Genomic DNA, 69270 nt, shown 5'->3' with positions numbered 1-69270 from the left:
CAGTCCAAATCATCCCAAACCAATCTCAGTTGGGTTGAGGTTGGGGGATTGTGGAGGCCAGGTCATCTGATGCAGCACTCCCATCACTCTCCTTCTTGGTCAAATAGCCCTTACACAGCCTGGAGGTGTGTTGGGTCATTGTCCTGTTGAAAAACAAATGATAGTGCCACTATGCGCAAACCAGTTGGGATGGCGTATCGCTGCAGAATGCTGTGGTAGCCATGCTGGTTAAGTGTGCCTTGAATTCGAAATAAATCACAGACAGTGTCACCAGCAAAGCACCCCCACACCTCTTCCTCCATGTAGGAAAGACACATGCAGAGATAATCCGATCACCTACTAATTTTTGTCGGTCGGTCTCATCAGACCAAAGGACAGATTTCCCCCAGTCTTATGCTCATTGCTTGTGTTTCTTGGTCCAAGCAAGTCTCTTCTTATTGGTGTCCTTTAGTAGAAGTTTCTTTGCAGCAATTCAACCATGAAGGCCTGATTCACGTAGTCTCCTCTGAACAGTTGATGTTGAGATGTGTCTGTTACTTGAACTCTGAAGCATTTTTTGGGCTGTTATCTGAGGTGTAGTTAATTGTCGATTTCTGAGGGTGGTAACTCTAATGAACTTATTATCTGCAGCGGAGGTAACTCTGGGTCTTCCTTTCCTGTGGCGGTCCTCATGAGAGACCGTTTCATCATAGCTCTTGATGGTTTTTGCGACTGCACTTGAAGAAACTTTCAAAGTTCTTGACATTTTCCACATTGACTGACCTTCATGTCTTAAAGTAATGATGGACTGTCGTTTCTCTTTGCGTATTCAAGCTGTTCTTGCCATAACGTGGACTTGGTCTTTTACCAAATAGGGCTATCTTCTGTATACCACCTCTACCTTGTCACAACACAACTGATTGGCTCAAATCCATTAAGAAGGAAAGAAATTCTACAAATTAACTTAACAAGGCACACCTGTTAATTGAAATGCATTCCATGTGACTACCCCATGAAGCTGGTTGAGAGGATGCCAAGAGTGTGCAAAGCTGTCAGCAACGCAACGGGTGGCTACTTTGAAGAATATAAAATATATTTTGATTTGTTTAACACTTTTTTGGTTACTACATGATTCCATATGTGTTATTTCATAGTTTTGATGTCTTCATTATTATTCTACAATGTAGGGGACTTTTTTTGAGTGGTACTGTATATTTGTTACTGCTCGACTAAAAATATTTTGGTCGACTATTTGGGTTCAGCCCTAAATTCTTTTGCTATGGGGACATATAGAAAATGTTGCAGTTTTAAAGCAACTTTGCTGCAAATCTACACATTTTGCCATGGGGTGGTGAGAAAATGTTTGCAGTTTTTAATATGATATGAGTGCAAGTGACTAACAAATTCAATTGGGGCCCCGGGTCGATAATTCGACCATGATTACTACTTGCCTAAACATCAGCCTGTTACCATGGTTATTCCATGAATATCAGTCTGAAATAAGTCGCTGTAAAAAAGACGCAATAGTCTCTACAAGACAGAATGTTGAATAAAATGATATTTCCACTTTACCGGTTGTACATGCTGTTGATCCTTTTGGCAGTAGGAGGTGGAGATAGGCTGTCCACTGGAAAGCTTTGCGGTGCCGGTACGTTATTACTTGTATTTTCAGTCTGTTGACGCATTGCACGTGATGCACAATATGTAAACAAAAGCATGTTTCCTCGCAATAAGCTTGAAGTATTTGCTGTTCGGTTAGTCTCGGCCATATTGCGCAAGTGTTGGTCACATGTGAATTGCATCAGTATTGAAAATATGAACCAGAAATACAAATGATATACAGACCACCCAAGGTGGGGTTGATAATACTACTCTGTGGATATTTTGTCTAAATTCCTACCTGCAAAAGGACCAACCACACGGACAACCGGAAGTATCATTTTATTCAGCGTTCTGGCTTGTAGAGGTCGTGAGAGAGAACTTTTCTGATTCAAACGCTAATTTCTGACCGACATAGAATTCTATGCAATTCAACGTTGAGTCTTCAGACACGATTACTACAAATTTAGATCGCTTGCCACTAGACTCATTTACCAATCTAAAAAATGTTAGCTGACATGGGCTAATTGAGTGACTGACATAACAAGAAAAACTGCTGATGCACAACCACATTTTGAAATTGCCTTGTGTATTATACGATTTTAACTTTCAACAGTAGGTTGAGACCCCGACTGAGTTCCAGTCAGGTCACCAGTTACCCATCCCTGCACTAGCTAGTACTTGCCAGGCCGGGTCTTTTATTATGGTTTAGTAAGCTGATCTAACTACTGTAGATGCAGACATTAGTCGCATCATGCCCCCTGCTGCTCCTTTCCCGGCCATTGTTATGAGTGTAGTGATCTGTGTGTGGTACCTATAAATACTAATGAATGATTGGCTAAAAACACCATCAGTGATTGGAATTCCCCTTTTAATGGCAGTAATCTACATTTCATCTGTAAATTATATTTGATTAGGCCTATGCGACATTGAGCAGGCCAGCCATTTCTTTGTGTTATAGATAAAACAAATTCTTCCATGTGTAACTTTCTAAATTTCTCATTTAATAGCTCCGGAAGCCATGGAGGCTGTCCAACTTCCAACAGAGAAGGAAGAGGCTTCAGAGGAGAATGATGGTGGAGGAGGAGCCTCTGAGGCTCCAGAAGCAGCAGCTGCGACAGCATACAACATGCCTCTGGCAGAGAATGAGGAGGAAGAAGACGGAGAGTTTCCGGCGGACTTTGACCGACTCTGGAAGCTGGCCCATGACAACCCACAGGACTTCTCTAGCTGGACTGACCTACTGCAGTACTGTGAGCAAGAGGTGAAAAGAGCTGAGGGGACAGACAAGACTCCTATTGCCGTTTTGTCATACGCCTAAAGCGCTTCTGCATGAATAATGCATAGCTAACTATACCACTGTTGTTCAGATGTGCAGTGTTGAAGTGGAATTTGCAGCTAACCAGATTTCTAATTGTCCCCAGAGTCACATGACAGCGTCACGTCGGGCGCTGGTAGCCTTTCTGGCACGGTACCCACTGTGCTACGGATACTGGAAGAAGTTTGCTGATCTGGAGCGACGTGCCGGCTACACCAACAAAGCTCAGGAGGTATGATGATGAGGAGGAGGAGTGTGTTTGGCACATGGATGTGTGTCTTGTTATGTAGTCTGCTGACTGACATTTTTAATTGACAAAAAGGCACATTCTTCTCTCACAGAATGTAATGGCTTTAGTTCCATAACATTCATGTGTAATGTTGTTTTGTTGTTCCAGGTGTGTGTTCAGGGTCTGAAAGCCATCCCCCTGAGTGTAGATCTGTGGATCCACTACATTAACCTGCTACTGGGCACGCTCAACATGAACCTGCCAGAGTCCTCTCAGCGCATTCGCAGGTACACACTCCTATACTCTTAAACTCACAGTACCACACTTATACACATTCAACACTAGCCAGCCTTTACTTTCAATATTAGCCTGAACACTCCAAATGTTTTAATTCAGTATTTATTCTCATTCACAGAATTAATGTTCAAATAAAGATAAGGAGCCCTAACTCTTTTTTAATCGAACTCAGATAGTCTGATCCCTGTCTCTTGTCACTTCTCCCCAGTGCATTTGAGGAGGCGGTGGCAGCAGCAGGACTGGACTTCCACTCTGACCGTCTGTGGGAGCTGTTCATCGAGTGGGAGAAGGAGCAGGGAGACATGAAGGCTGCCACTGGGGTCTACGACAGAGTCCTCAGAGTCCCCACTCAGCTGTACAGCAGCCACTATGAGAAGTGAGACTATACACATTCAAAAACAGTACACTTTCTCTACTAAGAAAAACAGTAGAGCTTCAAATCAGTCAAAACTCTAAACTATAGGGCCTCCCGAGTGGCGCAGCGGTCAAAGGCGCTAGAGGTGTCACTACGGACCCTGGTTCGTTTCCGCGCTGTATCACAACCGGCCGTAGCCGGGATTATCATAGGGTGGTGCACAATTGGCCCAGCGTCGGGAGGGTTTGACCGAGTGGGCTTTACTTGGCTCATCTCGCTCTAGAAAGTCGTGGCGGGCCGGGCGCCTGCCGGCCGACCTCGGTCGTCAGGTGAACAGTGTTTCCTCCGACACATTGATGCGGCTGGCTTCCGGGTTAAGCGGACGGGTGTTAAGAAGCACGGTTTGGTGGGTCATGTTTCGTAAGGACGCATGACCCAGTCTTCGCCTCCCGAGCCCATTGGGGAGTTGCAGCGATGAGACATGATCGAAAAGGGGGGTAAAAAATATATCTAAAGTATAAAATCGTAACCTTTTATTATATGATAGATTTGGATAATTATCAAACTTATTATGGACCTCATATTTGCTGACCTGGTGAATCTGATCCACTTTTTCCATCCCTCCTATCTCTCTCTTACAGATTCAAGACTCATCTTAATGCCCATGCGCCCAAGGATGTCCTCTCAGCAGTGGAGTATGAGGGGTTGCTGGAGGAATCTAAACAGAGCCACAAGACTGAGAAGTCTGAGTTGGCTGAGGGGGAAGAGGAGTTACCACCTGGGGAAGAGAAGGAACCTACAGAGGTGAATTACAAATGACAAATCCCTAGTAGTGTTGGATTAAGATTTAACATGACATTTAACATGAGTGTCAGATGCTGCCAAAATAGCATAAAGTGGAGACATTTCAAGCTATGGAGTAAGGCTATGGTACACAATCTTAACTTTAATTTAACACTGATTTAAAAGTCTGCCATCATAACTGTCATGTTATGTTTCACCCAATCAGGAAGAGCTGATTCCGAAAATGCGAGAGCTCCTATTGGCTCGCAGAGAGAAGGTGTACCAAGACCTGGAGGGAGAGGTCAGGAAGAGGTGGAACTTTGAGGAAGCTGTGAGTTACCCCTGGAACACACACGCATCCCTTCTATGTGCAACTCAGAAGCAATGATTGAAGCATGATACGCTACATATACAAAAGTATGTGGACACCCATTCAAATGAGTGGATTCGGCTATTTCAGCCACACCTGTTGCTGACAGGTGTATAAAATCGAGCACACAGCCATGTAATCTTCATAGACTAACATTGGCAGTAGAATGGCCTTACTGAAGAGCTCAGTAACTTTCAACGTGGTACCGTCATAGGATGCCACCTTTCCAACAAGTCAGTTTGTAAAATGTCTGCCCTGCTAGAGCAGCCCCAGTTAACTATAAGTGCTGTTATTGTGAAGTGGAAACGTCTCGGATCAACAACGGCTCAGCCGCAAAGTGGTAGACCACACAAGCTCACAGAACGGGACCACCGAGTGCTGAAGCGCATAGTGCGTGACAATGGTCTGTCCTCGGTTGCAACGCTCACTACCAAGTTCCAAGCTGCTTCTGCACAAGAAATGTTTGTCGGGAGCTTCATCAAATGGGATTCCATGGCTGAGCAGCCGCACACAAGCCTAAGATCACCATGCGCAATGCCAAGCGTCAGCTGGAGTGGTGTAAAGCTTGCCGCTATTGGACTCAGGAGAAGTGGAAACGTGTTTTCTGGAGTGAAGAATCACGCTTCAACATCTGGCAGTCCGACGGAATAATTTGGGTTTGGCGGATGCCAGTAGAACGCTACCTGCCACAATGCATTGTGCCAACTGTAAAGTTTGGAGGAGGAGGAATAATGGTCTGGGGCTGTTTTTCATGGTTCGGGCTAGGCCCCTTAGTTCCATTGAAGGGAAATCTTAATGCTACAGCATACAATGACATTTTAGACGATGCTGTGCTTCCAACTTTGTGAAAACAGTTTGGGGAAGGCCTGTTTCAGCATGACAATGCCCCTTGCTCAAGCGAGGTCCATACAGAAAAGGTTTGTCGAGATTAGTGTGGAAGAATTTGACTGGCTTGCACAGAGCCCTGTTCTCAACCCCATTGAACACCTTTGGGATGAATTGGAATGCGAGTCCGGCCTAATCGCCCGACCTCACTAATAATCTTGTGGCTTAATGGAAGCAAGTCCCCGCAGCAATGTTCCAACATCTAGTGGAAAGCCTTCCCAGAAGAGTGGAGACTGTTATAGCAGCAAAGAGGGGACCAACTCCATATTAGTAAACATGATTTTGGAGTGAGATGTTCGACGAGCAGGTGTCCACACTCTTTTGGTCAAGTAGTGTATTTTCATTGGTTGGAAACATTTACTTATCTTTTCTTCTGTTCCCATTCCTCCCTTCATTCCAGATCAAGCGTCCATATTTCCACGTGAAGCCTCTGGACCGGACCCAGCTGAGGGCCTGGCACTCCTACCTGGACTGGGAGCTCACCGAGCTGGGGGGGGGCGGTGAAAATGAGGTGAAGACCGAGACAGAACCAAAGGCCATGGAGGGCCAGGAAGAAGAGGAAAAGGAGGGGTCAAAGAGCAGTGGGATCGTTGCCGGGGGAGACCTGAGAGTACGGATCCTGTTTGAGCGCTGTCTGATTGCATGCGCTCTCTACGAGGAGTTCTGGACCAAGGTAAGGAGGGGCTGCAGGGGTGTGTGTTTCAGTAACATGTTTGTATGTCAGTGTAACTAATGTATACTGTATGCATGTTTTTCAGTACGTCCAGTACCTGGAACCTCAGAGTCTGGACGAGGCGCGGGGCGTGTTTCGGCGAGCCTGTGAGATCCACCTGGCCCACAAACACACCATGCACCTGCAGTGGGCCACCTTCGAGGAGAGGCATGGTGAGAGAGGAAGAGACACGTCACAGTGTTCACCTTTTCACTTTGACCTCAAATGTGATACACAGGACACTATTACCCAGTGTTGTAGCCCACTCACTCCTCCCCTCCATCTCCTCCCAGGTGACCTAACAGAGGCACGGCGTGTGTTGGAGGCTCTGGAAACCTCAGTGCCGGGATTGGCCATGGTCCGGCTGCGCAGGGCGGGGCTAGAGAGACGGGCGGGCCGGCTAGATGAATCAGAAGCTCTGCTTAGGGACGCGGTGGCCCAGGCCAAAGAGACACCTCACCTCCATGCGTTCTACTCCATCAAACTGGCCCGGCTGCTGCTGAAGCTCTGCAAGAACCCCAGCAAGGCCCGGGGAGTCCTGCAGGAGGCGCTGGAGATTAGCCCGGTGAGAGGAGGGAAGATAGATCTTAGAGAGGCGAAAATGAAAAGATTTAGGGAAAGGGGGATACCAAGTCAGTTGTCCAACTGAATGTATTCAACTGAAATGTGTCTTCCGCATTTAATCCAACCCCTCTGAATCAGAGAGGTGCTGGGGGCTGCCATAATCAACATCCACGTCTTCGGCGCCCGGGGAACAGTGGGTTAACTGCCTTGCTCAGGGGCAGAACGACAGATTTTTAACATGTCAGCTCTGGGATTCGATCCAGCAACCTTCCGGTTACTGGCCCAACGCTCTAAGCATCGACTGAAAAAGGAAAGGATCACATTTAAGATGCAATTGGGATTGAATATCAGGGATGGAACATGGAAAATAGTCCAGATCTTAACCTCATAGAAAATGTAACCTGTCAGAGCATCATTTATCATTGTTTGTTGTTCCCTCTTTAATGTCCCCTCTGTTTTCCAGGATGATGGTAAGCTGCACCTGAACCTGCTGGAGCTGGAGGTGGCCGGTGACCCCAGAGGGTCGGCCGAGGGGGTGCAGCAGTGTGTGACGCGGGCGCTGGCCGCACCTCTCTCCCCACAGACCAAGATCCTCTTCTCCCAAAGGGGCCTGCAGTACGCTGAGGACTATGGGACCTCTGTGCAAAGGTCAGGGGTCATAGGATTGTTTTTAGATACAATCAGGAACCCGGAGAAAATGAAACAAGCATGTTATTCTGCCCATATTTAATTTAATGGTATGAAATCAACCAACTAGGAGAAATGACTACTGTTGCTGTTCTATGGCCTGCAGTGTGCCAACAGTCTGAGGAGCATCACTTTACCATGTTTTAAATGACTGTACTGTTGCTGTTTCTCTGGCCTGCAGTGTGCTAACAGTCTATGAGGAGCATCAGAAGCTACTGAAAGAGCTCGGCAACAAGAAGAGAGTGGCTGAGAACGGGTGAGATTATAACGTATCTGTCAATATCATGCAAGGATTTATACCTGTAAAATTGTGTGATGTGACAAAAAAAAATTGTTGTTGATGTGTAGCTGTTCGTGGAGAAGAAAATGGATAAACTGTTCATGGATTGGTTATTGACACAGTTGTTATATTGATTGATCTGCAGAGACAGTGAGGACCCAGAGAAGATGAGTAAAGGAGAAGATGGCTCTGCTGTGCCTGCTCCACCACAAGCCCCTCCCACAATGCCCCATGTCCCCATGACGACACCACCTCCACCCATGATGGGTGGGGACATGAGTGCGGTTCATGCAGGCTACGGAGGATATGGAAGCTGGCATCAGGTATGACGGGATTGTTAAGCTGTACAAACTGATACATGAGCCAAATATCGGCTACATACGGTCTTAAACGATCAGTGCTTCTTTTGAAATTGAGCCAGATAGAGGAGACACTGAAGCTCTCAAATTCAAATCTGAACATCGAAGCCAGTTCCACTGCTTTTTTTTATTTTATTCTTCCCCTCTAATCAGGGACTGATTTAGATCTGGGACACCAGGTGGGTGTAATTATCAGGTAGAACAGAAAACCAGAAGTAGTCCGAACCTCGTAGGGTAAGATCTGAATACCCCTGCACTAAAATGTTGATTAGAGAGCGGGTGTTCCTTCACTTGCCATTTTTTAAAGTGTTCCTCTCCTCTTTCAGCAACCACAGTATGGGGGATACGGAGGCTACCAGCAAGCCTGGAACTACAATCAGGGTTACTACCCTCCCAGCTAAGGGGGAAGAGAAATCCTGTGACACACCAACTGACAGCAGGGGTTACCAGAGATGATTCAGCATTGACGGCCCAGTGTTCACCTGTTTAAAGTCCATGGATGCACCCCAAATGGCACATTATGCCCTATATAGTGCACTATCTTTGACAAGGGCCCATAGAGCTCTGGTCAAAAGTAGTGAACTTTGTAGGGAATAGGGTGCAAACTCATATCTTTTATCAGGAACAGGGGTGTGACCTGTGACGTCTACTACTCATTTGGTCTTTGAAAATGTGCTCTTGTACATTGTTTTAATGATAAACTATTTTTGTATTCTCTTCTACATGCAGCCCCTTTCATTTTAAGCAAACCCGTCTCTCTCCATACCTCCTGTATTATTGTCATTCCAGAAATATAGGCTAGTAATTTTTTGATAATGTACATAAAGGTGTTTTATAGTTGTGATGTCAAAGCTCTTTTTATTAATGAGCAGGTTAAGATCAATCTATTGTGTCCCTCATTCAAGTTTCTGCCCATTCGAGTCCTCCAGTGTAGTCCTACTCCTCCAGACAGAAGATAGGGAAGCCATGTTGTTGTATGCAGGTGTACCAGTGCCTCTGGACTCAGAGGTTAAGTAAAGAATAATAACTGAATGTACGCTGTGCTGTACCTAGTGGACATGTCTAAAACCAACACTATCACTCATGTTTGGTCAAACCTTAGAGTAGAAAACTGTTAAGTGTTTGGCAAAATCCACCACACAACTTTAGCCTTTTTTATCACTCAGTTTTTTAAATACCATTCCATTTCTGTTGTGTTTTAGAGTGCATCCAATCCATTGTACTCAAAAAAGGCATGCACAAATACACTGCAAATGTATGACAATGTAACTTTTTAATCTTCACTTTTACATTGTTCAATAAAACATTTGAGTGAAGCACAATGTGCTTAATGTGTATTTTTGGGACTCTTGATATGACACACGTGATTTCTTAAGAGTGTATCTTTCTTAACTGTCATGCACATATAAGCAACTCTCACCAGTCAGTGAGATACAAAGCTGACTTAGGTCATCAAGTTTTGCAGCTTTCTCGTAAAATTAACCAATTATTCCTGTGGTAAAAGTACATTCTTTATGTGAAGTTTTAAAGTATGTTCAGTCCACCATGTAACTTCAAGTGATTATGCAATAACACCACTGTCAAATTGTTTAACTTATAAAAACTACAACTTAAATACAGTGGAAAGTCGCAGTGTCTCAACACCAGCCATGTCTTACACTTTAGGCCCCATGAGAATCAATAGTCATCCATCTTGTGTTGCTATTTAAGATTAAAGCTCAGTGTTTGTTGAAGGAGAATCAATCCATAGTTGACATCCTGGTCTCTGTCCTGTTGTGATAAATGATGTGTGGAATTGAGGTTGGCTCATATAGCATGTTTTTACTTCAGGGTCCTTATTTCTTGGCAACGACCAGCACAGCTGAAGGCACCAAACCTGAACAATGACACAAAACAGTTAAGACAGTACGACACAAACTACAACACACCTAAATCTCAGATTAGATTCCTCTAAAACTGATCTGACAACACAGGATAGATGAAAGTAGTACGTCTTTGGCTGGTTTTGACGTCTCCAGTCCTTTCAGATTAGTGCAGATGGAGAGGAAGCCCCTTTAGACTATTGCGATTCTCCCTGTTCAAGCCCAGTAAGAGGGGCATCCTGTCTGCTCACCCAGCTCCTGCAGGGGTTTCTCCATGTCCAGTTCTGTGTAGACGCGGCGGGGGTACGGGGAGAGCAGCGTAAAGTCCTGGCCCTCGGGGGCGTTGCCGTTCATCTGGATGTAGACGCGCACAGCAGCCAACGGCTCCTGTGCCTTGAACACGGAGGTCAGCGCCGAGCCGTCCAGCATACGCACCTGGGAACAGGAGGATAAATTAATAAACTACATTGACTGTTGAGACAAACTCAAAAATATCTGTTGTGTCAAAATGTGAACTAGGCCGTAGACATCCATGGCCCCTTACCTGGATTTTGCACTCGTTATAGTCCTTCTTGGCAGGAGGCGGGCCCTGACTTGGCGGAGAGGAGGGAGGGCCCTCTGCTGAAGGGGAGGTTAGAGCTGTACTGGAAGAACCGCCTCCAAACTGAAGAGGAGTAGAAGGGGTTAGTGAGTTCAACTCTCTATGAAAGATATGGAGACATTATTTAGCAACAGTTCAGCATACGAGTCAGATGCTGTAGGTGCAGTCAGTACCTTAAGTGCTCTCTCCTCTCTGTCACGTGCTATCTTGTCTCGCACCCGCTGCCTGAGAAAGAGAGAGTATTCATTGGACAAAGAAGAGTTGTGGAGTGGGAATAGACCTTATTTGCACTAAGACATTTGCAAAAAGTAACTTTTGGCTGTGTATGAAAACGTTACTAGCTATTCTTGTTTCCTCAATTCCTCTCAAAGCTCATTGAAGGAGGTTGTTCAAGGATCCTCTCCTCCAATGTGCTTTGAGACAACAGCCATTGGCCAATTTCGAGAGCATCAAATTAATCCGTGATGCATTGTGGGTAAATTGTGACTGACTAGCTGATCTACAAATAATAATACTTATATGTACGTTTTTTTTTTTTTTTTATCAGTTAATTGGCAGTCGCCTGCAATGTCAAACATGCCCATTGACTTCATGGCTTACTTGGCCATTTTGTCATCGTTCTTCTCTCTCTGGCGCAGGTCGACCATTTTTTTCATCTCATCTTCCTGCAGTTTCTGTTTGACCTGCAGCAGCTCCTGACCCTGCCTCCTCCTCTGCTTCTCTCTGTCTACTTCCTCTGCTCGTTCCCTCTCTCTCCGCTCCTCCTGCTTCACCCGCATCAGCTCCTCTAGCCTGGTACACACAGAAACACACACATAGAGGTAGACAAAGAAATATACACACACACAAAGAAACAGACACAAACGCAGGCACAGGCTTCATTGTATGCTGTCTCATTGCATTTTCTACTGAAAGCTTTTGCTGACACTTGAAAATCTCTTTGAGTAACATCTATTGACCAAACCTGACATTTTCCCACTGACAGAATAAGATAAGTGTGTAAACAGAACCTCAGTAGAGGTGAATTATCTGACCTCTTTATCTGCTCACGTTTCTCCTCCTCTGTCATTGGTCGTTTGGTATCCCCGTCATGGATCATCTGGTCACTACCGTCTGTAGCTAAAAAGTAGAGTTGACATAGAAGAGGTGGGGGACAAGAAGACAATGTAAACCAACAACCATGTTAACCAGTAATGGGAAGTACAAGCCATAGTTATGAGGTTATTACAATATGAGTAATAAAAATACAATATGCTGCCATGACCATTGACCACTTACCAGGGTCTGTTCCTTCTGCTGTGGGTTGGGCTGCTGGACTGGGCTGTTGTGGGTCACTTTCTCCAGTTCCAGTTCCACCAAGCACGTTCCCCACAGGAGGTACATAGGGCTCGTCAATGTCTGGGTCACCCTCATGTTCCATTAGCCTGTGGAAGGAAGCCATAACGGAAGAAAGAAATTACGAATCAGTTATTCCATGTGAATAACTAAACTGACCATCTGTAAAATTAATCTGTGGATGAAGAAGCCTCTGAGGCTAGCTCACCAAAGCCTCTGCCAGTTGACTTACCAGTCCATGGCCCGCTCTATGCCCTGGTTTCCTGTGTGTGCCACAGCCTTTTCCCTGAAAGCAGTAGACAGACAGGACCAGAGTTGATATTTAGTGTGTCGAAAAATAGCCACATTAATTCAGTTAGCTACTTACGCTCTGTTTCTGTCAAAGCCCATTTCCAGCAGGCTGTCCAACGTTGTTTGTTCTGCCATCTTGCTGAGAGAACATGGAAGTTAAGGAAACAAGTTTAACTTTGGAGTCAGATATTGTAGGCAAGGAGGTGAGCATGTAAAGTAGCCCCAAGCAGGTATTAACTATATTAGTCTAAATGATTTAGAATCAGGTTAAACCAATTACATGTTACCCGAATAACTCGTTAGCTAGTTACATGGGTCGTTGTTACATAGTTCCATAATGTGCTAGCTGTGTAGTTATTTGACTGGATTGAACTGGCTATGAAGATAACAAAGCAGAATCCCTTAGGTAACGTCCCGCAGGAAACATTTTAGTATCTACACAGACCACCACATGAATATCATTCATAAACCAAAGAAGAATTGCCCAGTAACTTTGCCGTATTATCTATGTTTACATATAGCTAGCTATTGTTAGCAAGCTAACGATGGACGAATGAGATGACTCATTTCAGTTAGCCTTTCCTGCTAGCTGTAACAAGAAAAACTGTTTGCAAAGTAAATTGATGATGCTCTGTACAATAGAGCTAGGGTGACTATTGCATTATACTTGCGAAAATGATAGCGATCACCCATTTCATAAACATTATTTTACTAAATAGCATTATTTGTTTGAGCAACATAAGCAACTCACATTCGGAATCAGTCAACAAACACCGCTTCCAATCTAGTCACATGCGAGCATGTATGGAGGCCCAATAGGATACAAAATGACCGCATTTTCCAAACATTCTCATTCACAGAAAATTGCTGCCATCTAGTGGACCTTACACCAGCAGTATCCGTATAACAGTTTGCATTATAGTTGTCCCCAGTCATGTGTATAAACCCTGGATGACTGACAGGGGGTGCTGTAATGAAGCCACCGCGCAGCCATATTTGAAGCTATATAAATGCATTTATTCATGTCTAGATTCGTTTTTGACATGTTTATTATATTACAGAAAACCTTAATACATACATTTAAATTACATTATGTGAGCTAAACATACAAATATAAAATATATTAAAACATTTTCCTTTAAGTATTTTTTTTTTAGTACTAATGTTACTTTCCCCACTACAACAAAAAATACTTAAATACATGTAATTTTGTCCTAGAAACATTTAATTGAAGTACTGTAGAATTCCATTCATTTCTATGGAGGACTGCTCCTACTGGAGTTCCAATATGACCAACCGGTGGCTTCAAAGACTCTCAATGGCCAACACATTGCAACAACAATCCAGGGTTTGTATACAGTATTGCTCGTCCCCGAATATAAAATCTGGGAGGGGACTGTGGGTCTGTCTCCGTCCGTTAGGATGTTCTTTCCTACGTTATTCACACTTGATATATCAGACAGCACTGGCCCGATTTTGACTAAACTTAGGTGAATGATGCATTTACAAAATTGTTACTGATTGGGCAGATGGTGGCGCAATAAAAATATACGCCCCTCAGCCCGTTTGACCTAAAGTCATGAAATTTGTATATACTGTAGGTCCCTCAGGTATATAAAGAACGGACCCTCCCCCTACAAGAAACAAATTTGCCTCTGGGACACATGTCTTTCATGATGGATTTTCCGACATTTTGAATTTTGTGAAAAAACGATTAAAACGCTACCACAGACAGAAGTGGAAACCTATAAATATCTTTGATGCTACTCTTCTGGCACCTAATGACCGATCTGCATCAAACTTGATATGTGATATCTATGGTCATAGGTCTCTCAAAGCAATATTTTCCATATCTCTTGATATGTTGACTCAAAGTGATGAAATTTGGCCCACATGCTCAGGGATATGAGTCTAGCTAACCCACGCAATATCTCAGACACCACTGGGACGATTTTGATTAAACTTGGGTGAATGATGGTTCTTGCCATAGAATACTAACTGTGGTAATGCAATTAAGGATCGGTCCTCCCTCCGGTCCCAAAGTTTATCTCTCTTTCTCTCCCACTATTATGAACAGGACTCACTTTCTTATTTGTGGACTTTACATTTTTTTTGTTTTTGATCCTTTTTTTGATCCAAATGACACTGATTGGCCCAAGAGGGGTGCTGCATCCTTTGTGGGGGACAACATGTTTACTGTTGCCTTGTTTTATTATGGGTAAGCTCCACTTCTGTTTGCAGTAAGTTTTGTATCTATAGGTCTATCTGATTCCCTAGCATGTGTTTACTTTTACAATTTGGGTTTAGTGTGTGTCTGAGTGTGTATATTTTTGTTTAACTATCCTTTTTGTTCCCCACGAGGAAAAATGCTATTTTAGGCTTAGGGGTTAGGTTTAGGGTTAGGGTTACAATAAGGATTAGGTTATAATTATGGTAAGGTTTAGGGTTAAGGGTTATGGTTAAGTTTAGGGTTAGGAGTTAGGGTTAGGCATACTTTCAGGGTTAGGGGTTTGGGGTTAAGGTTAGACTTAGGGTTAAGGTTAGGGTTATGGTTAGGTTAAGGGTTAAGGTTAGGGTTCGATTTATTGTTGAGGTGAGGAAAAATAGGAATTTGGATGGGAACAAATTCTTTGGTCCCCACAAGGATAGCAGTACAAAACTGTGTGTGTGTGTGTGTGTGTGTGTGTGTGTGTGTGTGTGTGTGTGTGTGTGTGTGTGTGTGTGTGTGTGTGTGTGTGTGTGTGTGTGTGTGTGTGTGTGTGTGTGTGTGTGTGTGTGTGTGTGTGTGTGTTTGTGTGTGTGTGCGGGTATGTGTGTATGTGTATACGTATGTATTGTGTGTACGTCAGCGGAGTCTGCTGAGGGGAAGACGGCTCATAATAATGGCTGGAACGGAGCAAATTAAATGGCATCAAATACACGGAAACCATGTATTTGATGTATTTGATACCATTCCACTTCAGCCATTACCACAAGCCCGTCCTCCCAAATTAAGGTGCCACCAACCTGCTGTGGTGTACGTGTGTGTCGGCTTTGTGTGCTTGCGAATGTCTTACTGCATGGCTATAGATGTCCAAACAGGATGCAAAGTTTATGGGCAGGGCCTGTTACATATTTACTGTATGTATAATGATTAATTTCTCTCTCCCTCTCACGGTCTTAAGCAGGCCTCGCTCACTTCCTTGACTAGTACTTTACTGAACTTCAGTTCCTGAGGGTGAGTAGGTTCAGTTTGTTTTTAAATTGTTATGTTTAAATCTCAACCTGTCTACATTATGAGATCTCATTGGATGAGATGAAGAACATTTATACATTTTAATAGATCATTCCATCCATAGTCAGTTTTATTTAGGACACTGGTAGCCTTTCATCTTGCGGTTTGCTCTTCTTGTAACTGGCAGGCACAAAGAAAGTCAGCTGATAAGTGATTCAATGATTATCTTTAGTGATTGAAACTCAAACTCAGAAACTCAAATTATTTTAAAAACATAGAAAGAGAGCAACATGTAAGACAGAAAGGTGAACAAAGTTGTAGGAGGAAATAAGGGGCCAAAGTCACTCTCTCGTGAATTGTTTTATTGTTTTGTTTTGCAAAGCTGGAAGGGTGGGAGGTAAAGATCAGTGAGTCAAAGTCTATAGAGATTCTGGGAAGGACAGCGAGAAAGAGAAGGCCTAAGATTCTGGAACTAGAGAAGGCCTAGGATTCTGGAAATAAAGGGTTAACAAATAATAACTGTTTTATAAGTTCAATACTGTTTGAAATCCTCTGAATTCAGCAAATGTAATTGAAATCATGAATCCATATAAAAGTATTTCATTGATTGAAGTTGAATTACTGACCCCCTTTACAGGACAACCAGACATCCTCCTGTATGTGCTGAACAGGACCAACCCTTTGAGAACATTGCGCTGGTGGGCACAATCACCATGATTTTATTGCTACAATTGAGTGATACACAATCTGTATTGTAAATTAGCAATAAGGTAGATCAAAGGTAATAATAAAATAAAGTATATATCATTCTTAATGGTGTCTTAGCTCCATTATCACATGCTTTTTATGCATTGTCATCACATGTTCAGATTTATGGCACAGTGTTGTAATTCTCTTTGATCAACAGGGGGCAGTCTAATCTCACGCTATATGACAAGACAATTTGAGACTTGTGATAAGAGTACGTAAATGGTTTTATTTATTTATTTATTTATTTTACCATTATTTTACCAGGTAAGTTGACTGAGAACACGTTCTCATTTGCAGCAACGACCCGACCTGGGGAATAGTTACAGGGGAGAGGAGGGGGATGAATGAGCCAATTGTAAACTGGGGATTATTAGGTGACCATGATGGTTTGAGGGCCAGATTGGGAATTTAGCCAGGACACCGGGGTTAACACCCCTACTCTTACGATAAGTGCCATGGGATCTTTAATGACCTCAGAGAGTCAGGACACCCGTTTAACGTCCCACCCGAAAGACGGCACCCTATACAGGACAGTGTCCCCAATCAGCCTCCTACTGGCCCTCCAACACCACTTCCAGCAGCATCTGGTCTCACATCCAGGGACTGACCAGGACCAACCCTGCTTAGCTTCAGAAGCAAGCCAGCAGTGGTATGCAGGGTGGTATGCTGCTGGCTGCTTTACTATCGAATCATGTGGCTTTACGGCTGTGTAATAAAGTGCGCTATAACTCCAGTGTCTGGTGTCCGCTGGCTGTAACAGCATCTCCATATGGAATAGCTCAGGGTTCCAGTGGAGCTGCTGTTATGGGCGGAGAGACACCTCTGGTCGTCACCGTGGATGCACTGTGTAGACCTAAATCTACTGTATGTGACGTTGTCTGTGCGCTTGTATGTACTGTACTTGAGTAGGCCTTTTAATACTAATGTATTTATATGGTGTTTCTTTTCAGTGTTTCTTTTCACAATAAAAATACTGGCATTTACTGTAATTGTCTCTCTTGTTTAGTGTGTCTGGTATTTATCACAGCCTACCACATATTTGGGCCAGCAATGAACACACACACACACATTTATATTTGGCTATCGGACAGGGCATTATAGAGCTGAGTCCAACTTTTAAGGAATTGCCGGATAGTGAGGCCAAACCAGCAATGTGCTGCAGCTGTCACAAGACTGGGTGAGATGACGAGGAGTCAATTGCCTGTTTCTTCATCCTCATTCCTCACCTTCATCATTTTGAGCGACGATAGGCCTACGTACTTCATTCATTCGGTGGGACTTTTATTTTGAAGTTCACACTCCACTTCCGCTTTCTGCGTGTCACACACAAGTGTCAGCCAGCAGGTGAACGCGGTCACATAACTCAAAAGGACAGGTAAAAGTGATGTTTTCCTCCTTTTGAAGAATAGTGTATGTTTATTATTACATGTTTAAGAGAAATTACGCTCTCGACTTCTATAAAAGATTGCTAATAGCTGGCTAGATACGTTCATTCTCAAGTTACTGGAGTTTGATTGTGCTTGGTGCGTGATTGACTAGTAGTACAAACTAGTTGGGGCGTGTTTGGCTTGTCAGGAGGGAGGGACAATCACCACTTCAAGACCACGCCTACTTTAGCTAACGTTACTCTACTACTGTGATCTGTGATAAGAGTTGCGCTAACAACTTAGCCACATCGCCATCTCTCTCTGCTGTTTTCAGATCCAAAGCGACACTGTTGTGTCAAACCAGCTCAACAGCCCACCATGTTCCGCACTAGGGATAAAAAAACGCCAGAACAGTTCCAGGATGTTTCGCAAGGTTTGAAAAAACTTTACCGGACTAAACTCTTTCCCCTGGAGGACAGCTACCAATTCCACGACTTCCACTCACCGGCGCTCGAGGATGCGGACTTCGACAACAAACCCATGGTTCTCTTGGTCGGTCAGTATTCGACCGGGAAAACGACCTTCATTCGGCACCTGATGGAGCAAGACTTCCCCGGTATGAGGATAGGGCCCGAGCCGACGACAGACTCTTTCATAGCTGTGATGCACGGTGACCAGGACGGGATGATACCTGGCAACGCCTTGGTTGTCGACCCCAAAAAACCCTTCCGCAAACTCAGCGCATTTGGTAACGCGTTCCTCAACAGGTAAATAATCATTCCAAGTTCCCACGCACTAGTAGGGGAGTGTATGCCTTTTGTAAAGTACAGTATGCAAAAAGGCTATACCTCATACGTAGGACTAATAGCCAGCAGCTCATTTCATAACTTGAAAGAATAACTAGTTACTGTACATGCCACTAAAGTTACTACAAGGACACATTGTTATTTCATTGTTTATCATCTGATCTGATGAAGTGTCAGGTGACAGTCATAATGTCATTGACAGTGACACCACTCCCAGCATTCCATATAATACCTCCTGCACAAGCCTCTCCCTGTAGGGACTTTTTGAACCAAAATCTCTACTGTTGCATCATATTCCTCCAGTCATTTAGGCCAAGGTGTTTACACCTTCATTTCATCACCACAACAGATTTTAGCCTCTGTTGCACCCACCACAAACACCTGTTTGTTAACCCACCTGGAAAAGTCACCATGCCAAGTAGACAACCTTTTCCCCTTGGCTATTTGAACAGTGTGTAACAGCACCTAGCCTAAACTAGATGAGTCACATCCTAGTCTGGCAACACTGCAGCAGATTGATTTGGGCTCATGTCACTGTTAGGTAAATGAAAAAATATGAATGACTTTGTTTACAGTAGCCAGACAACAGTGAGTTATGTCTTCGTCTTAGTTGAATGGACATCCCAGGGCAGGCTACAGATGCCACATCAGTAGTAACAGCGGGCCAACTCCCACTGTGGCTTCTGACTGCTATGAGACAAAGTCAAAGTGCAGTGCTAGTATGTTCTTTATGGTAGTGTGACAGCACGGTCAGTCAGCATCTAGGCTATAATGGTTGCAGGCAGCCTAATTCTGATATTTTGCCACTTAATTGGGCTCCCTGTCTAAACGCAGCCGACTAGTCAGTACTCATCTGGTCTTCTTGTGTGTTCAATGACTCATTATCATGACAAATCAAAGTGATTCAGTGATCCAGACTGTTCTATGGCACATTCTGACACCACAGTCAGTTGTTCTAGTCTGTTCTATATGGCATTATGACAACAATCAATGGGGGTTTGTCTGTTCTGGGGCTTTATGTGTGTTCTGCTTTCTTTCAGACTTCAAACTAGGGCTGGGAATTGCCAGGGACCTCACGATAGGCAAAGACTAATAGGGATCCCAATCATATCGAATCTCTAAATAAACCAAATTATCACAATACTGAGGATATGTAGGCTATTGCGATTCTCCCCATTTTCTACATGTGTTACGATTCGATGCTGTGATTTTATTGCGATTTAATGTTCCAAACATATTGCTCACCATGCGTCTGCTGCAGAGGGACGAGAGCCATGAGAAAACAAGTTTTGATCAATCATGGAAATAAAAGTGCTGAAAACAAATTAGCTCCCTATTTTAAAAAGATGGAGAACAAACTATGAAGGAAAAATAGTGGTGTTTTGGTGGAGGTACAGTACAGCCAACAAGTGCCAAAATTATATTGTCAAAAACAATACTATATGAAATATCGTCAAATATTATCCCGATATGTAACTTTTGGTATTTTCTTCCCCCATCACTACTTTAAACACAGAATCCCTCAAGGTTGGTTTATTGTAGTGTCCTTTACTGAAGTAGTCCTTCTTTCTAATGGATACCTCCTCTCTGTGAGAGCTTGGCTGTCACCACAAGCCACAACACCTAAACAGATGGTCAGATAAACCTGGCCTTGTCTCTCTCTGTGCTACAGCCTGACTGGACAGGTTTTAGAGGAACTCATGTGCTCAACCTGGCAATAGGTCATTTCCTCAACCTCAGATTAGCTGTGGTGCTTCGCACACCGCCATATGCTGGTTCAAGACACATGAGTCACCACTGATACTGGACTACATTGCTGCTTACTCCTGTTCTGGGGTACTACATTGCCCAGGATGCAGTGGTACAATTGATTTCTGTTGGCTCATAGCAGAGAAAGTCAATGAGGGTCAATTGATAATTAGCCTCGCTTAGATGCTAATTGACGAGATGAACAAGGCGTAACAAGACCCATTAGACAGGGCTGTTTCACAACAAGACTGATGACTATTGTAACCAAGGGAGCAGCACAGACACAGATGGTGAGATGATTATAGATCTATAACCATAGCATTGGCCTTTAATTACCACAACCAGGCATCGGACGCTCTCTCTCTGTGTGTCTGTGTCTGTGTGTGTGTGTGTGTGTGTGTGTGTCCACAATGGGTGTAGTAAGAGTCAAAGGCTGTTGGGGTTCCGTTTTACTGAACTCAGCCTGTTATTTCAGGACACTGACTGACTCTGCACATTACTGCATGGGGTCTTCCAGTAACATCTCAAAGGGAAATGTGTTGTTAAGTACTTAGGCCTACTTGTCTTGCACACAATGTCCAAAATGTCCTCAAGCCTCATAGTATTTCTTCACTTTGGGGAGTTGTGGGGCTGCCTGATGAAGGGTTCAGAGAGGGAGGGGGAAGAAGGGATGTGGGTTACTGTTTGAGTAGTGTCTGGTGGAGCAGGAGCGATTCTGAGGATAGCACAGTTGTGCTGAGCTTTGTGTGAAAAATGTTAGATAAACGGGAAGTTTGGGATATGTACATGTGGTCACTGTGGGGAGACGTTGTATATTTGGCAAATATTCCCATTGTGATATGATACTACTCTACCACAGGAGTTTTCACTCCCCTATTTCTTTTACTTCTTGTTTGGCCTTACATTTCCTCTCCTATGAGTGTTTGTGTAATAATGTGTGTAAAAAGACTTGTTCCTGCTTGCTAAGAGCTTAGTTCTACTAGTCTTGTGACCTAATGCCTGTAGCATAATGTCCAGAATATAAGTTCTGAGGGAGCGGTGGGGCAGCAGGGTTCTGAGGGAGCGGTGGGGCAGCAGGGTTCTGAGGGAGCGGTGGGGCAGCAGGGTTCTGAGGGAGCGGTGGGGCAGCAGGGTTCTGAGGGAGCGGTGGGGCAGCAGGGTTCTGAGGGAGCGGTGGGGCAGCAGGGTTCTGAGGGAGCGGTGGGGCAGCAGGGTTCTGAGGGAGCGGTGGGGCAGCAGGGTTCTGAGGGAGCGGTGGGGCAGCAGGGTTCTGAGGGAGCGGTGGGGCAGCAGGGTTCTGAGGGAGCGGTGGGGCAGCAGGGTTCTGAGGGAGCGGTGGGGCAGCAGGGTTCTGAGGGAGCGGTGGGGCAGCAGGGTTCTGAGGGAGCGGTGGGGCAGCAGGGTTCTGAGGGAGCGGTGGGGCAGCAGGGTTCTGAGGGAGCGGTGGGGCAGCAGGGTTCTGAGGGAGCGGTGGGGCAGCAGGGTTCTGAGGGAGCGGTGGGGCAGCAGGGTTCTGAGGGAGCGGTGGGGCAGCAGGGTTCTGAGGGAGCGGTGGGGCAGCAGGGTTCTGAGGGAGCGGTGGGGCAGCAGGGTTCTGAGGGAGCGGTGGGGCAGCAGGGTTCTGAGGGAGCGGTGGGGCAGCAGGGTTCTGAGGGAGCGGTGGGGCAGCAGGGTTCTGAGGGAGCGGTGGGGCAGCAGGGTTCTGAGGGAGCGGTGGGGCAGCAGGGTTCTGAGGGAGCGGTGGGGCAGCAGGGTTCTGAGGGAGCGGTGGGGCAGCAGGGTTCTGAGGGAGCGGTGGGGCAGCAGGGTTCTGAGGGAGCGGTGGGGCAGGAGGGTTCTGAGGGAGCGGTGGGGCAGGAGGGTTCTGAGGGAGCGGTGGGGCAGGAGGGTTCTGAGGGAGCGGTGGGGCAGCAGAGTTCTGAGGGAGCGGTGGGGCAGCAGAGTTCTGGGATGAGAAGGAAAATAAGTGGTCAAACGTAACAATCGTTGTTCCTGCTTGAGGAAACTGCAGTCTTCTGTTTGACCGACCTAGCCCTCTCTCTCCAGATAAAAAACATGTTGTTTTCTCTGTGTGTGTCATGATTTGCTCCCAATTATACACTTACCCACTTGAAGTTTTAGGCTGAAAACATGTTTGGGCTGACTAATGCACGACTATAATATTATGTATTGTTTAGACTTGCCAGTGAGTCAAGGTTATTCATAAGTTATTCTATGGACAATTGAATAAATTATGCAGCATTCAACTCTCTCAAACTTATTTTTGAATTTTGTTTTGTTCCACTTCCAGGCAAACCATTAAATTCCCATTTCTAGCCGTGACAGGTTGACTATAAGCATAGTTTAGACGTAGATCAATGCCTGTCTTTGTGTTAACATCCTCACCTAACTGGTTGTTAATGTCCCTCTCCCCCATCCCTTTCTCGCTCTCTTTATATCTACCTCTTTCACATCCACCCTCCACTCCCTCTCCTTGCAGATTTACGTGTGCTCAGATGTCCAACCCGGTCCTGGAGAGCATCAGTATCATTGATACCCCTGGAATCCTGTCAGGAGAGAAACAGAGGATAAGCAGAGGTCAGCCTCACACCCACGCAATAACACTTGCTTTTATGTTTTTTCCACAGTCGTTTATCACAGTTATCTCTATAAAGGTGTCAAGCCTGACTGTGTCAACCACTAAGTGGGTCAGAGGTAACACAGGCAATTTAAACCTCACCTAAGATGAGAGAATAGTATGCAATACTTCTCTTTTCTGTTAAGAGAAGTACAACTAATGCAACTGACTCTTATGACATTTGGGGTCCTAGGAAGGGAAGCTGACTAGAACTGAGATGACTGTGAGTTTCCCCACAATCCCTATGTTGCACATTTTTTCTGATAATGCTCAGCCAATATCTTATTGGCTCATTCTGCTAATACTATTTGGTAATATAATTTTTTATTGGGTCATTTATTCCCACTACAAGTGAAAGGTTGAGAGATCAAATTGTATTTGTCACATCATGCTTCATAAGCAACAAGTGTAGCCTAGCAGTGAAATGCTTACTTACAGGTCCTTTTCCAACAATGCAGAGTTGAATGTAGAATGTATATGTTTTTTTTATTTTTATTAAGAAATAGTGACACCAGAAGTAAATACACAATGAATAACGAGTAAAAAATGAACATGGCTATATACAAGGAGTACCAGGTAGCTATGTACAAATGGGTAGTGTTAAAGTGACTAGGCAACAGGATAAATGATAGACAGCAGTGGTGTCTGTATGTTATGTGTATGTGGCATAAGTATGTGTGGGTAGAGTCCGGAGTATGTGGGTTAATGCAGGTACTCCGATTAGCTATTTAGTAGTCTTATGGCTTGGGTGTAGAAGCTGTTCATGTTTCTGTTGGTTCCAGACATGAACAGAATCTACCCCCAAGCAAAAATACTGCTAAACAAGACTGCTAGAGAGCTGGGCAGAGATCCCAAGAGAGTAGAGACAAGGAAAGAAGGGAAAAAATGGAGAAGTATAATAGAGAGAAACATAGCTAAGAGCTATGAGATGAGGAGCAGAGGGAAAGTATGAGAGAGATAAACATAGCTGAGAGCTATGAGATGAGGAGCAGAGGGAAAGTATGAGAGAGAAATATAGCTGAGAGATAATCAAAGCTATGAGATGCGGAAAGTATGAGAGAGATAAACGTAGCTAAGAGCTATGAGATGAGGAGCAGAGGGAAAGTATGAGAGATAAACAGAGCTAAGAGCTATGAGAGGAGGAGCAGAGGGAAAGTATGAGAGAGAAACATAGCTAAGAGCTATGAGATGCGGAAAGTATGAGAGAGATAAACATAGCTAAGAGCTATGAAATGGGGAAAGTATGAGAGAGATAAACATAGCTAAGAGCTATGAGATGGGGAAAGTATGATAGAGATAAACAAAGCTAAGAGCTATGAGATGAGGAGCAGAGGGAAAGTATGAGAGATAAACATAGCTGAGAGATAATCAAAGCTATGAGATGCGGAAAGTATGAGAGAGATAAACGTAGCTAAGAACTATGAGAGGAGGAGCAGAGGGAAAGTATGAGAGATAAACAGAGCTATGAGATGTGGAAAGTATGAGCGAGATAAACATAGCTAAGAGCTATGAGATGAGGAGCAGAGGGAACGTATGAGAGAGATAAACATAGCTAAGAACTATGAGAGGAGGGAAAGTATGAGAGAGATAAACATAGCTAAGAACTATGAGAGGAGGAGCAGCGGGAAAGTGAGAGATAAACAGAGCTATGAGATGAGGAGCAGAGGGAACGTATGAGAGATAAACAGAGCTATGAGATGAGGAGCAGAGGGAAAGTATGAGAGATAAACATAGCTAAGACCTATGAGAGGAGGATCAGATGGAAAGTATGAGAGAAACATAGCTATGAGATGTGGAAAGTATGAGAGAGATAAACATAGCCAAGACCTATGAGATGGGGAAAGTATGAGAGAGATAAACATAGCTAAGAGCTATGAGATGGGGAAAGTATGAGAGAGATAAACATAGCTATGAGATGGGGAAAGTATGAGAGAGATAAACATAGCTAAAAGCTATGAAATGGGGAAAGTATGAGAGAGATAAACATAGCTAAGAGCTATGAGAGGAGGAGCAGAAGGAAAGTATGAGAGATAAACATAGCCAAGAGCTATGAGATGAGGAGGGGAAAGTATGAGAGATAAACATAGCCAAGAGCTAGGAGATGAGGAGGGGAAAGTATGAGATAAACATAGCTATGAGATGAGGAGCAGAGGGAAAGTATGAGAGATAAACAGAGCTAAGAGCTATGAGATGAGGAGCAGAGGGAAAGTATGAGACATAAACATAGCTAAGAGCTATGAGATGAGGAGCAGAGGGAAAGTATGAGAGATAAACAGAGCTATGAGATGAGGAGCAGAGGGAAAGTATGAGAGATAAACAGAGCTAAGAGCTATGAGATGAGGAGCAGAGGGAAAGTATGAGACATAAACATAGCTAAGAGCTATGAGATGAGGAGCAGAGGGAAAGTATGAGAGATAAACATAGCTAAGAACTATGAGATGGGGAAAGTATGAGAGAGATAAACATAGCTATGAGATGGGGAAAGTATGAGAGAGAAAAACATAGCTAAGAGCTATGAAATGGGGAAAGTATGAGAGAGATAAACATAGCTAAGAGCTATGAGAGGAGGAGCAGAGGGGAAGTATGAGAGATAAACATAGCCAAGAGCTATTAGATGAGGAGGGGAAAGTATGAGAGAAACATAGCCAAGAGCTATGAGATGAGGGGAAAGTATGAGAGATAAACATAGCTAAGAGCTATGCGATGAGGGGAAAGTATGAGAGATAAACATAGCTAAGAGCTATGAGAGGAGGAGCAGAGGGAAAGTATGAGAGATAAACAGAGCTATGAGATGAGGAGCAGAGGGAAAGTATGAGAGATAAACATAGCTAAGAGCTATGAGATGAGGAGCAGAGGGAATGTATGAGAGATAAACAGAGCTATGAGATGAGGAGCAGAGGGAAAGTATGAGAGATAAACAGAGCTATGAGATGAGGAGCAGATGGAAAGTATGAGAGATAAACATAGCTAAGAGCTATGAGATGAGGAGCAGAGGGAAAGTATGAGAGATAAACATAGCTAAGAACTATGAGATGGGGAAAGTATGAGAGAGATAAACATAGCTATGAGATGGGGAAAGTATGAGAGAGAAAAACATAGCTAAGAGCTATGAAATGGGGAAAGTATGAGAGAGATAAACATAGCTAAGAGCTATGAGAGGAGGAGCAGAGGGGAAGTATGAGAGATAAACAGAGCTATGAGATGAGGAGCAGAGGGAAAGTATGAGAGATAAACATAGCTAAGAGCTATGAGATGAGGAGCAGAGGGAATGTATGAGAGATAAACAGAGCTATGAGATGAGGAGCAGAGGGAAAGTATGAGAGATAAACAGAGCTATGAGATGAGGAGCAGATGGAAAGTATGAGAGATAAACATAGCTAAGAGCTATGAGATGAGGAGCAGAGGGAAAGTATGAGAGATAAACATAGCTAAGAACTATGAGATGGGGAAAGTATGAGAGAGATAAACATAGCTATGAGATGGGGAAAGTATGAGAGAGATAAACATAGCTAAGAGCTATGAGAGGAGGAGCAGAGGGGAAGTATGAGAGATAAACATAGCCAAGAGCTATGAGATGAGGAGGGGAAAGTATGAGAGAAACATAGCCAAGAGCTATGAGATGAGGGGAAAATATGAGATAAACATGGCTATGAGATGAGGAGGGGAAAGTATGAGAGATAAACATAGCTAAGAGCTATGAGAGGAGGAGCAGAGGGAAAGTATGAGAGATAAACAGAGCTATGAGATGAGGAGCAGAGGGAAAGTATGAGAGATAAACATAGCTAAGAGCTATGAGATGAGGAGCAGAGGGAAAGTATGAGAGATAAACTGAGCTAAGAGCTATGAGAGGAGGAGCAGAGGGAAAGTGTGTGTAAATGCATACATCTATGTGTGTCAAGAGTACCCTATTTAGCCTTGGGGGGTGAAACGTCGTACTTCAATACCACATACATACATCAGATCACTAGGATTCCACATAGACACACGCACACACACACACCTGACTGTATTGTTCATTGGGGGTATGACAGTGCCGGGGGCTGGTGTTGTGTGTGTTATAAGCAACAGTTGTTGGTAGACTGGAGAGAGTGGTGCAGTAGTCATTGTGTGGGGACAGTTGTTTCAAACTATCCATTTGATGGAAAGAATGTCCTCTAAATCCCACAGGCCTCTGACTTTCAGATTCCCTTATCGTTCTCTCTCTCCGTCTCCCCCATCTCTCTCTCTCCTGTCTTAATATGCTAGTGTTATGATTTCCCCTTCTCCTCTCTGTCTGTGATTCTGTCTCTTTCACTCACTTTCTCTTGCTCGCATTTGTTCTCTCCCACTCACTCTTTCCACTGCCTCTCCCACCCCCCTGACACACACATGCACAAAGCCTACCCCTGGAATGCATGTGCAGCAGATCTGGTGCTGATTGTGTGGCCAGCTGCGTAGATTAGCTTTTTAGACTGACTGACTGACTGCATTCTTCTCCGATCAGATGACTGCACTAATCAAAACCATAATTCCCCCCTCTATTTCTCTTCTTTTGTGTTTTTAAAGAGCCTCGGCTCGCTGCACCAGAACTCCCCAGGCTTCTGTTCAGAAAAGGAAAAGCCTCTCTGTTCCTATTGCGTTTCAGACTCCTCTGTTTCCTGTTGTTTTTTAAATAGGCTAAAGAGGATGGCACTGAACACGTGTGAATATTTGGACAGTATCAGAGATGTTTTGAAACATGCTGCATAGGGTCTATACTTTCAGTATGTCGATCAGTAGTGTTGTCCATTATAGGGTCATGTTAGCCACAATACACCACCACCCTCAAAACCCAATACCCACTTTTCCTATTCATTTTGTCATCTCATCTTTCTCCCCACAATCTCATTTGGTGTTCCTCCTCAACATAAGTCTTGCTGATAGACACAGTCCAGACTGTGTGAATCCAGCATAACCCGCCTTGCCGTTCTACAGGGTATGACTTTGCAGCAGTACTGGAGTGGTTTGCGGAGCGTGTGGACCGCATCATCCTCCTGTTTGACGCCCACAAGCTAGACATCTCAGACGAGTTCTCTGAGGTGATCCGCGCCCTGAAGAACCACGAGGACAAGATGCGCGTGGTGCTGAACAAGGCTGACCAGATCAACACGCAGCAGCTGATGAGAGTCTACGGTGCCCTCATGTGGTCGCTGGGGAAGATCATCAACACCCCCGAGGTGACTTATTATTAGTTTTATTTCAACAAAGATGTGCCTGAAATCGCACCCTATTCCCTATATAGTTCACTACTTTGCCTATATATTACACTACTTTCCCACAATCAAAAGTAACTCTATATTGGGATTAGGGTGCCATATCAGATGCAGACATTTTTAAATACATTTAGAGTTGCCTTAGCTGTCGGACTACAACAAAACAAAACAACATTTAAGGATAAAAGAAACAGTAAAGTCTAACAACTTATTTCCATTGTGTTCTCTCTGGGGTCACCCACACTACTCTAAGTCGCTTTGGACAAAGGTGTGCTAAATGGCATATACACTACTGTTCAAAAGTTTGGGGCCACATAGAAATGTCCTTGTGACACTGGACAATCTTTTATTTTTATTGGCCAGTCTGAGATATGGCTTTTTCTTTGCAACTCTGCCTAGAAGGCTAGCATCCCGGAGTCGCCTCTTCACTGTTGACGTTGAGATTGGTGTTTTGCGGGTATTATCTAATGAAGCTGCCAGTTGAGGACTTGTGAGGCATCTGTTTCTCAAACTAGACAATCTAATGTACTTGTCCTCTTGCTCAGTTGTGCACCGGGGCCTCCCACTCCTCTTTCTATTCTGGTTAGAGAGAGTTTGTGCTGTTCTGTGAAGGGAGAAGTACACAGCGTTGTATGAGCTCTTCAGTTTCTTGACAATTTCTCGCATGGAATAGCCTTAATTTCTCAGAACAAGAATAGACTGACGAGTTTCAGAAGAAACTTCTTTGTTTCTGGCCATTTTCAGCCTGTAATCGAACCCACAAATGCTGAAATCAAATCCAGATACTCAACTAGTCTAAAGAAGGCCAGTTTTATTGCTTCTTTAATTAGCACAACAGTTTTCAGCTGTGCTAACATAATTGCAAAAGGGTTTTCTAATGATCAATTAGCCTTTTTTTAAATGATAAACTTGGATTAGCTAACACAACGTGTCATTGGAACACAGGAGTGATGGTTGCTGATAATGGGCCTCTGTACGCCTATGTAGATATTCCATAAAAAATCAGCCGTTTCCAGCTACAATAGTCATTTACAACATTAACCATGTCTACACTGTAATTCTGATCAATTTGATGCAGGAACTGGCAAATCTGGTGCAGTCCATGAGGAGGAGATTCACTGCAGTACTTAATGCAGCTGGTGGCCACACCAGATACTGACAGTTACTTTTGATTTTGACCCCCCCCCCCCCCCCCCCCCCCCTTGTTCAGGGACACAATATTCCATTTCTGTTAGTCACATGTCTGTGGAACTTGTTTATGTCTCAGTTGTTGAGTCTTGTTATGTTCATACAAATATTTACACATGTTAAGTTTGCTGAAAATAAACGCAGTTGACAATGAGAGGCCGTTTCCTTTTTTGCTGAGTGTATGTGTGTGTATTGTGGTCCTCAGGTGGTGAGGGTGTACATCGGGTCGTTCTGGGCCCAGCCTCTCCTGATCCCTGACAACAGGAAGCTGTTTGAGGCTGAGGAACAGGACTTGTTCCAGGACATCCAGGGGCTTCCCCGGAATGCAGCCATACGGAAACTCAATGACCTCATCAAGAGGGCACGGCTGGCTAAGGTGAGACGGGATGGGGGAGGGTTCCCAGGTGGGTGTAGGGAAGGTGTGATGGAATATCCAAGAGGGCACTTTACCAGAGAGGAGCAGAGTTAAAGTTAGTAGTATTTTGTTGTGGGTCAACAGGTAGTTTCTAAAGGATGTTTAAACCGTTGTCCATGCTTACATCTTTAGGGAATATTATGGCAGAATATCAGTCTGGGTCAATAGCTTGTTTCTAAAGGATGTGTGACCTTTGAACCCTTGTCCAGGTCCACGCCTACATCATCAGCTCTCTGAAGAAGGAGATGCCCAGTGTGTTTGGGAAGGAGAACAAAAAGAAGGAGCTGATCGCCAACCTGGGAGAGACGTACCTGAAGATAGAGAGGGAACATCAGATCTCCCCTGGAGACTTCCCTAAACTCAAGAAGATGCAGGTGAGATGGAGCCTCTGAATCCATATCTAGTTTAGCCTTTGTTTCCTCAGAGAAAAGTTAATGGTATAGTTTCCGTACACACGTCCACACCAGAGGTTAATCAATGTGACTCTACAAACTGAAGTGTTATCCTGTCCTCCATATTATGTTGTTGAAGAAATGAAGACCATCCAATGATGAACATATTCTTTATTAATGACCTCGGACCTTTAACATAGTATACATCTCCCATCTCCTTCATCTCTGTAGGAGCTCCTGGCTGGACACGACTTCTCTAAGTTCTCTACCATGAAGCCCAAGCTGCTAGAGGCTGTGGAGGACATGTTGGCCAACGACATCGCCTGCCTCATGACCCTGGTCCGCCAGGAGGAAGCCGCCATGCCCAGCCAGGCTGTCCACGGAGGCGCCTTCGAGGGCACCATGTCCGGCCCCTTCGGCCACGGCTATGGAGAGGGAGCCGGGGAAGGCATCGACGAGCTGGAGTGGGTGGTGGGCAGGGACAAACCCTCATACGATGAGATTTTCTACACGCTGTCGCCGATCAATGGTAAAGTGTCGGGCGCGGCAGCCAAGAAGGAGATGGTGAAGTCCAAGCTGCCCAACACGGTCCTGGGCAAGATCTGGAAGCTGGCTGACGTGGATAAGGATGGTTACCTGGACGACGAGGAGTTTGCGTTGGCCAATCACCTGATCAAGGTGAAGCTAGAGGGGCATGAGCTGCCGGGGAAGCTTCCGGAACACCTAGTGCCACCTTCTAAACGCCACCAGGAGATTGATATGAGAGAGTGATATGGAACTGGGAGGAAGGGGGAAGACCACAATCTAATGAGCCAGGGAGAGACTGGGGAGGGGTTGTTTTGAGGCGTGGGGGGAAATGTTTCTGAAGATTAGCTGAGGGTGGGTTGGGCAGGTGGAGAGTTGGTACTTATGAATGGACATTAACGGAATGGGTTGATTGCTGCATGAGGGAATGGTATGGGGAAACTTGCTAAATAAATGTTTTGCAAATATATCAGATCCAAAAAATATACTGTCCATATGTTGATCCAAAGAGACATAATTAACTCATCCTTTTTTGAAGAAAAAACAATTCTAAATTAGAATATTTTATCTATATTTTTGTATTTCCTGTCTGTTTACTATGAGATGCATCCAAATGCTTCCATTTTATTATTTTCTCAGATGAATTAAAAGGAAATATTTATCCCAAGAAAGTAGTCTAGTATTTACTATGTTGGAAAACTTTTACATACTGGCCGCGTTGCAATTTACACATTCAATAATTTCATCTAAACTGCTCGCGAGCATCTGCGTAGCCAGGCGCTAAGATTTAACATGGTTCTATTTTAGACACTTCACGCACTGAAAGTCCCGCTTCTCCCATCTACTCATTGGTTTTTAGGAGCGTATACCCACGTGGGTGATTGAAAGATGAAGTCCACACCAGTCCTGTTGGTTGCGGTAATGCACCTTAAAGTTGGTTGCCAACTGTCATATAAAATCCACAGAAGACTGAACGAGGAGAGATTATTAGAAACTACCTAGGTTTCCCCTTTTATCTGTGGATTAATTGTCGGAGTAGAGAACACACAATTTTGTGTGACTCAAAATGGGTCAGAATTCTACAAAGATCAATGAAAAAAGGGACCTTGTACATTTCAGGTGAAATAACAACCCAATGTTAATATCCCAGGACAAATTAGCTAGCGACAGCAAGCTAGCTAGCTAAATAGCCTTGAAAGTTTCATGTGTGTTTTGACCTGTCCCCAACTTAATATAGCTGGTTCAGAGTTTTGATATTTCAACCGGCGTGTCCTGATCGCGTCTGGTGGGGATTAGACAAACTCAACCTACACACGATTATACATGTGCAGCCGGTTTGGTCACCGTGTTATTTAGAAATGTCAAACTATATTGAGTTGAATACATAAGTGCCCCCTGTAGGTGAGAACTGGTCACAGTCGGCTGGGCTGGAAGCAAACACCTGATGACAGGACTCGGCTTATGTATCTGCTTGTAAAATATGTTTTGAACAAGGGTGGAGAGATACAGCTGTATTGATCAACTGAAGATACTGACCGAGCGTGAGAGAGAATGAAGTGATTATGAGATTCTGGATCACTTTTGCAGTGAACATGTGGAGATCATTTACAATGCTGGAAGGACAGTTGAAAAAGTTCCAGAACGTTAACACAAATCATAAACGGACAGAGACATACATTTTTAGTTGAAAGTTGAAACCATTGAAGCTTTCAAAAACAAGTTTTAAACAACTAGACTGGTTTCCCCGCAACCCGAGATATTGTTAGATGGCAAGTCTAGATGTGCGTGTTTTGCACCATTTCAAATGCTCTTATTTCCATATATTTGATCCAAACAGAGTACCAGAGGAACCATATGTTTACACTCAAACTATTTACTTGATTGATTGCAATTGACAATGTTTACTTTTTCACAACTCATATACCATCACTGTGACATGCCCCCCCCCCCCCCCCCCCCCCCAACCCTGCCTAGTTGTTTTGCACACAATGCCTTGTCTCTGGTAATCATATATATTTTTCTTCATAAATGGCACTCAAATGACATCTATCTCGCAGAGAATGGGCCAGGGCCAGGAATGTGAGTTATGCAGAGGCACCCTGGTCTGGTCTTCTGTGTGTTGGCATGTTCACTGTATAACAGGCTCACCTGCTGTTTGAATGCAGCATGTGGGTTGTTTTACATCTGTAGAAGCAGCTGTGTGTTCACACCTTGAAGCTTGTTTTTGTGCTTTGTGTTGCACCTTTTACTATTTGAACTTGATGCCCACTACATACAATGAAGGTTACACCTACTGTAGCTGTTATCTTCTTTATATGTTTCCTTTGTGTCTCCGTGACAGCAAAACAACATGCTGCATCTTTCTCTCCTTTAGAACTACGCAAATGGATTGGCATCAAACACATGGAAACCATTCCATCCATTCCTCTCCAGCCATTACCACGGGCCCGTCCTCCCCAATTAATGTGCAACCAACCTCCTGTGACACAGACACACATTTTGCCTCATGTCAAACCCTCACCTATGGGCCCAGCATGAAACTCAGACTGTGTGATACTCTGTCATGTTCTGACCCAGTTCCACATGATCCCCGCAACATGTCTTAGTGTGACTGGTTTAGGTTTGAGACCGGTTTACACTGTTTTCATTTTGATTGGGACCATAGCCATCTCTTGTGTCTTTCGTTATTACTATATACAATACATCTGTTACTGTTCTACTGACAGAGTAGTCACTGCCCTGGAAATTATATAGTTCCTGTTGTGAGTAATGGATATGGATGAGATACTGTTCCATCAATACAGTGCTTGTTTGGCGTCTTTGTGCTAGGGTACTGTACAGTCGTGGCCAAAAGTTTTGAGAATGATACAAATATTAATTTTCACTAAGTCAGCTGCCTCAGTTTGTATGATGGCAATTTGCATATACTCCAGAATGTTCTGAAGAGTGATCAGCTGAATTGCAATGAATTGCAAAGTCCCTATTTGCCATGCAAATGAACTGAATCCCCAAAAAACATTTCCACTACATTTCAGCCCTGCCACAAAAAGACCAGCTGACATCATGTCAGTGATTCTCTCGTTAACACAGGTGTTAGTGTTGACGAGGACAAGGCTGGAGATCACTCTGTCATGCTGATTGAGTTCGAATAACAGACTAGAAGCTTCAAAAGGAGGGTGGTGCTTGGAATCATTGTTCTTCCTCTGTCAACCATGGTTACCTGCAAGAAAACACGCCATTGCTTTGCACAAAAGGGGCTTCACAAGTAAGGATATTGCTGCCAGTAAGATTGCACCTAAATCAACCATTTATCGGATCATCAAGAACTTCAAGGAGAGCGGTTCAATTGTTGTGAAGAAGGCTTCAGGGCACCCAAGAAAGTCCAGCAAGCGCCAGGACCGTCTCCTAAAGTTGATTCAGCTGCGGGATCGGGGCACCACCAGTACAGAGCTTGCTCAGGAATGGCAGCAGGCAGGTGTGAGTGCATCTGCACGCACAGTGAGGCGAAGACTTTTGGAGGATGGCCTGGTGTCATGAAGGGCAGCAAAGAAACCATTTCTCTCCAGGAAAAACATCAGGGACAGACTGATATTCTGCAAAAGGTACAGGGGTTGGACTGCTGAGGACTGGGGTAAAGTCATTTTCTCTGATGAATCCCCTTTCTGATTGTTTGGGGCATCCGGAAAAATGCTTATCCGGAGAAGACAAGGTGAGCGCTACCATCAGTCCTGTGTCATGCCAACAGTAAAGCATCCTGAGACCATTCGTGTGGGGTTGCTTCTCAGCCAAGGGAGTGGGCTCACTCACAATTTTGCCTAAGAACACAGCCATGAATAAAGAATGGTACCAACACATCCTCTGAGAGCAAATTCTCCCAACCGTCCAGGAACAGTTTGGTGACGAACAATGCCTTTTCCAGCATGATGGAGCACCTTGCCATAAGGCAAAAGTGATAACTAAGTGGCTCGGGGAACAAAACATCGATATTTTGGGTCCATGGCCAGGAAACTCCCCAGACCTTAATCCCATTGAGAACTTGTGGTCAATCCTCAAGAGGCGGGTGGACAAACAAAACCCCACAAATTCTGACAAACTCCAAGCATTGATTATGCAAGAATGGGCTGCCATCAGTCAGGATGTGGCCCAGAAGTTAATTGACAGCATGCCAGGGTAGATTTCAGAAGTCTTGAAAAAGAAGGGTCAACACTGCAAATATTGACTCTTTGCATCAACTTCATTTAATTGTCAATAAAAGCCTTTGACACTTATGAAATGCTTGTAATTATACTTCAGTATTCCATAGTAACATCTGACAAAAATATCTAAAGACACTGAAGCAGCAAACTTTGTGGAAATTAATATTTGTGTCATTCTCAAAACTTTTGGCCACGACTATGTCTGTGTTGTACAGTACACCAGAACAGATACTTTCAATCTGTTTACAGCTCAAATGATCTTGCTTACATGCTTCAAAGTCTTCATAATATCAGTAGTAGTATAAGGCAGATGGGAAAGCATCATGCTATCAGTACCCTAAGGTAAGCCAACGACACATTATGTAAGCCCCGTGACACGACACTGAGCCATTTCACAAGTCTTCCTTAGCATCTCTGTGTTCTTCACACACGTGATTAAATAGAGCACCCTGCCACTCGTAACATTGACTCCACCGAGAGAGACCCACCCAGTTGTCCGGTTTAAACCACTCTTCAACAGCAGTACCAGTTCTAGAACACGTGTGAATGGTGCTAGAATGGCCACGATGGTGTGAAGTGAGTGGGTATGCGTATCCTCTTAACTCAACCCTTATACTCCCACTGCCTCTCTCTTCCCCTGTCTCTCTCCCCTTGTCTGTTTGTATACATGTCTCTAAACCTGTTGTGAAGCTGTCTCCATCTCTTTCTCTCTACTTCCATCAGTCCATTTCTGGGTCACTGTCATTCTGTCTGAAAATACCTTGGCCCCATAAACTTAGACATCACATCATTGTATCTGTCCCATTATGGTGTTTGTGAGAGCAAGGGCAGTGCCATTGAGGCCATCTCCATTTTGAAGTAGTCAGTTTTCTTCTACTACTTCCATGAGTTGGCAAATAAACTGACGGGGTACACACTGCCACCTAGTGTGTTTAGTTTGAACAGGTAAAAAGCCAAGATATAGATCACATAAATTTGGTCTTCCATGTCAAAGTTACAAGACTTTTATGTTAAATCCATTTGTTTGGGGCACTAGAGTCCTCTATCTCTACGCTCGGACCCCTCCTCACCCCCCGTTCCCCCTGATGGCCCTGTGACACACTGACCCCTCCTGACCCGTACTGTTAAATGCAGCCAGGAGGTTATGTAACACAACTATGTGTAGAAGGGTGTTACATCTAAGACAGAGGTGGGAAGTAGCATGGCAGCTTTGCGTGAAAGTACAGTGTGTGTGTGTGTGTCATGGCATGCCTGTATGTCTGTATGGGGCACAGGTCTGCCTCCAGTAATCATACATGACTAGTATAACTCATGACTCTCTGAAGTTACTGGAACTTAGGTGATGCATGTGAAGTCATGCATTCATGACTTTGTCCTTGAACAGAAAATACATACTGTTATGATGGTTATATGATGCGATGGGGAATGGTAAATCACAAGAATGTTTGACTAGCCAAAAAAATCAAACCATATTATACATTAAAAGGACAGGGAGTTTATTTGGGAATTTCGATTACATTTGATTTTACAGAGCACGGCATTGTTAGATATACAACATGAACATATCTAAGTCTTCATTGAGTGTAAACAGTCCAAATAACATGCGTAACACTTTGTCTGACTTGTAACATTGTGTGTAATAACACTGTGTCTGAAGGTCACAAATTCACATTTTGTGGAAATTACGTTTCATGAGGAAGACAGAAAGGAGAGCTTAAAGGGCTAAGAAGTAAGACCAGCAGACTCCTCGCGTCCTCTCTCATCTCCATCTCAAAACCCATTCGATTTGAAAGCTTGAGGTCCCTCCCCTCTGGCCTTCTCCTCCAATGGGTTTTGAGAAGGAGACGAGGAGAGAGAACGTGAGGAGTATGCAATTGATATCTTCCCATTGACCTTATTTTCCTCAGTTTCAACATATTTATTTTGAGTGGCGGAGGAGGTAACAGAGGAGATATAGGCCCTTGGGGGAGACCCCAGAGCACCCAATAGACCTTGGTGGTTCCTGGAAGTGATACAACATCCCAACAGGAGGAATTTCACTTGTCAGGGTGAGTACCCACAATGTAGGGCTTCCTTCGCCAACCTATTTCTCTCTGGTGTTACGACAATGATCTCTACGGATATTTTACTAAATTATTAAAGAGTTATTAGAGAGGTTTCTTTCTATCTCTTAAATCTCATTGAATACATTGATAAATGAAAGAGTCCAATTATCTCAGTCAACTCTGGCAGAGCTGGAAGTGGTCAGAAATGAACCAAGAGAAGGACGAAGGTGCAGTACTGTGATTTGCAGTCCATTTGTGAGGTAGAAGGGCAGGAGAACAGAAGGACGGGAGAATAGCTCAATCTCAAGTGCTTGAAAATCCAACCGCTCCCTGTTTCCTCCCGTTCACTGTCACTTCATCGTCAAAGACTTGACAGGTGAAAACAATATGGTGGAAGCTCATCATTACTTGGACTGGCTTTCACCTGGCAAGTTCTGCCAGATCAGTGCAGTGAAAGAGAGGAAGCGAGGAGAAGACAGATCTTTCAGAAAATTGAGAAGGAGCCCATTGTTTTGGCTCAGCAGGGAGGGGTAGCGTCCACGTCCCCTCCGAACATGTCCTGTGAGGCATAGGTGATGTAAAGGAAGCCATCCGGGTCGCTGTACTGGGAGTAGACGTCTCCCATACTGGACGACATGCAGGACATGCTCCTCTCTGACACCAACAGGTACAGAGCCTGGGTGGACTCCAGGTCAATCTTACTCCTGAGGAGAGGTAGAGGATAGGAAGAGGGGTTATCACATGGGTCCCGTGAAGACATGGTCAATACCATATGCAAACACACACACACTAAACACACACAGACTGTCATAAAACAAATCCTTTTTCACACACCCTCAATCAGTGCTCACCTGAGTAGACAGAGGAACTGACCCAAGGTCAGCTCGAATGGAACCAGGAATTTGGTCTTGTCCAATAGGGGAAGGGTTTTCTCACGGAGGTAACGCTCTACGATCACCTTCACAGTTAGAGAACACAGAGAGACAACTGTTAGCATTCCTTCCATTTTGATTGGAGGCAATCATTTACCAAAAAGCTAAATTACTCACGGGTAACTTGTTTGGGAATTTGGTACGAATACTGCACACTTCATGTTTTCTTGTTGCTAGAAAAAGCATAACAGAAGAACATTACCACTTTATTATAGACCACCAGAAGTTATAATATACGGTGTAGAATGAACTAAAACACCAGGTGAGTCGACCAAAATGTATAATGCACTCTTCAATGATAGGCTATGATCATCTTAATCACCATAATTATAATTGATCAAGAAGACTAGAGCTGTCATAAAGAATGACTACAGAATTAAACAATCGACTAGAATAGAAGCACCAACCAAGGCATTTTCTTTGCTTGAAAGACATCAGCTCCATGGATTTCTCGAAGGGAGGCATTTTTCTTCTTGGGGTGGTGTTGCTTCTTGCTGTGGCTGCTGGCTGCTTGTGCCGGCGGTGGTCCTTGACCCAGGCTGACGGTAATAGTCCCCTCAGGTGGAAGTTTGCACAAACCCCAACACTTCACTGTTCACCGCTGGCTTTTATAGGGAGGCGGGCTGCCCGGGGAGGGGTCGATTTGTGGCTAAGCTATGGGAATGCTTACATGAACAAAGCTTGGACCCACTCCTCGTCCTAATGATATGTTGTGTATTGGTCCTGGCCTCATGATTGGTTGAGATCCACTTCACACAGACTGGTTATCTCAGACCACTTACAGCATATCTCAGACGTTGGTGTCACGAGGGCTCACACGCTCACTGTTGAACAATAACAAACAACTCCAGAGGCTGTCAACCTCAAACTGTAGCCAATAGTTTTGATATTTGATTATTTTGTGGTTTTGAAAGGAATAGTTAAATGTTATACTATCTACTTACTCTTAAACAATCTATGTGATATATTCATGTTTTTATTACTCACTGTACATCTAAAAACAAAGATATATAGAGGCCTCAATCTGGAATGATGGAAGTCTGTGTGTGTGTGAATAATTTTAGAGTTAGAGAATGGAATACCTACACCATATTGCCAAATCCCCAGGGGTTGTCTGCAAGAGTTCTGTTACAAAGGGTTGTGGTGAAAACTTCTAGATCTCACTCTTTCACCTTATCTCTCTCTCTTTCACACACACCCACACACACACACTTCTTTGACCCTTGGCAGGACTGATAGCCAGCTCCAGCTGACCACACACGTGATCATTAGGGCACAAAGGCCTGAATAGAATATTCCCATAATGCTGGTTGTCAGGTTGCATGCTTCATTCCGGCATGGATTGTCTGCGCAGTGTCTTGTGTATTATCATTAGAGCCCGATGGGTCCGATGCCGATTTTAGGGAGGCAAAAGTCACCGATTAGCGATATATCTGCCAATATGTTTTTATAGAGGTTGAATGAAAATCATACCTATTTTTTTTACACAAGAATTACAAGAATGAACAAATATTCTTAATGATGATTTCTTATAAAAATCTTAAAGTTAACATTATTTAAAAACATTTTATTTGTTGTTTACAGGATTTTCACCGAAAAGCAACTATATATCCTCTATAAATATGACAGTAAATACAAAACTTGTTTAGTTGACCTTTATTTTTGTTATTTATTTTACCTTTATTTAACTAGGCAAGTCAGTTAAGAACAAATTCTTACCCCGGTGGGTAGGACGCTGGGCCGCCATACTTAGACACGTCTTTAAGTTGTACCTATCTATGGCAGTGGATAAGAAGTATGCTAAGGTTTTTGTGCTAAACCACCACAAGGGGTAGCTGGTTGAATTAAATAAAATTAGCCTCAAAGTCAATCTGAAACTGCACTGTTCACAAATAAGCGTTGACAAGTTCACAAATGCCGTTCGTAATGTCACCACTAGGTGCCAGCATCAGCATTTGTCTTGAGTAGATTTACTAACTTAAACTCACCCCATTCCGTACAAATGTGCGCAACCGCAACATTCAAACGAGGCTACAAAGAAAACTAATGGGACTGTAGTGTCTGTGTTGACTTCAAAATCGGGGGTGTGAACTAGGTTTCTATTCAAGCGTTGATCAACATGGTAATGGCTCTATGGTATTGGAGAAGAGTTGAAAAAACGGACCCTCCGTTACATCGTGGCGTGTCATGTCGTAACGTACAGCATGCATAAAGCAACTATTTCTGTCTTACAATCTCTCTCCACCAGGTGTAGCACTTCTCTCATCCTTTAAAAACAAGAAATGGACAGTGACGAGGGTAAGGGGGGATACCTAGTCATTTTTTGCGTCATCATTGCATGCGATCATCATTCTCAAAGCCGCTGTTTACTTCTAAGATCACTTTAGCTCCGCCCTAAAAACCCGATTCAAATTCAACACAAACCTTCATAGGTATGTAATTGTAACAGTTTAACTTTAAACCATCCCCTCGCCCCGACACGGGCGCGAACCAGGGACCCTCTGCACACATCAACTACCTAAAGTCTCAGAGCAAGTGACGTAACTGATTGAAATGCTACTAGCGCGTACCCGCTAACTAGCTAGCCATTTCACATCCGTTACATAATCACACATTATATAAACTCTTTATAGTGTTTTATTTACATTTTAGAGGTGATAAGGTGATAAGTTGGACAGATCAAGTGAAAAAAAAGCAATTTTCCCACACCACATCTCTCCTTCTCACTATCATGCATTAGTTTCGGTTCCCCACCCGCCATTTTTAAAAAGACCCGACGGGGCTCATTGCCTGCTTGAATTATGCAGAAACGGGCAGTGTTTAGGTCATGTAATTGATTCTGTTGGAAAGGGGAGAAATTGTGCTTTACAATGGTATTGACATTACATTAAGTATTACGTTTTTGGGGCGCTAAAATAAGGGCAATTGTACGGACCAAGGCGATGTACGAGTTTACGTGAGTTTGTTTACAAAAGGTCAAGTAAACAAACTCTTAAATTTTCAATGGTTGCCTGAAGAACTTTGAACATCATCCAGCCTTAGGTCACAACATGATTGGTTTGACAGGTGAGTAACTTGCCGTAGCGAACGTATTTGAATAAGTAAATAATCAAAAGTCGGCTTAGCAGCCCTGTCCTCATCACATTCTCACTTAGTTAACGTTAGCTTAGCTATCTAGCCAGGAAGGTAGTTGTTACATTAGCTCGCTAGCTAGCAGTCTGTGCTACCACTGCCAAAGTGAACGCTCCTCTCGATACAACAATAACGCTGTTATTGTCTCGGCCTATTATGTTTGCTAGTGGGCTTATTTGGTTAGTTTTCCGAAATATGCAATCGGCAAAAAGCAAGACATTTGGCGCAGATCTACCATTTCAGGCCATGTGCTTGCATGCATGATGAGATAAGTAACGTTAGCAAGTTAAATTAGGTGTGCCTAAAACCAGTGCCAAGCATTTCCCTGCATAAAGTTCAACCATCAGCACATGCCATTTGCAGTTAAAGTGTAAAGCCAATACATTTAGTATTGATGGTTTCTCTAAGAAAACAATGTTGTAATGAACAGCTAGCTTATGCCCTTCATAGGTTGCCATTAGTAATGGCATTAAGAGTTTGTTTACCTGACCTTTTGTAAACAAACTCACGTAAACTCGTACATCGCCTTGGTCCGTTGTGATAAAGACCGATACAAATATTTATGTGAAAGGCTAGTATCAGTCAACCGATGCATCGGTCAGGCTCTAGTCATCTTTGAGCTGTGCTTTATCCCTCTCCTTTTGCATTTTATGCACTTTGAAAAACAGGGGGCTTTATGGATTTGTGTATCTTGCTCTCTAGGTGGGAGAATGTTGCCCCACTTACATAATTAGAGTTTGAACGATCTCCTTTGAAATACTCTCAGGTTTGTTTTACAGTGAGAAAACATGAATTATAGAATAGATCTAGAGATCAAATAAACTACTCTAGGCCAAAACCAAAACTGTTCTTGGAATGAACCTGGTGTTGTCACAAGGCTGCTCTCTGCTGGTTGAAGGTTGACATAACAGCAGGGGTTGGAGATGGGGGAGGTGCACCTGTCCGAATCCAAAGGGGCAGAACTTGTTCCATACAACCCAAATAGGTGATTGATGCAACTGTAACTTGAACATTTCGTTTTCAGACTCACAATAATAGTAAACTTGTCAATCTACATATTTCATTCGAGGAGTCTTTGTTACACTTTTTGAAACAGTTTTTGCGTCTTTGTGTTATTATGCTTTTATAGACTAAGTTATGCACGTGGTGAACGTTATCACCTTTATTATTGCCCATCACTCATCGTGTATTTGAACATTTTCCTGTGTGTTTTGGAATAGTTTGGCGGCCAAGGGATTTAGGCGTATATTCGAAAACTTCCCTGGCCAATCCCTTTCAAGCTTTGGTATGTTACCTCCTCGGCTCCTCCCCCTGGACACATTTTGCTTGAACCAATGTAACGTTATTTACAGCTTTGTTACGTCGGGTCTATCGTGAACATCATTTGCATGAAGTACTGAATGGTCGGACACAATTGGGTGATCATAATACGAAACCATAATTGAGGATTAAGATGGAATATGGTTTGATCATCTCTTTAGTGTCATACATTTGACTCTCTAGTCAACATGCTTCAATGTAATATGGCTTAGATTTAATTAAGTAGGCTATTTTGCCAACGAATCATTGGTTTAACTGGGCGGGAGGATACAATGTTGTTTTATTGTCGATCGTGAGAACATATGTTGCACTGACTTTAGCTGGACCGTAGCCCATTGTCATTGAGACTGAGCTCCTAGTCTAAAGCGCCCCGGATTCAGCCTCTACAATGCCTGGCCGCCGCAGTTGTGTGAATTCGCTCTGGTCTGGCACGGAGCGGGTTAGGATTGGCGAGCGGCTGAAAGCGACCCTGGCCGGAATCCTTGAGCTGGATTTGCTCCGGGGCCAACATCTGGACATGATCGATGCGGCGCTGGACCTCAAAGACACCAGTAGCACCGGTACCACGGTGACTGTCATCACCGATCAACAGGAGGAAAACCTCGAGAGCGCAGCCTCGGATGGCTCTGCGACATCCCGCAGGCAACAGGTCAGTGCGTAGTCCCAGATCTTTTGACAAGATTGGTTGCTATTAAAATATGAATGCATTCAGATCTGCCAGTAGGGCATTTTTATCCCGTTGCATCAAACAGACTGCTGCGCTTCAATAGCCTTGATTGAGCGATGGAGTCATAAGCACGGAGCTATAGCTACTGATTACACAATGGTGTTTAGTCCTGTCTAATAGAATTGACAGTAATCCATCCGCCTCCACTGCTTCTTATTCCGTTTTGTATCAGTCAAGGTTATGTAGAATACAAAGGGTGTTATGGTTCTGTCCCCTTTATGGATCTCATATGATGAGTGTCAATGTCCATATCTTTTCACAGTCCAGTTTTCCCCAAGGACATGACATAGAATGTATCTGTGTAAAGAATGTACACTTGGTACACACCCTATAGATACAAGCGTGTATACTAGGTGTATACCTAGGTCAGGTCATACTGTAGATGACAGATGCCTACAGAGTTCTATATTCTGTATCGGCCAAAAATCTTCTGTGTAAATAGGCTACTGTAGTATGTGAATACATTGATCTTTTTGTGTGAGATAAGATCATTTGATTGGGAAAGACCCATAGTAAGACTACTTGGTACACACGTTGAAGTAGACCTATTGAATAAAGACCTTGTTCATTTTAACTCTCACCATGGATGTGGCCTTCAGCTTTCATTGTTACCATTTGGACAACTGTTAGGCCTAGTTGGTACAATACTAAGAATAGAATGCAGAAGGCCACAGAGCCCTACATTGCCTCATAACGGAGTTGGAAGTCTGAAGCTTAACCTGAGTCTGTGAACCCTGTCCTCATGTAGGGTAGGTTAACATACTGGTTTGTTGTTACAGTGTTTGGTGAACAGTCAATTAGCTCCAGTAATAGGGACAACTCAAGTCATTCCCTTTTTATTAATCAAATAGAGAATGGTCAACTGATCCCGAGGTAAGGAATAGCACAACATTCTACTTACTGCTTTTTCCTTCTCAGAAACACTGCACCAATTTATTCTCTATAGATTCCCTCTGACGTTCAGCAGCTATGCTATGTTAAATGGTATTAGTCATCACAAACACCATAGAGTAGCTCTGCTTGCCCTTCCATCCGCCAACGCAGACCCTATTAGCATATTAAACAACAGATTGAGAGACAAGTTGCTTCTGCTGTTGTTGTTTCCAACGTGACCAACGTTATCACCGACCCAATTCTGTCCACTGGGGAGAGAGGAGAGGGAAGAGGAGAGGGAAGAGGGGAGAGGAGAGATGGAAGAGGAGAGATGGAGGGGAGAGGAGAGATGGAAGAGGGGAGAGGGAAAAGGTGAGTTGGAAGAGGTGAGATGGAAGATGGTAGAGAGGGAAGAGGGGAAAGATGACTGGAGATACAGACTGCAGTTAGTCTCTCTCTCTCTCTCTGGCTATTTTAACTATCACAGTGGGGTAACAGTAGTACTGTACTGTTGCACCCCATCAACACTTGATTTGCTGCCAAAGCCCACACTGTGATCACTCTCACCAGCATTCTTCTATGTACATTTGGACCATGGCATGTATTGCTGGCCCTATATCAACCTCCAGCCCACAGATAAACATGACGTCAGAGGGCATTATCTTGGATTGAAACGTCAGTCTCCTCTGCTTCTTCAGTTAAAGTAAACAGAATTAATCAATAGCTTACCTTTCCCAACATGACATCTCAAAGTATTTAACGTTATCACAATTATGCACCATATTTTGAAAATAACAACTTAAAGGCTTTATAGAGCATTCGTAAAGTGTTCGTAAGCCCTACATACTGTAGATACCTAATGAAAGTACGTCACAAAAGTATGTTATGTACATTCATATTATGTAGTCCTTGATTCTAATGGAGTATTTGCTGTGATTTGTCTGTGCATTGTGTAGACATATTGTTTCTTTAGGGTAAATGTCTGTGTCTCACATAGAGGGATATCATATTACAGAGCTCTTAGCGCTGAGGGCCTCCACCTCTCTCTCTCGTGATTTGATCATAACCATCTCACTGTAACATTACACTGGGGTAACATGGTTCACATTATGTCCATGGAAGAGTGTGGGGGGTGTACACGGCCCTGACGGTTATCAGTGTGTGCTTGCGCAAGCTAGTGTTAGTCTTAGTGCTATTTGCTATTTGTGTTTTAGTGTGTGGCAGGCAGGCTCTGGATGAGTTAGATATACTTCTGCTATGTCTGTTGTGTGGGTGGAGTGAGCAGGAACCAGAGAGCAGCTGTAGCTATGGTGAGGAGGGGGTGGCTTTAACTTATTATGGAGTGGGGTTGGGGGTTGGGGGGGTTAAGATGCCACTCTCTGCCTCTCACAGGCTACCTCCTCCCCCACTACCTCTTTCATATACTTGCTCTTTCACTCCACTTTTCACTCACCATTAGCTCCCCCACTCTCAAGCACCCACTCACTTCCCCTTAGAAAATACCTTTTCTAACTTCATCAAATGTGGAAAAAGTAGCGAGAGACAGAGAAAACTAAACATGGTTTGTAAGAAGGATCAAGGTCTAACTTTTTTCCCTGCACCCACCCCCGTCATCCCCCTTATCCCTCTCTCCTTCTGCTCTTTGTTACATCATCTGTCTTCCCCTATTCTTCCTTTAAGTCCCCCTCTCTCCCCCTCTGAGTGAGGATACGTCCTAAATGGCACCCTATTCCCTATGTAGTGCACTACTTTTGACCATCACCCTCCATCGCCCTGTGGGTCCTGGTCAAAAATAGTGCACTACATAGGGAATAGGGTGACATTTAGGACACACAGCCTTCCCCTCTGTTAGGCAGTATGAGTCACCTGCATTGTCTCCGTAGTAACGGAGGATTGATCAGGCCTGGCAGTGAACAAAGCACCCTGTTGTTCCCCCCACCCCTATCACCCAATCAGGCTAATATAGGGCATCACCGCAGAGGTCATGAGTAATCACGTTCATCTAAGTAAGAAGAAAGTCATGAATTGGCTATTGAGGAGAAAGAATACGTCATATTCTGTTTTTGTGTCTGAGTCTTGAAACACAAGTCTTCTAGAACTTCCAGTAAGGCTGATGACATCAGTGTTTGGTAAATAAGAACATTAGAGATCCATTCTACACCACTCTCTAATTATCATCTCTTTAAAGACATGGTGTGACTTGAACACCCGTTTTTCTGTTTTTCAGGTTCCTTTTCCCCCTTCAGAAACAGTGTTGCCATGCCACACCAGCACGTTGGACAAGGACAGTGTGGGGAACTCTGGTGGAGATAGGCTGGTTCATTCCAGAGGTGATGGGGTTGGTGGGGATGACTCACGCTGGTCCACCCTCTCTTGGGATGCCCCGTCTGACCTGCTCTCCCCCCCGGACCTTGATGGTGCAGTCCAGGTGGACTATGACTCCAGGCCCAGCTCAGGTACTGGACTGTGTGATCCTACCATGGGGGGTCTTTTGGGGGTGGTCTGTGACACCCATACGGCTTTGGCCAGGGCTGGACTATCACATCTGGGGCCGTGGGATACCTACCTCCAGGCCACCCCCCCACCCGAAAAAACAATGGCTTGTGACGTGTTCATATGCTATCTGGGGGGGCCCCGACCGCCATGTTCGTAATAGGCTATCTGGGGGGGGGGGGGGGGGGGGGGGGCTGCGTGCTCGTTCGGTAATCTGGCCCTGGCTTTGCCCAACAACACTTCTCACCTTAAGTTTTGTTTACTTTGTGAGATACCATGTTGCAAAGCCGTATTAAATATTAACCTTCAACTTTTCTGTCCCTGTTCCTTTATTTACCCTCTCATGTTATCTTTTCAACACCACTTACTCACTCCTTTCTTGCAAATCACTCTTTCTCTGGACCTACACTCCCTCCTTTCTTTCTATTTATCTTTCTTTCTCTTCCCCTCGCTTTATTTCTCCCACCCTCGGTAGGCTTTTATTCAGTCAGTGGCAGCTCCCTATCAGACTCCTGCTACTCTGTGTCCAGTGAGGCAGTCCTGGGCCAGGGGGGTCCAGTACCAGGTGGGCAAGTCCGGGCCGGACCAGGAGCACCCTCAGGGGGAGCCTTCAGGCTGTGGGAACAGCGGCCCCTCTCTGCAGACCACAGTGACATCCAGTGGCCGGAGGCCGCGCAGCAGCCAAGAACTCAGCGCATTGAGGAGACCACAGAGATCGGTGATAGGAGACCAGTATCTACAGGTCAGATATAACACACATATGGACATTCAAATGCACTCACATAAACACACTTACACTTCAATACAGTTCATCTGTATTTAACCAGTAGTTTTCCAGAGAGTCCTGGGACCATAGTCCTAGATAAATGCTTTTGTTTCTTTATAAGCTGACTGACATTCATAAACTTTCTCTCTCGTCCTTTGAACCCAGGTGACCTGGAAATGAACAGTCTCTTCTTCCTGTCTGACCTGTGCTCTAGCCTGGGTGACCCCCATCCCGGCTCCCTCCTCCCACTCGCTGACCCCCGACCCCAACTCGACCCCAGGTTCTGTTCTGACCTGGTGTCCCGGAGGACCAAGGAGGTGTACCATTACCCCAGCCCCCTCCATGCCGTGGCCCTCCAGAGCCCCCTCTTCACCTCCAGTCAGGACCCCTCACCCTCCTCTCGCCTTTCCCCGAGTCCGGACTCCTCTGCCCAGGCGGAGGAATCTCAGTCCACCCCCCTCTTCCGGCCCCCCCAGCCTCCTCACCCCTCCACCTTCACCCAGCTGGAGCAGTACATCACCAGGCTGGCTCGCCAGTACCGCAGCCGGGTTGCCCCCTTTGACACCACCCCTACCGCCACCCCTGGGCCAGGTTGCCACAGGGGCCCCAGAACCCCTGGCCATGGCTCCACTCAGTCGCTGTTGGCCTTCGAGAGCCGCAGTACCCCCTCCAACCTGACAGCGGGCAGTGTGACACCCTGCAAGTCTTTTCTGGGTAATTCTGCACGGGTCAACCTCAGCAATATTGGTAAGAAGGCCAGTAGGAACTCCATCAACCTGGGCCACCTGCCCTCTGTGACAGGAGAGGACCTCAAAATCAACCTCCACCTCAACCTCAGTCTCAACCTCAGCCCCAATCTGAACAAAAACCTGGGTTTAGACTCAAACTCCAAGGAAGGTATTAGCACTAGTGGTGTATTAAGTAGTGACCATGCTATCCCCACTGCCTCCCCCTCTCCTTCCACCTCCTCCCTCTCCACCGCCGCCACTCCCACCCCTGCCCTGAGGTCTCGGCCACGCATCTCAACATGTCCCTCCAACCTCAATCACCGGAGCTCTCTGGAGGTCACCGGGGCTGGGTCAGGGCTAGGGTTCTCCCGCTCGCTGGACTGGAGTGGACTGGATTCTTCACCAGGGAAAGTGACAAGGAGTCAACCCAGCGTCAATGCCCCGGACGCCAGCCCTAGTAAGCTCAGCGAGGACTCAGCGATGGTGGGGGAGATCTCCCGTCTCTCTGGCCTGCCCCGGGCTGTGGTGGTGGGCCTAATGGAGCAGGGCGTAGAGCTGGATGTCGACTGCTTCCAGAGCGACGCTGAGAGAAGAGGTCAGGGGTCAGAGTTTAAAGCCCAAAGCTCCTCCCCTTCCTCCCACCAGACAGCCCAGAATGACCACCAGTCTCATCATCATGATTATTCCAGCGTCCATCACCTCCACGCCAGTAACGAGACTGAACATGACCCCCAGAGGCCGATCCAGCTGTCCCTCAGTGTCACCCACTCCCCACAGTCCCACTCCGGCCTCACACCTCCCAACTCCTCCAGTCCCCATTCCAGTAGCACCAATCACCCTTACCAGTCCACCTCAACCCACCCACCTACCCATCATCATGTCACCCACCACCACACACACACCTTCCACTGCCAACAAACCCCTTCCCCATCTGACCCCGCCTCTTCCCCCTCGTCCCGTGACCGCCCCAGGGTACGCTCCCCACCCCGCCCTCTCCAGCCCTCCCCCCTCGCCAATACTCCATTCTCTGTGTTCCGGCGGGATGACCCATTCCAGTGCTCCCTGCCTCGCGTCAGGGACAGCAGCTCACCACAAAGGGGCAGCATCCAGCCCAGAGGGGGGTCACTACGGCAGGGTGCAGGGGGTGGAGGGGGTAGATGGAGGGTAGATGGGGAGGGAGAAGGATGGAAAAGGATGGATGGGGAGGGGCTCTACCAGGGGAAGCATGCATCCAAGGAGTTGGTGAGGGCATCGACGGTGAGCAGCTTCCACAGGAAACAGAGGTGCTACAGCAGCAACTGGGGAGAGCAAGGCAGTCACGACACGGCCCAGACGCCAAAGAAGGTGGCAGCCAAACTCTGGAGGGGCTTCGAAGGACGTTCATGGGGGAAAGAGGCTGAGGAAGAGGAGAACAAGGAGAGGTGGAAGAGAGAGGGGATCAGGAGAAAGGAGAAAGATGACCAAAAGGAGAAGCATGCCAAGGCAGAGAGGCGAGAGAAAGAGAGCAGTGCCTCAAAACGCAAAGGGAAGGGTGGTGGTGGCTGGGACAAGCGTAGCTCCAGCCTGAGGCTGTCCAGACGGGCTCTGTTCCGCAGTGAGTCCCAGGGGGACGTGCTGGAGCCTCGAGCCCAGAAAGAGGAGCGTCTGAGGGGGGCACAGTGGACCTCCTCCCTGGAGCTCAGCATGGAGCGGGTTCGTCCGTTGGCGTTGGGAAGAAGAGGGGAAGAAGACAAGCGCCTGTCCTCTACTGCCAGCCTCTTCCACCTCTCTCGCTCTCAGAGTCTGGAGGGAAGCTGTCCCTCCCTCTCTCCTCCTCTCTCCTCCCCATCGTTCTCGCCATCCCCTCCTCCTTCTCGGGCAACCCTCACACGCTCGCGCTCACTGAGGGACCTGAGTAGAAGGGTGTTTAGCTCAGTGAGGTCTCTGAGTTTGAAACACAAGACGTCGAGAAAGTGAGATGATCACAATAAATGAAAAGTGTTTTTGCCACTAAATCAAATCAAATGTATTTATATAGCCCTTCTTACATCAGCTGATATCTCAAAGTGCTGTACAGAAACCCAGCCTAAAACCCCAAACCAGTCAATATTTCAGTCGGTTGTATTTTGGTTGATAATGCGGTGCCAATGTTATGAATCTGTTGAACTTGACTCTCAGTAGTGTGTGACTGTGAGTGGTCCCCTCTGCATGCAACTCTGTGACTTATCTCTGTGTGCTATCATGGCTATCGTGAGCTTGTTCTCTCTGAGTGTATATCAAATCAAACCTTATATACTGTATGTTGCCTTTGAAGTACAATCATATTGGCCATAAAGACCAAAATCAACAAATTGTGCTATAAATTGATATTGTGCTCAGGATTTTGAAATGGATCTCAATAAAGTAATAATAAGAATAAAATGTTATTTGAAACGTGTGTATCTTGGATTATTATTAATAAAGAAAACTTGTAATTAAACTTTTGACTCTGAATACTTCCATCCACCTCCAACACTTCTACACTGAGGGTATAAAACATTATGAACAGCTGTTCTTTCCATGACATAGACTGACCAGGTGAAAGCTATGATCCCTTATTGATGTCACTTGTTAAATCCACTTCAATCAGTAGATGAAGGGAAGGAGACAGGTTAAAGAAGGATTTTTAAGCCTTGAGACAATTGAGACATAGATTGTTTATGAGTTCCACTCAGAGGGTGAATGGGCAAGACAAGATAAGTGCCTATGAACAGGGTATGGTTGTAAGTGCCAGGCGCACCGGTTTGTGTCAAGAACTGCAACGCTGCTGGGTTTTTCACGCTCAACAGTTTCCCGTGTGTATCAAGAATGGTCCGCCACGCAAAGGACATCCAGCCAACTTAACAACTGTGGGAAGCATTGGAGTCAACATGGGCCAGCATCCCTGTGGAATGCTTGACACCTTATAGAGTCCATGCCCCGACGAATTAAGGCTGTTCTGAGGGCAAAACTCAATATTAGGAAGGTGTTCCTAATGTTTGGTATATCGCTGTAGTAAAGGCTGTAATTTCAAAAAATATTTATTAAGTTTAATCAAAACATTTTGTACGCAAAAAGAAACACGACTGATTATGTGACCAGAAACAACCACTTTCAGAAGGCATAACAGGACTGAGTTTGAAAAGTGCACAAATAGTCTCTCTGTAGCTCCCTCGCTTTGACCTTCAACCCTTATGCTGAACCTCAAACAATTTAGCTCCATCTCCTTGTTGGTCATCAGGCACAAATATTCTCTATAGCATAACAGGCTCTTCAATAGGATCAGCCTGATCAAGGCTCTGCACAGAATCAATGATCTATAAAAAATGAATAATCTTGCCTCGTAAATAACTAGTCATTATGTGATCCATATTAGCAAACCTGCGCAGCACCTTACTCAGGCCGATTCCCTGAAATGTGCTGTAACTCTTCTCAGGTGTCCAGTCCAGGCTTGGTTCTTCTTTCTTCTCCAGTGCTCTTCTCAATCCTCAGTCAGGGTCAGAACAACAGAACATCCCTCCTGATGGGAACTTAATTCTGGGTGACACCTCCGCTGGCCCCCTCCCCGGCTCTCTGACTGGAGGAGAACATGCCCCGGTACAGAGCCTTCTCCTTCTGGTACTCCGTGCTCAGCCTCTCCTCCGCTCGCTGCAGGTGCCTCCTCACATTAGTGTCTGTCAAAGAGAGACAGTCACAAATACAGTGATTTCAATTTCAATCAACATTAGGGGAATGGGAATAGCATAGAGACACAATAATACAATATATTGTGTTCTACTTCATTCTGTTGGGGAATTGTACAGTATGCCTAGGTTTATAACATGCCCTCACAAATCATCAATAATCTGTTTTATTTAACTGAAAGGCTGTGGTAGGGACAGCAGGCCCTAAACAGGAAGATAGTAACCAAAAAGCTGAGCTACCATTGGGTTGTCCTTTGCTGGCCTGAGTGAGGTATTGCTTGGCGCTCTGTGAGTCTCCCAGCTCCAGAGTGGCCACTCCTGCTCTGTACAGGGCCTTGATGTCACCTGGCCGCAACTGCAACACCCGCAAGCTGTACTCCTGGACACGCGTGTAGTCGACACACTCCCTCTGCAGCAGACAGGCTGAGAGAGGGGGAGACCAAGTGACAGAAAAGAGAAGATAAAGGTAAGTCCAGAAAGAGGCGGATTGTGCATTATGCTTCGTATTATCCTCCTGTAAGTGGATAATTTGAAACAACTCATCTACTGCATGAAACATGTCAAGGCCTGTAATACCTGCTAAATTGTTGTAGCAGTCAATCTGTGTGTTCCTAAGTAGTTCTTCTTGTCCTGTGGTGAGTACAGGAGCCTCAGGACCAAACCCCTTCACTGCCGCAGTGACATCAGAGTCTAAACTACGCAGAATGAGCAACGAACGGTGGTAACGTCCAATTGCAGACCGAAGGTTTTTCTCTTTGTAGAATTTGTTCCCCTCCGTTTTTAAATGGACAGCATCTTGTAGCTGGGAGTCTATGTTGGCACCTGAGGGTCCAGGCTTGGTAGGCGTTCCTGAACAGCTTACCCCTGCAGCCCCGGCCCCCAGCTCCCTACTCTCATCTCCTGGTGTCTCTAGACTCGCCATGGAACTTGATGGCCGGTAGTGATGGGATAATAAGTACACGAGAAGACATGATATTAGATGACTGAACACATTGTATTACATTGGTGGTCCACACCAACACTAAATGTTAAGACAAAACTAGATATGATTAAAGAAATGAAGACGCTCTAAACCCGAAATCTGAGACCCCCCCATCACAATTGCTTTTAAAAGAAGAACTAGCTAGTCATTTCAACTCATTCACTAACTGTTATCTGGGTGTCCTACTAGGTCATTTATAAGCAAGCAAGAAAAAGGGTTTTACTGGTGCTAGCTCGCGCGTGAACAAGATGCAAAGTAACTGCAATTGACATGGCCATATGTTAACCGTTATAAATAAAAGTGTAATGGCCGCTTACCTTACAGTCTACTGATCTTTACACAAAATACAAATACTTGAACTTGCCCACCTACTGTAGCTAGTAAATAATGAACACGCAAACAACCACAACATTGGTAGAGGCAGGGACTTCCTGCTTTTTCTTCTTCTGTGGTGAGAGGAACCCAACCCATTTCACTGCAACGGAACTTATTTTTAGCTTAGCGCTACATACTTTAGCAACATGGACATGACTCTGTGACGCATTCATCAATGAAACAAAATGAATCACTCCTGAAAAATAAAATTGTGTTGTCTATGTTTATCACTTTGGTGAATTGATGAAGAGTGTTCGAAGGTTGTAGAGGTTTGTTTGGAACAAATGCAATAGTTCATAAATTGTGGATATCATAGGCTGCAGTATTTCTTATTTATAGGACAGCATTCAATAGTTCTAAGGAAAAAGTGCAAATGAGCCTTTTGCAATGGTCCATTGTTAGGGGAGTCGATGTGGTTAACGTTGTCCTACTGACCGACTTTAAATTACAGGAGTGTGGGGGTCGGCATTGTCACCCCTTTCGACCCCGCCCTACATTCTATCCCATGCATCTTATACTGTATAACAAAAAAAAATCATATTTCTCAAAAGGTCAAATAGGGTGGAGCAAGTGACTGGCCCAACCGCTAGGTTACCTGCCCCCCAAGCAAGCAAGGCTACCTGGATAATGACTGAATAAAAAATCACTCAATGACAATTTTGACAGCATTTCACTGCATATTTTATGCCTCCTTCAAAACAACTGGGAACTGTGAATTGGGAACTCGGACATCTCCGACTGGGAAAAATCGTTTGGACCGGTCATCCAACTCGGAATTCCAAGTTAGAAACTCGGGCATCTTTCTAGAGCTCCGACTTTCCGACCTGAAGATCACTAACATCATGATTTGACCTCGTTTTTTCCCACTTGTCTCGAAAGCACCAATATCTAGGCCAGTTGGCCAGTGCTCCGGTATGTGTTGATTGCTAGTGCGTCACTGGCACATTTGCTAGGGGAGAATTGTATAACGGAATGCCAGCAATCATGCAGGCTGTGCTTTAAATATCCGCTGATTTATTTGTAAGTTTGACAGATGGTGGTTTACTAATTCAAGATAACACCGAATAAACGGGTAGGCACTACCTGAAGATATCCTGTATTTAGTTCTGATTGATCTTTTGGACTATGGAACTTGATCGGCGACTGTTGGTGGCTCACTGCGCAACCCACACACCCTGTCAGTCCTGGCCGGGTTGATGGTGGTTGTCCCGCTTGCGCTCAACGGCTCAGTTTTCAAAGGGCGTTGTGCGCTTTTCACCATGGGCTCATGGAGGACAGAGAATTTAATCGAAATTACTGGGGAACCGGGTGAGATTTCACACTTGGTGGTGCAACAATGGGGCCCACCGGCTGCTTGCCAGTAAGCTACCTTTGTCGGGTTTTCACGGAGATGTACGGCGCAGTTCAGGGCTGGCGACATGACGAGTGAGTGCACTTTACATGGGCTTTGAAATAGTTAATCAATGGCGTATTATATTTATTATTATTTTTAAAAACAATTATACAAATGAAACATAAATTACATAAACAACCTGATAATAATAATCATGACCATTATGAAATATAAAATGGTGCAATGCATTCTATGTGTTATGGGCTAACTACTATTACATAGTTATAACAGTTTATGTCAAATGACAATGTTTCCACTTGTTCACTGTCACCTATGTTATTATTGTATTCCTTTTCCAGAACCTTGTTCTCCGCCTTCCTGACCCTGAGCCTGTGTCTGGAGGGGTCATTGTCACCCTCTCCCTTAGGCTGGCCTCCTGGTGCAACACTGTCACTGATGACAACATCAGACCCTACAGGTAATGTTTATACACTGAGGCCTACATATCAACAGGAAATACTTTAGGGTATTCCATGTCATTTGGTCAGGAACAACTCTGGTTGCTAGTACTGTGCATGGACCATCAGGAAAAACTCTGGTCCCTAGTACTGTGCATCGGCCATCAGGAAAAACTCTGGGCCCTACTACTGTGCATGGACCATCAAGGAAAAACTATGGGCCCTAGTACTGTGCATGGACCAACAAGGGAAAATTCTGGGCCCTAGTAGCATGCATGGACCATCAGGGAAAACTCTGGGCCCTAGTACTGTGTATTGACCGGTGTGTTGCATACATTGTAGTGAGTGTGAGGGTCAAGCTGCAGTGGTGTGGCTGTAGCGTTGTTAAGTATTGACAGTTTCCTGTCTCTCTGTCGTTGTGCAGCTGTGCAGAATCCCAGTCCGTCCCCATGTACCTGGATGTAGAGATGTCGTCCTTCTACACTGAGCTCACCCTGGCAGAGGTATGTAGTCCCCCATAGCTGGCCCATCTCATGCCAGTGGACATTCCCCACTCAAAATATAAATCTTCTGCATTGCCTTAACATCAGTGGTGGAAAAATTATCCAATTGTCATATTTGAGTAAAAGTAAAGATAACTTAATAGAAAATTACTCAAGTAAAAGTGAATGTGAAAGTCAGTAAAAGTCTAAAACTATTTGGTTTTAAATATACTTAAGTATCAAAAGTAAATGTAATTGAAAGTAAAAGTAATTCCTTATATTAAGCAAACCAGACATCACCATTTTCTTGCAGTTTTAATTGCCTGATAGCCAGGGGCACACTCCAACTCTCAGACATCATTTACAAACAAATCATTTGGGTTTAGTGAGTCCGCCAGATCAGAGGCAATAGGGATGACCAGGGATGTTCTCTTGATAAATGTGTGAATTTGACCATTATCCTGTCCTGCAATGCATTAAAAATGTAACGAGTACTAATGGCTGTCAGGGAAAATGTATGGAGTAAAAAGTACATTATTTTCTTTAGGAATGTAGTGAAGTAAAATTAAAAGTTGTCAAAAATATAAATAGTGAAGTACAGATACCCCAAAAAACTACTTAAATAGTACTTTAAAGTATTTTTACTGAAGTACTTTACACCACTGCTAAACACGAGTGAGTCAGAGTGTTCTTGTGATTCAGTTTCACTCTCTCTCTCCCACTCGGTGCTCTCTCTCCTCTCTCTCTATTTCTCCCCCCCCCCCCCCTCTCTTAATTCAATTCAATTCAAGGGGCTTTATTGGCATGGGAAACATATGTTAACATTGCCAAAGCAAGTGAAGTAGATAATATACAAAAGTGAAATAAACAATACAAATTAGCAGTAAACATTACACTCACTGAAGTTCCAAAAGAATAAAGACATTTCAAATGTCATATTATGTATATATACAGTGTTGTAACGGTGTATAAGTACAAAAGGGAAAATAAATAAACATAAATCTGGGTTGTATTTACAATGGTGTTTGTTCTTCACTGGTTGCCCTTTTGTGGCAACAGGTCACAAATATTGCTGCTGTGATGGACACTGTGGTATTTCACCCAGTAGATATGGGAGTTTATCAAAATCGGGTTTGTTTTCTAATTCTTTGTGGATCTGTGTAATCTGAGGGAAATATGTGTCTCTAATATGGTCATACATTTGGCAGGAGGTTTTGGAAGTGCAGCTCAGTTTCCACCTCATTTTATGGGCAGTGTGCACATAGCATGACTTCTCTTGAAAGCCAGGTCTGCCTTTGGCGGCCTTTCTCAATAGCAAGGCTATCCTCTCTCTCGCTCTCTCTCTCTCTCTCAATTCAATTCAATTCAATTCAATTCAATTCAAGGTGCTTTATTGGCATGGGAAACATATGTTTACAGCAAGTGAAATGGATAAACAAAGTATTTATTTAGCCTTTATTTAACTGGGAAAGTCAGTTAAGAACAAATTCTTATTTACAATGACGGCCCACCAAAAGGCAAAAGGCCTCAGACCTTAAAAAAAAAAAAAAAGTTGTCTAAAAAGGCTTGAATTTTTGTTGCCTAATTCTTTTTTGGTAGGTTTCTACACTACTTTCCTTCCATCTATAGCATTTCTTAATATTGTGTAGTTCCTTTAGCATTGATGTCTCATGATTGTCACGATCGTCATAATGATTGGACCAAGTCGCAGCGTGCGTAGAATTCCACATGTTAAATAAACATGAAACTCACCAAACAAAACAGAAGAGAAACGAAACGTGACGTTCTGGACTGCTCACAGGCAGCTACACAAAAACATAGTCAAGATCCCACAAAGCACAATGGCTGCCTAAATATGATCCCCAATCAGAGACAACGATAAACAGCTGCCTCTGATTGGGAACCATACCAGGCCAACATAGATCATTATTCACCTAGATAACCCACCCTAGTCACTGTCACGCCCAAACCAACATAGAGAATAAGCAGCTCTCTATGGTCAGGGCGTGACAATGATTGAGTATTGGTCTGTTCAGGAAGACTGTGATTTGCTGTGATCTGATAGGGGTGTTAGTGGGCTGACTGTGAACGCTCTGAGAGACTCTGGGTTGAGGTGATAAAGTAATCTACAGTACTACTGTCAATGGGTGAGCTATAGGTGTACCTGCCATAGGAGTCCCCTCGAAGCCTACCATTGACTATGTACAGACCCAGCGTGCGACAGAGCGGCAGGAGTTGTAACCCATTTTTGTTGGTTGTTTTGTCATAATTGTGTCTAGGGGGACATATGGGGGAGGGAATGCTGTCACCTCCAGGTAGGTGTTTGTTCCCATGTGTGCTGAGGGTGTCAGGTTCTTGTCCAGTTATGGTATTTAGGTTGCCACAGACTAATGCATGTCCCCTGGCCTGGAAATTGTTGATCTCCCCCTCTAGAAAGAAGAATCTGTCATTGTTAAAGTATGGGGATTCTATTGAGGGGATATATGGTAGGTAGCACACGTGAGGAAATTTTTCTCTGTTGAGATCATTTCCTTATTCATTTCTAGCCAAATGTAAAATGTTCCTGTTTTGACATATTTAATAGAGTGGGTTAGGTCTGCTCTATACCAAATTAGCATACCCCCTGAGTCTCTTCCCTGTTTCACACCTGGTAGTTTGGTGGATGGGACTACCAGCTCTCTGTAATCTAGAGGGCAACCAGTGGGTCTTTCTCCTTTATACCATGTTTCTTGTAGGATGACAATGTCTGTATTTCCAATTTCTTTGATGAAGTCTGTGTTCCTGCTCTTTAGGCCAAAGGCAGATGACCGCAGACCTTGTATATTCCAGGATGAGATCGTAAGAGCTTTGTGTTCCATAGTGTCTAGTGTTGTTTTTGTGTGGTTTATGCCCGGACCATCACAGTAGGTGTGAGCAGAGCATGTTGAGCATCTGATACATAACTCTTAGGTCACAGGATGGGGCTTGGGGGGTGCAGTAGTGGGGATTGGGCCTGTTGCTATGCTCATGGCCTGGGCATATGTGCAGCTGTCATGCTGAGGTCCTTGCTGCAGGGGCGGGGGACATGAGGGGCAGAAGGGGCATAGGTCTGATCTGGGAGGGCCTATATAGCGTGTGGCCGGGGTTTGTTTGGGGTGGTCTCAGCTGGTCGGGGTGTGGTTGGTGAAGCTGTGGTCTGGGTGCAGGTCCTCTTGGCGTGCTTTCTCTCGGTGCAGGTCCTTCGGGAGGGGGTCTTGCAGGTCTGGGAAGGTGTCTCACTGGTCTGGGCGGGGTGTCCGTTGCTCTGTTGCTCCTGTGTGAGGTGCTGGGGCTGTGGTTGAGGGTGACGTCCTTTAGGGTCCTGACAAAAGTTGGGAGGCCGTTCAAGGCCAGGGTGGAGTGGTGGACCAGGTAGACATTAGGTTTTGAGGCACAGTCCCAGGAAATTCTTGCACTCACCCGCTGTATAGTGGCAAGGTGAATGTATTTTCAAATCAAATCAAACTTTATTTGTCACCTGCGCCGAATACAAGTGTAGACCTTACTGTGAAATGCTTACTTACAAGCCCTTAACCAACAGTGCAGTTCAAGAAGAGTTAAGAAAATATTTGACAAATAAACGAAAGAAAAAAAATAATACAAAGTAACCTAATAACACAATAACAACGAGGCGATATACAGGGGGTACCGGTACCGAGTCAGTGTGGAGGCTATATACAGGGGGTACCGGTACCGAGTCAGTGTGGAGGCTATATACAGGGGGTACCGGTACCGAGTCAGTGTGGAGGCTATATACAGGGGGTACCGGTACCGAGTCAGTGTGGAGGCTATATACAGGGGGTATCGGTACCCGAGTCAGTGTGGAGGCTATATACAGAGGGTACCGGTACAGAGTCAGTGTGGAGACTATATACAGGGGGTACCGATACCGAGTCAGTGTGGAGGCTATATACAGGGGGTATCGGTACCCGAGTCAGTGTGGAGACTATATACAGGGGTACCGGTACCGAGTCAGTGTGTGGAGGTACATGTTAGAGGTAATTTGTACATGTAGGTAGGGGTTAAGGGACTATGCATAGATAATAAACAGCGAGTAGCAGCAGTGTACAAAACAAATGGAGGGGGGGGGGGTCAATGTAATAGTTCGGTGGCCATTTTATTAATTGTTCAGCAGTCTTATGGCTTGGCGGTAGAAGCTGTTAAGGAGCTGTTTGGTCCTAGACTTGGCGCTCCGGTACCGCTTGCCGTGCGGTAGCAGAGAAAACAGTCTATGACTGTTTGACTGGGTGACTGGAGTCTCTGACAATTTTATGGGCTTTCCTCTGACACGCCTATTATATAGGTCCTGGATGGCAGGAAGCTTGGCCCCAGTGATGTACTGGGCCGTACGCACTACCCTCTGTAGCGCCTTACGTCAGATGCCGAGCAGTTGCCATACCAGGCGGTGATGCAACCGGTCAGGATGCTCTCGATGGTGCAGCTGTATAACTTTTTGAGGATCTGGGGACCCATGCCAAATCTTTTAATTCTCCTGAGGGGGAAAAGGTTTTGTCGTGCCCTCTTCATGACTGTCTTGGTGTGTTTGGACCATAATAGATCGTTGGTGATTTGGACACCAAGGAACTTGAAACTCTCGACCCGCTCCACTACAGCCCCGTTGATGTTAATGGGGGCCTGTTCGGCCCGCCTTTTCCTATAGTCCACGATCAGGTCCTTTGTCTTGCTCACATTGAGGGAGAGGTTGTTGTCCTGGCACCACACTGCCAGTTCTCTGACCTCCTCCCTATAGGCTGTCTCATCGTTGTCAGTTGTCAGTGATCAGGCCTACCACTGTTGTGTTGTCAGCAAACTTAGTGATGGTGTTGGAGTGACGTTTGACCACGCAGTCGTGGATGAACAGGGAGTAAAGGAGGGGACTAAGTACACACCCCTGAGGGGCCCCAGTGTTGAGGATCAGTGTGACAGACGATTCGTTGCCTACCCTTGCCACCTGGGGGTGGTAGCAGGGTGGAGAAAACCCCTTGTGTGTTGGGGAATGTAGAATCATTTTTTTTTCACCCTTTCCTGCTGGGCCCTCAGGTCGTTTGTGCCCGTGTGAATTATAATGTGGCTGGGGGACCCTAGTCTGTCCTCTGACAACAGCTCTAAGGCGTGCCTAGTGTTTGGCACATGAGTTTAGCCACTTTGAGTTTGGGAAAAAGTTTATTCTCTTGAATATATTTGCCATTTGAGTCAATGAGGAGCACAATTTCTGGCTTTTGTTTGTCCTCAGTGGATGTGTAGAGGTTGGCAGGAGAGCTATCAGGGGAGCTGACAGGGGGGCTGTTAGGAGGGGGTGGGGTCTGTTGGGTTGGTGCGTCCTGTGTTGTCTGTCCCTGTTTAGTGTTGAGGTTGTGGTCCGGGTCTGAGTTGGGCTGTTCTGCTGGTTTCTCTGGGGGAGTGTCCTGCTCTCTGTCACACTTCAGCTTTCTCACCTCCTCTTTCAGTGCTGTTAGCTGTACCATGTCTCCACCTTCCGCCCTCCTGATCTTGTCGGAATGGGGGAGTCGTCACAGAGAGACAGCTTTTCCTGCTGTGCTCTCTCTTTGATCCCGTAAAAGTCCTGCTGGAACTGCATGAGGATTCCCTGCACCATTACTGTCCCAGACTTGTACACGTTGACAGAGGTTGTTTTAATTTCCTCAATGTCAAGTATTCTCTCTCTCCCTCTCTGTACTCTCTCTATTTCCCCCTACCCCTTCCTCGTGCTCCTTCTCTCTCTCCCTCTCTGTTCTCTCTCTCCTCTCTCTATTTCCCCCTACCCCTTCCTCGTGCTCCTTCTCTCTCTCCCTCTCTGTTCTCTCTCTCCTCTCTCTATTTCCCCCTACCCCTTCCTCGTGCTCCTTCTCTCTCTCCCTCTCTGTACTCTCTCTCCTCTCTCTATTTCCCCCTACCCCTTCCTCGTGCTCCTTCTCTCTCTCTCTCTCTAATAATACTAATCATATATACTTATAATAATGTTTCTCTTTCTCTCCAGGTCGCTCTGTGGAATGTGACAGCACTGTGGTTGACTCACTCCATCCTGTCCTTCTGTAACGGCGATCCTCCTCCTCTCCATCTTCGGAAAAGGAGGAGTATTGAGGGAACCAAGGCGCAGCGAAGTTTGAACACATATTTATTAAACAAGACGAAAAACGAACACGAACTACACTTGAAATGATACAAAATAACAAACGACGTAGACTGACCTAAACATGAGAACTTACATAGACACGAAGAACGCACGAATAGGAAACAGACTACATAAACCGAACAAACCGTATACAGTTCCGTATGGTGCAAACATAACACAAACACGGAAGACAATCACCCACAACGAACACTGTGACAACGCCTACCTAAATATGACTCTTAATTAGAGGAACGCCAAACACCTGCCTCTAATTAAGAGCCATACCAGGCAACCCAAAACCAACACAGAAACAGAAAACATAGAATGCCCACCCAACCTCACGTCCTGACCAACTAACACACATAACAACTAACATAAATAGGTCAGGAACGTGACATTACCCCCCCCATAAGGTGCGAACTCCGGGCGCACCAGCATAAAGTCTAGGGGAGGGTCTGGGTGGGCATCTAACCACGGTGGTGGCTCAGGCTCCGGGCGAGGTCCCCACCCCACCATAATCCATCCTAGCTTCCTCCCTCTAAGAATGTCCACCCTCCTTTTACTCCCACAAAATCCTCTTAATAACATCACTGATAGGGACAGCACCGGGACAGAGAGATAGATCAAGACAGAGGGATAGATAAGAATATAGAGGTAGATCAAGATAGAGAGGGAGATAATAATAGAGGGGCAACTCCGGACTGAGAGGCAGCTCCGGACAGAGAGACAGCTCTGGACTGATGGGCAGTTCTGGGTATCTAGCCGTTTAAGGCTGAAGGGCAGCTCATGGCTGACTGACGAATCTGGACGCTCATGGCTGACTGACGAATCTGGACGCTCATGGCGGGCTGACGGCTCTCGACGCTCATGGCGGGCTGACGGCTCTCGACGCTCATGGCGGGCTGACGGCTCTCGACGCTCATGGCGGGCTGGCGGCTCTCGACGCTCATGGCGGGCTGACGGCTCTCGACGCTCATGGCGGGCTGACGGCTCTCGACGCTCATGGCGGGCTGACGGCTCTCGACGCTCATGGCGGGCTGACGGCTCTCGACGCTCATGGCGGGCTGACGGCTCTGGCTGCTCATGGCTCGCTGGCGGCTCTGGCTGCTCATGGCTCGCTGGCGGCTCTGGCAGATCCTGTCTGGTTGGCGGCTCTGGCAGATCCTGTCTGGTTGGCGGCTCTGGCAGATCCTGTCTGGTTGGCGGCTCTGGCAGATCCTGTCTGGTTGGCGGCTCTGGCAGATCCTGTCTGGCGGGTGGCTCTAGCGGCTCCTGTCTGGCGGACGGCTCTGTAGGCTCATGGCAGACGGGCGGCTTTGCAGGCTCATGGCAGACGGGCGGCTTTGCAGGCTCATGGCAGACGGATGGCTCAGACGGCGCTGGGGAGACGGATGGCTCAGATGGCGCTGGGGAGACGGATGGCTCAGATGGCGCTGGGGAGACGGATGGCTCAGATGGCGCTGGGGAGACGGATGGCTCAGATGACGCTGGGGAGACGGATGGCTCTGGCCGGATACGGCGCACTGTAGACCTGGTGCGTGGTGCCGGAACTGGAGGCACCGGGCTAAGGATAAGCACCTTCCTACTAGTGCGGGGAGCAGGGACAGGGCACACTGTACTCTCAAAGCCTACTCTATCCCTGATGCGAGGTACCGGCACTGGTGACACCGGGCTGAGGACAAGCACATCAGGATTAGTAGGGGGAGAAGATACAGTGTGTTCAGGGCTCTGGAGACGCACAGGAGGCTTAGTGCGTGGTGCCGGAACTGGAGGCACCGAACTGGATACACGCACTACAGAGAGAGTGCGTGGAGGAGGAACTGGGCTCAGGAGACGCACTGATAGCCTAGTGCGTAGTGTAGGCACTGTAGGTACTAGGCTGGGGCGGGGAGGTGGCGCCGGAAATACCGGACCGTGGAGGCGTACTGGCACTCTTGAGCATTGAGCCTGCCCAACCTTACCTGGTTGAATACTCCCGGTTGCCCGACCAGTGCGAGGAGGTGGAATAACCCGCACCGGGCTATGTAGGCGAACCGGGGAAACCATGCGTAAGGCAGGTGCCATGTATGCCGGCCCGAGGAGACGCACTGGAGACCAGACGCGTTGAGCCGGCCTCATGACACCTGGCTCAATACCCAATCTAGCCCTACCAGTGCGGGGAGGTGGAATAACCCGCACTGGGCTATGCACTCGTACAGGAGACACCGTGCGCTCTACTGCGTAACACGGCGCCTGCCCGTACTCCCGCTCTCCACGGTAAGCCTGGGAAGTGGGCGCAGGTCTCCTACCTGCCCTTGGCCCACTACCTCCTAGCCCCCCCCCAAGAAATTTTTGGGAATTACTTACGGGCTTTTTGGGCTTCCGTGCCAGACGCGTTCCCAGTGCCTCCAGTTGTTCCCATGGCTTTTCGGGCTTCCAGCCACGTCTCCTTGCTGCCTCCTTAAACCACCGCTCCTGGGCTTTAGCTGCCTCCCTCTCTTCCTGAGAGTGGCGATTCTCTCCTGCCTTAGCCCAGGGACCTTCTCCATTCGATATCTGCTCCCAAGTCCAGAAATCCTTGTTTTCCTGTCCCCTACTCCGTTGACTCCGCTGCTTGGCTCTGGTATGGTGGGTGATTCTGTAACGGCGATCCTCCTCCTCTCCATCTTCGGAAAAGGAGGAGTATTGAGGGAACCAAGGCGCAGCGAAGTTTGAACACATATTTATTAAACAAGACGAAAAACGAACACGAACTACACTTGAAATGATACAAAATAACAAACGACGTAGACTGACCTAAACATGAGAACTTACATAGACACGAAGAACGCACGAATAGGAAACAGACTACATAAACCGAACAAACCGTATACAGTTCCGTATGGTGCAAACATAACACAAACACGGAAGACAATCACCCACAACGAACACTGTGACAACGCCTACCTAAATATGACTCTTAATTAGAGGAACGCCAAACACCTGCCTCTAATTAAGAGCCATACCAGGCAACCCAAAACCAACACAGAAACAGAAAACATAGAATGCCCACCCAACCTCACGTCCTGACCAACTAACACACATAACAACTAACATAAATAGGTCAGGAACGTGACACCTTCATGCGTCTCTACCACTCCCACAGCCACCACATCAATGGGCCCTGCCTGCCCAGGAGAAGGAGCCCCTAACCCTCACACCCACCATCAACCAGAGCTATTAGCATCTTTATCTAACGCTGGCCTTAACCCCAATGAAACCCCATGCAGCTATCCCATCAACACCCAGTGGTTTTATTTTACCCTAACCCTAATCACCTTTCTTCTGCTAAACCTCATCACCACCACCATTCACCACATATGTAACACATTCGCCTCTTATGTAACAAGGTTCAACCTCCAACCTCACATTATGCCACTTGGTAAATTGTTTTTTTCAATCAAAAGGGATTAACTGAGTGTAACCAAAAAAGGAAGAATAAATTAAGCAGTGTTATGGCATTTTTTAAATCAAATGTTTAACTGGTACCAACTACCATCTCATCCTAGAGTTATATATATGGTTGATGTTAAGATGTGTCTGTTACTTGAACTCTGTGAAGCATTGATTTGGGCTGCAATTTTCCTTATTGACTGACCCTCATGTCTTAAAGTAATGATGGACTGTCGTTTGTCTTTGCTTATTTGAGCTGTTTGATTTGTTTAACACTTTTTTGGTTAATACATGATTCCATATGTGTTATTTCATAGCTTTGATGTCTTCACTATTATTCGACAATGTAGAAAAAAGTTAAAATAAAGAGAACGCTTGAATGAGTAGGTGGGCCAAACTTTGTACTGGTACTGTATGTCATTTATATCCAACAGTTCCAAAGTTGGCAAATGTACCATTTGTATGTTAGCGCTCAAGGAAAAAGTAATTTGTATTTGTGAAAGAGAGCCACTATATTCAGACAGGCTCACTATGTGAGCAAGACACATGAATGTTCTATTGTGTCGCAGAATCACTCTCTTCCTCAAGTGAAGGTTGTTGTATGATGCTATATGTGTAGATGCAGCTGCTTTCAAGGCATTTGAGAATATAGAATTTTGATGATAGTGTCATCAAGTGTAGTGTTTAGTGTGAACTGGGCTGAGCCAAGAAGGTTTAGAGATAGAGAATAGAGGAATGTCCAATACTTGTTGGAAAAACAAGTCTTGACCTTCAAACTCTGTACCCTGACCTTAGTAGTTGTGGTGACACACAGAATGCGGAGCAGAAAAACAGAAGAGAGATAGGATGTCTATAATCTTTTGCATTTTGTAGTATTTGTAACGGCTGTCCTCGCTGACAGAAGGAGAGGACCAAAACGCAGAGTGGTTAGTGTTCATTATTTAATGAAAGTCAACAAAACACTTCAAAATACAAAACAACCAACAAACGTGACAAAACCGAAACAGTCCTGTGTGGCACAAACACTGACACAGGAACAAACACCCACAAAACACACGTGAAACCCCGGCTGCCTTAGTATGATTCTCAATCAGGGACAACGATTGACAGCTGCCTCTGATTGAGAATCATACCAGGCCGAACACAAAATCCCAACATAGAAAATCACACATAGACAAACCCACCCAACTCACGCCCTGACCAACTAAATAAATAAATACAAGACAAAAGAAAACAGGTCAGGAACGTGACAGTATTACTGTCAATAATGATTTGTTTTTGTTTTTTACTGGTTCTTTATATTCATATTTTTATTCATCATCCTCATTGTGAAAATCAATAAACATCTTCCTATAAAAATTTGTAATTTCCTTGTAATTTTTTGGGTGGAAAAATAGCTTAACATTTTGGGTATCGAGTAGTTACTGCATGTTTATAAGTAGTTGACATCTATCTGGGCATGGAACTACTGTTTTCTCTGCGGTGCTGATTTCAGATATTTGAGAAACAGACGCCTCACAAGTCCTCAACTGGCAGCTTCATTAAATAGTACCCGCAAAACACCAGTCTCAACGTCAACAGTGAAGAGGCGCGACTCTGGAATGCTGGCCTTCTTGGCAGAGTTGCAAAGAAAAAGCCATATCTCAGACTGGCCACTAAAAAGAAAAGATTAAGATGGGCAAAATAACACAGACACTGGACAGAGGAACTCTGCCTAGAAGGCCAGCATCCTGGAGTCGCCTCTTCACTGTTGACATTGAGACTGGTGTTTTGCGGGTACTATTTAATTAAGCTGCCAGTTGAGGACTTGTGAGGCGTCTGTTTCTCAAATTAGACACTTTAATGTACTTGTCCTCTTGCTCAGTTGTGCACCAGGGCCTCCCACTCCTCTTTCCATTCCGGTTAGAGCCAGTTTGCACTGTTCTGTGAAGGGAGTAGTACACAGCGTTGTACGAGATCTTCAGTTTCTTGGAAATTTCTCGCATGGAACAGCCTTCATTTCACAGAACAAGAATAGACTGACGAGTTTCAGAAGAAAGTTCTTTGTTTCTGGCCATTTTGAGCCTGTAATCGAATCCACAAATGCTGATGCTGTCACGTTCTCCCTCTCCGGCCTCTAGGTCACCAGGCTGCTCATTATGGTGCACACTTGTCACCATCATTACGCACATAAGACTCACCTGGACTCCATCACCTCCCTGATTACCTTCCCTATATATGTCACTCCCTTTGGTTCCTTCCCCAGGTGTTAATGTTTCTGTTCCAGTGTCATGTCTGTGCGTTGTTTGTGTTTCTTGTTTTGTATTTAGTTGCGTTTATTTATTAAAATACTCACTCCCTGAACTTGTTTCCCGGCTTTCAGCGCACTCGTTACAATGCTCCAGATACTCAACTAGTCTAAAGAAGGCCAGTTTTATTGCTTTTTTAATCAACACAACAATTTTCAGCTGTGCTACCATAATTGCAAAAGGCTTTTCCCCAATGATCAATTAGCCTTTTAAAATGATCAACTTGGATTAGCTAACACAACGTGTCATTGGAACACAGGAGTGATGGTTGTTGATAATGGGCCTCTGTACACCTATGTAGATATTCCATAAAAAAATCTGCCGTTTCCAGCTACAATAGTCATTTACAACATTAACAATGTTGACACTGTATTTCTGATCAATTTGATGTTATTCTAATGGACAAAAATTAGCTTTTCTTTCAGAAACAAGGACATTTCTAAGTGACCCCAAACTTTTGAACGGTAGTGTATATCACCGATGGACATCTCGTATCAAGACACAAGTACTTTGGTTGTTGGACAGTCTAAAGACCATGCAGGATCAGCTGTGGAGGACAGTCTCTCCATGGTGACCCAGCAGCACTGAACCCAGCCTCAGTCTGGGATCTGTCTCAGTGACCATATAAAATAGTTTAGACAACCTTTCTCTGCCTCTCCACCTCTCATCCTCTTGCCTACCCCCCTCAAGCAAAAAGTATGAATTTGAGTTCTCTGTAAAGACAAAGTATTTTTCTTCTTGTTCTCCAGCCCAACGTCCAACCCCTCAGCTCAGTGCCAGTGCCAGAGGCTGCTGTGCTTCGGTGGTTTCAGGCGCAGGGCGGTAGTGGTGTTCTACTACACAGAGGAGTGGAAGAGGCGTCTGCAGGAGCAACAGGAGGAGGAGGGGGACGAGATCCCCGAAACAGATTTCCACAAGGTCAAAGGTCAGAGAAATGCAATACAGAAGATAACCAATAAGCAATGACCTTTTATAGGATAATTTCGTAAGCATTCACACAATTCAAAAATGTCTACTGATAGAGTAGCAGCATATCAATCTTTGAGTTGTTCTGAGTTGCATAATTTGCACACAGTTTCAGTTTAATGGAGTAACATTCTATTCACACCTATAAATTGAAAGGAGAACCTAACTGAAGGTATGGTTGTTTTTTGTGCTGTGTTGATGTCCTCTCCTCTCCGCACCCATCTCTCCTCTTCTCTCCTTTCCTCTCCAGTGAGGGGGGGGGGGGTGGACTTGAGTGCCACTATGACTGTGTAATTATTCCTTAATATGTTTGGTCTGGTAGTATGTCACGCCTTGGGGTTCCTGTGGTTACAGCAATAGCGTTACTGATTTTGGTTTGTTTGTCTGTTGGTTGGGACTGCACTTGGTTCAAGCGGGAGCAGCCATACCCGTATGGCCATCAGAAGTACTGGGGACCAGGTTGGTCATGGCTCACATCAACACCATCATCTCAGAAACACTAGACCCACTCCAATTTGCATACCGCCGCAACAGATCCACAGATGATGCAATCTCTATTGCACTCCACACTGCCCTTTCCCACCTGGACAAAAGGAACACCTATGTGAGAATGCTATTCGTTGACTACAGCTCAGCGTTCAACACCATAGTGCCCTCAAAGCTCATCAGGAAGCTAAGGACCCTGGGACTAAACACCTCCCTCTACAACTGGATCCTGGACTTCCTGACGGGCCACCCCCAGGTGGTAAGGCTAGGTAACAACACATCCGCCACACTGATCCTCAACACAGGGGCCCCTCAGTGGTGCGTCCTCAGCCCTCTCCTGTACCCCCTGTTCACTCATGACTGCACGGCCAGGCACGACTCTGTCATGACGTTGGCAGTGGGGGTAGGTTTATGACAGTCATAAATACCTCTTTCCCCCCTTTTCCTTCTCCCTACTATAACTGATGTGACATAAGAAAACCCCTTGGTTAACATAGAGGTTCTGGGAACATCAGAAGTGGGGGGAAATGAACTATATTCTGGTAATCCGACCAACTGAACATATGCGGTGGTACTTAAGGTATATTATGTCAGTTCGGTTGCCCTCTGACACATTCTCATCAATGATAGAATGACAAACTCTACTGTGGAAAGTCTAAACGTCAGAGGTATCGGATTCACATGGAATTGTTGTTTAATTCAAATGT

At 45.2% G+C, this 69270-nt stretch overlaps 6 protein-coding genes, 1 long non-coding RNA gene and 1 pseudogene across 9 annotated transcripts in view; 4 read left to right on the top strand and 4 right to left on the bottom strand.

Annotated features, from left to right (window-relative positions):
• The window catches only part of LOC129858363 (pre-mRNA-processing factor 39-like), a 13660-nt gene extending 3921 nt beyond the window's left edge, over window positions 1-9739 (top strand). The window contains exons 2-14 of the mRNA XM_055927534.1: window positions 2589-2842; window positions 3003-3128; window positions 3294-3412; window positions 3631-3798; window positions 4419-4581; window positions 4787-4891; window positions 6216-6488; window positions 6574-6700; window positions 6821-7092; window positions 7555-7739; window positions 7960-8034; window positions 8204-8381; window positions 8744-9739. Coding sequence (XP_055783509.1) covers window positions 2589-2842; window positions 3003-3128; window positions 3294-3412; window positions 3631-3798; window positions 4419-4581; window positions 4787-4891; window positions 6216-6488; window positions 6574-6700; window positions 6821-7092; window positions 7555-7739; window positions 7960-8034; window positions 8204-8381; window positions 8744-8818 — 2120 coding nt within the window. The 3' untranslated portion in view covers window positions 8819-9739. The remainder of the gene's footprint in view (window positions 1-2588; window positions 2843-3002; window positions 3129-3293; window positions 3413-3630; window positions 3799-4418; window positions 4582-4786; window positions 4892-6215; window positions 6489-6573; window positions 6701-6820; window positions 7093-7554; window positions 7740-7959; window positions 8035-8203; window positions 8382-8743) is intronic.
• Window positions 9676-13362, bottom strand: LOC129858364 (UBX domain-containing protein 1-like). Of its 2 annotated transcripts, none has more exons than XM_055927535.1 (10): window positions 13258-13362; window positions 12583-12645; window positions 12448-12501; window positions 12159-12304; window positions 11915-11999; window positions 11481-11672; window positions 11054-11105; window positions 10824-10943; window positions 10531-10714; window positions 9676-10293 (listed from the first exon to the last, which is right to left on the bottom strand). In XM_055927535.1, the coding sequence occupies exons 2-10, from the start codon at window positions 12639-12641 to the stop codon at window positions 10253-10255; spliced, it is 933 nt and encodes a 310-aa protein (XP_055783510.1). In that variant the 5' UTR covers window positions 12642-12645; window positions 13258-13362; the 3' UTR covers window positions 9676-10252. The 2 variants fall into 2 exon arrangements, with proteins under 2 accessions (XP_055783510.1, XP_055783511.1); XM_055927536.1 differs by having other exon boundaries at window positions 12583-12641; window positions 13258-13304.
• Window positions 13363-17752: 4390 nt separating this feature from the next.
• LOC129858358 (EH domain-containing protein 1-like) lies at window positions 17753-31431 on the top strand. 2 transcript variants are annotated; one of them, XM_055927526.1, is made up of 7 exons: window positions 17753-17845; window positions 18172-18604; window positions 22872-22969; window positions 27963-28204; window positions 29634-29804; window positions 30053-30217; window positions 30467-31431. In XM_055927526.1, the coding sequence occupies exons 2-7, from the start codon at window positions 18216-18218 to the stop codon at window positions 31004-31006; spliced, it is 1605 nt and encodes a 534-aa protein (XP_055783501.1). In that variant the 5' UTR covers window positions 17753-17845; window positions 18172-18215; the 3' UTR covers window positions 31007-31431. The 2 variants fall into 2 exon arrangements, with proteins under 2 accessions (XP_055783501.1, XP_055783500.1); XM_055927525.1 differs by lacking the exon at window positions 17753-17845 and having other exon boundaries at window positions 17856-18604.
• Window positions 31432-36447: 5016 nt separating this feature from the next.
• On the bottom strand, window positions 36448-39452 carry LOC129858357 (microtubule-associated proteins 1A/1B light chain 3C-like). The gene is made up of 4 exons (XM_055927523.1): window positions 38341-39452; window positions 38051-38106; window positions 37853-37959; window positions 36448-37705 (listed from the first exon to the last, which is right to left on the bottom strand). The coding sequence occupies exons 1-4, from the start codon at window positions 38396-38398 to the stop codon at window positions 37519-37521; spliced, it is 408 nt and encodes a 135-aa protein (XP_055783498.1). The 5' UTR covers window positions 38399-39452; the 3' UTR covers window positions 36448-37518.
• Window positions 39453-41462: 2010 nt separating this feature from the next.
• Window positions 41463-50430, top strand: LOC129858355 (dapper homolog 2-like). The gene is made up of 4 exons (XM_055927521.1): window positions 41463-43034; window positions 46213-46441; window positions 46954-47220; window positions 47410-50430. The coding sequence occupies exons 1-4, from the start codon at window positions 42774-42776 to the stop codon at window positions 49926-49928; spliced, it is 3276 nt and encodes a 1091-aa protein (XP_055783496.1). The 5' UTR covers window positions 41463-42773; the 3' UTR covers window positions 49929-50430.
• Window positions 50431-50994: 564 nt separating this feature from the next.
• Window positions 50995-53096, bottom strand: LOC129858356 (tetratricopeptide repeat protein 9C-like). The gene is made up of 4 exons (XM_055927522.1): window positions 52952-53096; window positions 52229-52578; window positions 51893-52075; window positions 50995-51643 (listed from the first exon to the last, which is right to left on the bottom strand). The coding sequence occupies exons 2-4, from the start codon at window positions 52572-52574 to the stop codon at window positions 51501-51503; spliced, it is 672 nt and encodes a 223-aa protein (XP_055783497.1). The 5' UTR covers window positions 52575-52578; window positions 52952-53096; the 3' UTR covers window positions 50995-51500.
• Window positions 53097-53575: 479 nt separating this feature from the next.
• Window positions 53576-65220, top strand: LOC129858353 (transmembrane protein 179-like; annotated as a pseudogene).
• Window positions 56657-64596, bottom strand: LOC129858354 (uncharacterized). Its single transcript, XR_008760013.1, has 2 exons — window positions 64510-64596; window positions 56657-61327 (listed from the first exon to the last, which is right to left on the bottom strand). It is a non-coding gene; the product is annotated as an uncharacterized LOC129858354 (long non-coding RNA).
• Window positions 65221-69270: the final 4050 nt, after the last annotated feature.

This window comes from Salvelinus fontinalis, chromosome 6, assembly GCF_029448725.1.
Source record: "Salvelinus fontinalis isolate EN_2023a chromosome 6, ASM2944872v1, whole genome shotgun sequence".
Lineage (NCBI taxonomy): Eukaryota > Metazoa > Chordata > Actinopteri > Salmoniformes > Salmonidae > Salvelinus > Salvelinus fontinalis.
This window is presented reverse-complemented; position numbering and strand designations above follow the sequence as displayed.

Coding starts and splice junctions, on each gene's coding strand:
- LOC129858364 (XM_055927535.1), bottom strand. CDS start 12,641: ATGGCAGAACAAACAACGTTGGACAGCCTGCTGGAAATGGGCTTTGAC. Junction 11,673..11,914: donor AAACGTGAGCAGATAAAGAG/GTCAGATAATTC, acceptor TGTGTGTACCAG/GCTAGAGGAGCTGATGCGGG. Junction 11,106..11,480: donor AACGATGACAAAATGGCCAA/GTAAGCCATGAA, acceptor TCTCTTTCTCAG/GCAGCGGGTGCGAGACAAGA.
- LOC129858358 (XM_055927526.1), top strand. CDS start 18,216: ATGTTCCGCACTAGGGATAAAAAAACGCCAGAACAGTTCCAGGATGTT. Junction 22,970..27,962: donor GAAACAGAGGATAAGCAGAG/GTCAGCCTCACA, acceptor GCCGTTCTACAG/GGTATGACTTTGCAGCAGTA. Junction 29,805..30,052: donor AGAGGGCACGGCTGGCTAAG/GTGAGACGGGAT, acceptor ACCCTTGTCCAG/GTCCACGCCTACATCATCAG.
- LOC129858357 (XM_055927523.1), bottom strand. CDS start 38,398: ATGCCTCCCTTCGAGAAATCCATGGAGCTGATGTCTTTCAAGCAAAGA. Junction 38,107..38,340: donor CAAGCAAAGAAAATGCCTTG/GTTGGTGCTTCT, acceptor TGCTTTTTCTAG/CAACAAGAAAACATGAAGTG. Junction 37,960..38,050: donor AATTCCCAAACAAGTTACCC/GTGAGTAATTTA, acceptor CTAACTGTGAAG/GTGATCGTAGAGCGTTACCT.
- LOC129858355 (XM_055927521.1), top strand. CDS start 42,774: ATGCCTGGCCGCCGCAGTTGTGTGAATTCGCTCTGGTCTGGCACGGAG. Junction 43,035..46,212: donor CGACATCCCGCAGGCAACAG/GTCAGTGCGTAG, acceptor TCTGTTTTTCAG/GTTCCTTTTCCCCCTTCAGA. Junction 46,442..46,953: donor TGACTCCAGGCCCAGCTCAG/GTACTGGACTGT, acceptor CACCCTCGGTAG/GCTTTTATTCAGTCAGTGGC.
- LOC129858356 (XM_055927522.1), bottom strand. CDS start 52,574: ATGGCGAGTCTAGAGACACCAGGAGATGAGAGTAGGGAGCTGGGGGCC. Junction 52,076..52,228: donor CTGCTACAACAATTTAGCAG/GTATTACAGGCC, acceptor CCCCTCTCTCAG/CCTGTCTGCTGCAGAGGGAG. Junction 51,644..51,892: donor CAGCAAAGGACAACCCAATG/GTAGCTCAGCTT, acceptor TCTCTTTGACAG/ACACTAATGTGAGGAGGCAC.